Source organism: Anopheles ziemanni, chromosome 3 (assembly GCF_943734765.1).
Source record: "Anopheles ziemanni chromosome 3, idAnoZiCoDA_A2_x.2, whole genome shotgun sequence".
Classification (NCBI taxonomy): domain Eukaryota; kingdom Metazoa; phylum Arthropoda; class Insecta; order Diptera; family Culicidae; genus Anopheles; species Anopheles ziemanni.
This window is the reverse complement of record NC_080706.1, coordinates 44,180,722-44,252,810: the sequence shown is the minus strand read 5'-3', so window position 1 is coordinate 44,252,810 and position 72,089 is coordinate 44,180,722. Positions and strand designations below refer to the sequence as shown.

At 46.8% G+C, this 72,089-nt stretch overlaps 2 protein-coding genes across 2 annotated transcripts; one reads left to right on the top strand and one right to left on the bottom strand.

The window, feature by feature from the left end:
- Positions 1-12,663: 12,663 nt before the first annotated feature.
- Positions 12,664-13,458, top strand: LOC131287839 (nucleolar protein 16). Its single transcript, XM_058316924.1, has 3 exons — positions 12,664-12,761; positions 12,830-12,999; positions 13,033-13,458. Exons 1-3 carry the CDS (start codon positions 12,664-12,666, stop codon positions 13,374-13,376), a joined length of 612 nt encoding a protein of 203 aa, XP_058172907.1. The 3' UTR covers positions 13,377-13,458.
- Positions 13,459-15,919: 2,461 nt separating this feature from the next.
- On the bottom strand, positions 15,920-40,663 carry LOC131286031 (spectrin beta chain, non-erythrocytic 1). Its single transcript, XM_058314889.1, has 13 exons — positions 40,493-40,663; positions 38,133-38,300; positions 32,344-32,460; positions 26,539-31,725; positions 26,324-26,469; positions 26,010-26,060; positions 25,490-25,604; positions 19,579-25,422; positions 19,273-19,509; positions 18,959-19,184; positions 17,944-18,090; positions 17,015-17,518; positions 15,920-16,206 (listed from the first exon to the last, which is right to left on the bottom strand). Exons 1-13 carry the CDS (start codon positions 40,610-40,612, stop codon positions 15,920-15,922), a joined length of 13,149 nt encoding a protein of 4,382 aa, XP_058170872.1. The 5' UTR covers positions 40,613-40,663.
- Positions 40,664-72,089: the final 31,426 nt, after the last annotated feature.

Here is a 72,089-nt window from a genome sequence, read left to right as displayed (position 1 = left end):
AACACCCCCAACAGCTATTCTAACACCCCCAACAGTTGTCCCAACAGTAGTGCACATTGATACATGAGGTAGAATCGCATACGGATTTGTTTATTTAACCCTCGTTTAGTTTGCGTCTATCGTTCATTTCTGATGAATTGAAATATGTATATGGTGCTCAAACTGGGTGCGTCAAAGGTATTGGTGGATTGTTATTTTTTTATTGTTGCTATATGTGTTTTTGATTTTTACAGCAAGTTTCATGTAAAAATATTCATCCGGATAGGAGATACGATTTATTTTGTGCGCTACTACACGTATGACCCTCGTTTGGCTAGGTTTTTAGTTCTGGCTTATTCCTGGCACGGTATTTATTCGATTGATTGATTGTTTGACAGTCTGAAGCATAGTTACAAGTCTCGTCTACAGTAATAATGCACTTCGTCTTGTCAATTTAGTCGGATAGCGCTGTTTCACTCACTTCAACGCAACGCCTTTTTTCAAAAAAATTCAACGATTTTGGTACCAGTCGAGTTCCAGGCCCAAAACCACCTCTAAAACTATATTTACTGATACTTTCGATAATTTAATATTATCAGTGAAGTCTCTAATCATCAATCGACGATTATTTAACATTGGTTCCCTAATATTTTGAACGTGAGCTTCGTCAAATGAGGAATCGTTGAGGATAATGTGTCCCATGACGCCCTTTTGGCCATTGTGGCCCAGGCGGCTATTTTGGAATTCACTAAACCCCTAGCAAACATTTTTTTTTCGACATTACTGCATCGCCAAAAGCTATTTCAACGAATCCGCAGCTAAAAATTAGTTACGCATACAAAATTTTAAGTAAATTCTTTGCTCCCCAAATGTGGCCAGGGACGAAAAACGAGGGTAATACGAGTAGTAGGCCACAAAAAAAATCATATCTCCTATCCTGATGAATATTTTTACATGAAATTTGCTGAAGAAGTCAAAAACACATATTTCAACAATAAAAAAATAACAATCCGCCAATACCTTGGACGCGCACAGTTTGCGTACCAAAGTCACCTTACTTTTTGGACACAGTAGTAAATGGTCGTTTTAATTAGTACAAATGAGTCAGTACATAGTGCACCCAGGCTAATTTCCAATTCCTAGGACTATAAAAATGGGTGGTCGTTTATTTTTAACCATCGTTAAAATTAAAAAAAATCCATATGCGATTCCACCTGTGGTTACGAACGAATGTACGAATGAATGAAGAAGAAGAAAGGAAGTGAATTGATCGCACTTTGAACCATGACCGGGCGCCTCCATAACTAGGATAATTTTTCTTATTGGTTTTCAATTTCCCCCAATCGAGAAAAAAAAACTCACTCGAAATTTGCACTTTCTCTCTTGCTTCCACTTGCACAAGGGTATGCAACACCTTTCTGCCGTGGCACCGCACTGCGCGTGTATGCGTGAGCCATACATGAATTTACTATCCGCACCAAGTTTCCCCGCTTTGGATCCACCTTCGTGGTCGCTGAGCGAAAAGAGACGTGTCAGGATAGGGGCGAAGAAAGGCTTTGACCTTGATTGAGCCCCACATACATCACCCTCTCCACCAAGTCTGGTCTACCCCAGATTACAAGTGATGATGTCACGGGGGGTATGTGCATGGCCCGCGGTACCAGGGACTGCCGAGTGAGCCGAGTCAACGAAAACGATCGAGAAATGCTGGGCGAAAAGTTTTCATACGCCTTGAGGAGAGGAACCGGTCTCCCCATTGAGCGACATGGAATAGAGAATGCGAGAGGAACCGCGCCGGGCGTTCATCAATCGCCAAAAAGTTCGCGAGTTGGTAGAAAGTCGAGAACGTCGAACGCGTGGCTGGTCTCGGGCCCGAATGTAGCCTGCGAGCTTATAGATATGCCTCCAGAATGGAGAGCAATACGCACCATACATACGAAGTGCGCGTCTCATGTATGCCTTCAACACACGGAGGACCTGTCTGACCAAACGGGGCTGGGAAGAGGGCGAGCATGAAGGGAACATTGAACATAAAATGTTTGTGAATCAAGTATCAAGCACCGACCTGTGTTGTATTCGGTGATTAATCTAGATAGCCTAGCATAATCCATTTTTTTTAATTAAAGCTACGCGGCTACGACGTCTCTCTAACAGCCTCCAGAGGCTGAACACTCGAGTCTATAATGGTCAGGGTGAGCTCGAGAGGGGCATGGTACGCATCAGCAGAAACTAGCGGAAGTGGCACCATGGATACGTGCGAGCACGTATCGAGAGCTGCCGAATTTACGAAAACTAAACCAAGCTGGCGATTTAGGGAATTAGCAACCACTTATCAGCAAAGGACATGGCAGACAACGGAACCCCCGCAGCGTGAGAAGACGCGAAGTAATAAGGCCCGGATGGGGGTTCAGGGCGCCATGATCAGTGAGTCATCGCGATGCGATAAGATGCGAGAAACGCTCCCAAACGCATCCTCTAGACAGCCGGCAAGGCGCGAGCCGGCGGAGCGACCGAAGCAGAGGAGTTGAGCAGGACAGCGGCATGGGACGAGGACGCGGCATCAAGCGAGAATCGAGATCCGGCGTTTTCACGGATCGTTTGTAGGAGCTCGAGAAGTAAGAGCAGTGAGGACGCTACCCGAAGTGAGAGGGAGCACAACCGTTCGCATATCGCCAAGCGAATCAGCTGTTCGTATGAGCAGGACAACCAAATCGCGTTCAGACGAAAAACGGTACGCAGTTCCGCGGAGTGTCATACGGTTGACGTAGATAAACAAAAACAAACGACAGTGCCGGGGAGAAGGTGGCTTAAGCGACCCGCAGAGGAATTTAATCTCCGCTATTGCATTGTTCGTTTTACTCCTCCATTCTCCATACCGCGCGGAGCTTCTGCATGTTATAATTACCGTACGGTAACACGTGTTTTCACATGTATGAAACGCCACATCTTTCTTCCTTTTTGTTGCGTTGAAAGGAAGAGGCGGTGTTATAAAAAAGGAATTATCAATTTTGTGCTGCTGCCAGTTCAAACTTATCTTTTCGTGCGGTGCTTCCTTTTGTTAATTAACATTTGAAAAAGAATTAAAAAATACTTTTGTTCGGGATTCACGAGGAACGATAGGATTGTAACTATTTTAAAAGAAATGCTATGAAGTGTAATTAAAACCCTATCGAAACTGAAGTAGGTTTTGTAGAAAATGAATAAAATGCAATGGACTGTTAACATGTTGCGATGAAAGTGGTGATGAGAACAAAAACAACGAGAGCAAAGTATGATGGTTACAGCGAAAAAGTATCAAGGCGTGGTGGGAAGTGCGGATCAGGGGACGAATAAGCAACGGCGAAAAACAGCCGAGGTCAATCTCATCGATGGGTGTGGGAAAGCAAGGAAACATTGAAGGCCAAGATCATCTTATAGTCCGGATCAACTGGTAGACGAGGGAGATGAGCCGCGGTAGCGACGGCAGATAGTGCTTGCACTCAGAATTGTTAGTACGGCTATTTTTACTTCCCCAGCCACCAGAGAGGATCCTCCTCCATTCATTATCGTGTCTTTCTACGCAGTCGGGACAGTTAAATTGTCGTTGTTTTGCCGCCTTGCCGACTCCTCACCACGTCCCAACACCGCCTATTTATGCTTCACAAGTAGTCCGTCGAATGATCGCCCCGGCAATTCGCTTTCATTGACTCAAGCTTTACCCACGGAAGCGAACGATTTTTCGAATCAATTAATTAATTTCCATACAACTGTTTTGAATATGCAAACTTGATGTAATGTAATACAACCAATTATGTACATCGTTTACATTGCATGCTGTTAGCCAATACATTTCAATCGACAATCCTTTAAATATTTGTTGAAATTTTCGTGATGCGGACAATGCCTGCTCGTATACAATTTCTTACATTTTAAGCAAATCATCTTTCAACAGGGACCTTTATTATTTTTTATCCGGAAAATCAGAAACATAAGATGAATTACATTTTGTTCGAAGAGTCAGAAACATAACATCAACTTTTTGCCATAAGATCTATGTTATTCACCGGAAGATTAACGAACTGTTTTGAATGAGCGAGATATTTTATTTATAACTCATAACGCGTAAAAAATCATCAAAAAACTGCTTGCTATTTTGTGTTTGATCTATTTACTATTTAAATTTCATAAAGTAATCAATCCGAAATAGTTCGATTAACATGGGGAGCGAACATCTGATCAAAACGCACGTATCGCTTGATAAAACAAAACCGATGCTCGGCTTTCAGTGAAAGCGGAGGGTGCGTGGCGAAACCTCCCTGACCTTGATAAACAAAACTTAGTCTTAGATAAAAAAACGCCCGTCAACAAAGTGCTAAGCGGCTCTGCTGCCTAGAGATAACAACACTTCTCTCTGTCTGACGCCGGAATGACTGTCGCTTTCGCTCTGATTCTAATGCGGATCTAACCGGATGGCATCACTACAAAACCTGACAATCGGCGCGTCAGGCGAGATACATGCTTAAAAACATAGCGTTGTGACGCTATCAATCGGTGATGGCGGATTGATGGCGTCACAACGCTATGTTGTAAAGCATGTATCTCTCTTTTAAGCATGGCCTCAAAAAACCAGCATCACTAAAAAAATCGGTAGACTTGTCGATTACTCAGAGTGTCGATTATAAGAGTGCACGAACTTGTCAACAGAACGGTACAAACATACTCTGGAAACGTATTGGAACTAATAGTCCAAACTAAAACATTCTATTCGCTCGAAACTAAATATGTTGTTTTAAATTAAATGATAATCCAATCACCGAACTCTATTCAAAGTTAGTAAAATACACATTTGATTTCTTTTCTATTGTTTTCCAACAGTTGCCCCATAGTGAGAGCAGGCGCAATCGCGATCGGACGCACGGCTGACACACACTCGCGCACTGATACACCTTCTGCTCAACGAGTTTGGCTATAGGGCCTAAAGTTGCGGTAAATAAAAAGTTAATGAAAAATGGTCTTATATGTAAATAAAAACTAAAAGAGAAATGGTTTCTTTCACAAACGGATCTTGGAACTCCACCATTTCAAATGTTGTTTGTAAAAATCTGTCGATCGGTTCAAAAGTTGCAAATGTTACAAGTTATTCAATTTGTAGTGAACTTTTTTTCCCTTCGTATAATTTTTACAAATGGCATTTCAAACGAAAGATCTCTTCAAGAAAAAGCGCATTGTGCACAAAACATCTTCTTAAAGCATTCAGTTTAAAAGAAACCACAACGAAAAGATGTAGCTTACTGACAAGAGAAGAATGCCGATAAGTACGCTTGGGCAAAAGGATATGTGAATTCTTTGCGCCATGCCACAAGTATGTTGTGCATGGTTAATGAAAAACGGAGGATATGGCGCTTACGGATGAAGTTGTTGTTGCACGGAAACATTAACCCGTTTGCCACCAGCTCCTCCCCTTTTGAGTTGTTCTCCATATCCACCAACTCATCAGGAGATTAAGCAAGATTGTTTATAGATTTTGGGGGTTCAGTTGAGAAATAAATCAACACATCACGGGAATGTGCATTATGAACTGCATTCAACATCCCAGTTATCATTCAAAATGAGTCCAGGTTCAAGGAAGCAAAATATGGCCGAAAAACATGTTGTGATGTGCGTTCTTCAACAATTCGTAGCAAGCAAAATACATTCCATAATTACCAGCTCGAGATAGAACGGCTCGATTACAGGGCAGGGTTACCACTCTCTCCAGCTTCAGCTGTAGGACTCTGGTGAGAACATAAATATAGTCAAAGTATTGGTTGCACGTGCAACAGGAGTGAAAATGGAATATATGTTGCTACATTGCTTGCACAAATCTGCTGGATCCAAGTTTCTATGCTCTTTAAAACTTCTAAAGACTCTAGTTAAGGGTGTGAAGATAAACCGGCAACCATAAATACGTGAAAATAAATATGTACCAGACCTTTTGCATAAATTTTCAATCTCATTTCTTAAACTTCACCCAGCACCCCATTGTCATTTGTTTATAGCATTTTTGAATCCTTATGCTGACGAGACCTGCTTACGAAATGTAAGCTTCCTTAGCCTAAACTCATTCGAATTTTAACCTTTTCTTCTTTTGTATGCTTGTAGACCCATTGTGGATGTAGCGTATTTTCGCGAGTGTAATTTTGGTTATGTATACCATTTTTTTTGTGACATTCTGCATTCTATGTTGAAATGGTGCGAAGGTCTGAAAAATAGTTCATACAGCTCAAAGCATAAAATGGATTCAGTTATTTTTAGTACATACTGTCCGCGAAGTTTGTATTCTACACGAACAATACCCTGGGCCTTTAACGAACCGTTTGATAAAATGGCAGTTTCAAACAAGCGGTAAACATTGGATAAGAAACGCCATATTGCGGTCTGTTTTGGCGCATAAAAGGACATTCTAACCCTTGTGCCTGGTCAAACTCAATTCGCGCATTACTCAATACGGAATTAGCGAAATTACTGGTGGGACCATACTTCGTGCTGGGATTTTGATGACACACAAAACTATCTAGTTTCGAGAAATTTACTGATCTTGAGTGAATGTTTATGGTGATGTGAGGGTAAGGACTTTTGTGTCATACATTCCGAATTGGAGTTTAATTACTAACGAATTCTGAATTGGAGTTTAATAACTCTCCGCTCAATGAAGAACTCGCATTGGCTTTTAGTAACTACACTATTATAGCTATAGTGAAAACCTGTATTTAGAATCTGCTTATTTTTCTCGCATAACAAAGTTAGAATTTTTTATGTCCTTCATTCGTGAAAGTTTCAACATTGACTTAAGTGCAATGAGCTGCTGATGTTTTGTATTGCAAAAAACCTAGTTGTTATCGAGGGTAAACATGAACATCTGCCCAAAGGATGTTAACTTAATTGTTAATTCAAAAATAAACGACAGATCTCTTGAGTTGGTGGTACCTTACTTTACCAATCAATTTCAGCATTAATTGATAGCATTTACGTTTGTTTGTACGTTTATTGCGATTTTGATTCCTTATCCTGTAAATCCAGACTAACTATCTTACTAAATGCAAGCTACCACAGGGGATTATTTTGAAAGTTAATCTGAACAAATTACGCGACCATTCGATAATGCCCGATCGGCCCTTAGTGAACGTATTTCATTGATGTATTTTATTCAATGGGTTCTGCCAAGTATTTTGGAATAAACGACAATTGATTCTTTGGTTAATCCATCTCCTTGTATCGGCCGAACAGAATGCATATAGGAGCGGAGGAACATTTTCACGGAACAGGAAAATTATCCTTTGCAGTGTTTTATTGAACCCCCAATAGAATAATCGTCGCATCACACGGAAACCGCCGACTCGAACGTTAGATGATGATGATGATGATGATGATTTTTCCTATTTTAGACTCTACTCGGGCAGTCAGTTTACTTACCCGATTGAGAGAAATTTAAATTTTTGCTGCTATCATGTAGTTCTAGCAAGGGTCCCAGGAAAAACCACCATGAAAAAACTTGCTGTAATCACATGACAGCTGCAAAAAATTTGAATGTTTGTCAACCCGGGCAGTTAATCGAAATATCAAACAACAATGGAACTTCACCATCTCTTTAATAAAATCCATAAATATTCCTTTACAGTAAACGGTTAACGCTAGAACAAACATTGGGAAAAGAGGAACGACAAAAACAAATAATAATACAAAAGCTTCTAGCTTCAACGCAATCATATCTAACTATGGTATGTATGGTTTTTTTATGATTATATAAAAGTATATTGATATACAGCAAGTTATCCTCTTTTACAACGAAGAAATTCTAAATTTGGTTTTATATCAATTACCAGAACAATGACGCGAACGTTAGTGGAGAGGATCAGTGCAGCTACAGAGGTCTTTACTGGTTTATCTTCATAATGATTGTTGCATTTATTGCTATATGGCATATCACTGAGAAGCACGGGTTGCCATTCAATTCGATTGAATTCAAGCACTTTTTCGGAAAGTAGTCAAAGTAAGCTTAAATTTATTATATTTATTATATTTTATTTATTATATTAGCCGGTTGACAGAAAATTTAAATTTTTGCTGCTATCATTTAGTTCCAGCAAGAGTCCCAGCAAACTGCCATGGAAAAACTTGCTGTAACTAATTGACAGCTGGAAAAAATTTGAATTTTTGTCAACCGTATATGTTTTAGTTAAAATTATATCCTTTTTTTCGCACGATAGGACCAGATCTCCGAAAGCACAAAAAAAAGAAGACACGGATGGCTGTCACCTGTAGCTGGGCTGGAGGTCACGGGAGCTTTCCTTGTGCCCGCATTGCTGGTCGTTTTAATGGCAGTTGTCTCTTTCTTTCCATCGGTTTACGTTCGGTGTTGAACCTTAAGCTTAAGCGTGATTACGCTCAGAAGTCTAGCGAGCGATTGTAAGCGTACAGTCAAAATCGAACACATTTTTTGGACATGGTTCTTCTTCCATGGATGGGTAAAAAACAGACCCACTGTTATACATATGTTATACACCGTATACCTCACAAAGCTCGGGTTAAACTCATTTTTCAGCAACAAACAGCAAACATTTTCCTGCCGAAGATTTACTTTAATCGATATTTTCATTCCGAGACTAAGAAAAGCGAATGATAATTAGAAAAATCGGTATTAGTCATTTCAAACACTTACTCTACGTAATCGTCCATTGGTATTGTACCACCGGTTTTGTAACAGTACGCGCGATTTATTTAGAATAAAGCGCGACAAAGTAAAAATATTCCAGCAAAATGACATAACCAATGTGGAACGTAAATGAGGAACAGGAATGACTGATGATAGAAAAGTGCAAAAGCAATAAAACTAAGTTATATATGAAATACCTAGTCTTAAATATTAGGAAATGTGTGTGGTTAACTTATTTTTGCAATAAATAATATGCTAAAACTGTAAAAGGATCAATATTTATTTCTGATGGTATTTTTTTTTTATATAAAAAAGCAGGTAAGTTTTATGATGATTTGTTGTAAATATTGGGAATCCCAATAATTGTAAGGATATACCACCATCCTTGTTACTAAAACGGCCCAAGAAAACAACGATCTAAGCGAATGCCTGCAAAGCATTACATTACGAAGAAAATGGGCGAATAAACTACGATAAATTTTCCATATACTGTTACAGTGAATTTTAAAATCTTTAGGAAGTTTAGCGACAGTTAGCACAAGTTTGGTTTTAAATGAATGTGATAGTTTTTGGAGTATAAGAGAATAAACCATTAGTTTGAGTAGTAGTTGATTCTTTTGTAAGATTGACTGATTAACAGATAAGTTTAAAAGTGCAATAATTTGACGCAAATGGTATACCCAATCATACCAACAGCGTGAAATTGACACAAGTATTTTGTACCTAAGTACTGCTACTAAACACGTTTGCGACGTGCAGAACGGTAGCATCCCGGTTGACAAAAATTCAAATTTTTTGCAGCTGTCATGTAGTACCAGCAAGTTTTTCCATGGCAGTTTGCTGGGACTCTTGCTGGAACTACATAGTACCAGCAATAATGTCAATTTCTGTCAACCGGGATGTCACCTAGATATCCAAGCTTGGATACAGGAGGAAACCCACCCCCTTGGACGGATGGGAGACAAAGCTGTATGGAGAGAGGGGATGGGCTTCTACTTGCTAGCAGTTCATCCCCGAGCGTCTGATCTCCATGTTAGGAGCGGCCCGAACCAGCGTCTGTTCCCCATGGTAAGGGCGACTATCACTTCTGTCCTGGAACCCTATGGGACGTAAACAGCTATAATGCGTTGTTCCACCGACTAGATAGGAGGCGGGGGAAGAGGCCTTGCAAGACACCCATTGTAATATTGCAACGAATAGTTACCAAGAAGAATGGCCGATTTCAACCAATCAAGCCAAACCTATGCGACGAAAAAAAGACTGCAGCGTTTGCATGATCTACCAGAGTGGTGGAGATGAGAACGAACCTGGTACGGCGTTCCTTCTAATGGGTGCTATGAGGAACCGTATGATCTGATGATGGCTGATCAACGGCAGGATGAGCTGGTTGAGGATACATGGTCGTTTCTTCATTCTGAGCATTATAAAGGTGAACAGTCCGCTTCTTGGGAGCCGTGAACAAGGACATCTTCTATATGCTGCTCGAGACAGAGTACGACCGCTTCCCACAACATGATATAAAGATCGTCATGCGCAGGTCGCGTGATGGGAGACCTATACACCAACGATTGGAAGCTTTAGTGGCCACCAGCTAACCAACGATAACGACCTGCGGCTCGTAAACGTCCCATCCTCGAGGCACATATACATCCGTAGTACCAGGACAAACCACGTTACAGCTACCCCTTTTAGATTATCACAACATACATATTCCCAAATTGACCACGTTCAAATAAACGGAAGTTACTTATCGAACATCACGGACGTCGGCTCAGCCCACTTCCTGGATATGGAGAAGGCCTGCTCCACGCATAAGCACGGTTCGAATCCCACGGGGGTCTGAACAAAGTGTTGAACTTTCAGGCTTTCTATTTAACATTGCTCTGGAATGCGACAAATACGAAACACCTGATCATGCACTCCGGTCTATCTTTGGCGGCGTGTGTGAGCAGGGCACAGCACTCGAGCAGTTTTTCGAGCTCCTAATTTTGTTTCAGCCCGCCTCGGCTCATACCAAAATCAGAATTACTTTAGGAAATGTCGACGGCGCACCAGTGTGGTTAGCAGGTTTACTGAAATAGATTAGCGAAAAGTAAAGTTATCCTGGCCGTATGGTCGTAGTCAAACTGTGACTCACACAGAATATCAGAATACAGGGTTTACCATTTGATAGGAGACGCAGTAGATCAGGGGTCGGCAAAGTGCGGCCCGCGGGCCAAATCCGGCCCGCCAAATGATTTTATCCGGCCCGTAAATGTATTTTAGTGCTTCATAACCCATCCCAATTTTTACCTGATTTGTTCACGATGTCAGGTTTATTTTCTTCCCAAAGAGGATAATTGTTTAACGAGGTGTTAGAGCCCCGCTACACGACCCGCAAACTCAAAAACTTTGCGGCGCAAAGAGGGGAACAGCCGAAAAGTTTACGTCAGAAACTTTTCAGCTCCGTGAGCTGAAAACTGCACCCGCATAGTTTTTGACAGCTAACCGCAAACTCAAATGCGCCAGAAGAAGAAGATGAAGAAGAAATAACTGTAAACATAACAAGTCTCAAAAACAAAATAAACGAACATATGGTGATAAATTTACGTGTTTATTTTGCAGCTACAGTAATATTTTGTCATTTTATAGCTAGAATATCAATTATAAATTCACTATAGATCAGGGGTCGGCAAAGTCCGGCCCACCAACTGATTTTATCCAAAAGTTTCAAAAAGTTTAATGATAAAGATTAAAATATTTTATCCTACCACTTTTTATGTAACTTGAGAACATCAAAATCTTCCTTCTTCATGCGAAGAAAGTTAATTATAGTTTCATTTGCTTGCTCTGCTACAGTATTGTCCAGCAAACGGTTGCCATCTTCTTGTCTACGCACAATACGCCTGTTGCGTTGCCTGTTGCGTTGTTGCAAGTTTTGGGTACTCAACTCGATGACCCGCGATAGGGTAGTTAGCCACACTTCACTCATCAACAGATTATCCATCTTTTACTTTTTGTGTGAATTGAAATAAGATCTTGTTTGCTTTGAAGGAAGATTTTTGAGTTAACTGAAAAATCAAAAACAAAAACGTCTTTGCTTTGCTTATAAACAATATTTGACACTTGAGTATAATCAATATGGTGGACATGAAATCCCCTATTCGATAACCGTATTCATTAACCGTGGCACAAGACGGTACGAATGGTCTGTCAATCGCGCGTATAAACGAATCCACAGCGATTCGACAGACTTGTTTACCCGCTTTGACTTTCGTTTAAATGCGTGATTTTGTACTTCATTGACACCATCGTACTGGCTTGTGCTATCATCTCCCACAATTGTGATATCATCTGCCACGATTGCTGTATACACGCCTCACTTGGCTTGTCATCTGTCAAGTTTGTGGAATCATCTACTGCGTTTGTGGTATCATCTGATAATTTTGTGCTATCAAATGGTAGACCCTGTAATCTCAGAAAATCAGGACATATGGCCTTAGTAGCCCTTAACACAATAGAGGTCTATGTCTCCATGTTAGCTTGCGAAGGCCAAGGAAGCTGGATTCAAAGGCCGTACTGCAGTAAATCCTCGCTGAAGAAGAAGAAGGAGAAGAAGACATGAAATCCCCTATTGGGTAACCGGTCGAATACGTCCAGAAGACGTGAGGAAGACCAGCACACTTAATAGCAGTTTCACAGACACAGCACAGAGAAGAACAGTTTCTATCCGCGAGACCATGGACACTGTGATCCAGAATTCCCAATTACCTATTTCGTTTAAGATGTTTTTGTGGAGATCTTCCACGTACTGCAAGTATGTTTATAAAAACTTTTCAACCAACTATCACAACAATGGCGGAGCCGAAAATAGCTTTGACCCGACCTCTCTTTTTTACTGATCTTGGTACGACCCTCATACGTCAAAAGCTACGTTTGACAAGTCGCACGTGTTAAGGACCTATCGTGTTTTTGGTAAACAGAAGAAGTGTTTGTTTATTGTACCTTTTAGTGAAATTTAATCATCGTTCAACATGGTTAAAAGGCTTAGAAAGAACAGGAGGAGTTTCGATTACAAGTGTAACCGGAAAAGGAAGGGCCAAAAGGCCCGTCAAATTGGTATCGTTCGAAAGTAAGTTTACAGACACCAGTTGCTTCCTGAAGATCGATTCTCACGTTGTTTTCTTTACTCCCACACAGTCCAGAGATTCGCCAAGCTTACAATCCTAAATTGGTACCTGCAGCAAACATCGAAGATATGGGTCTCGCTTACGATGTAAACAAAGCCGTTCCTATACGAACAATGAAGCAGCAAATGAAGGAGATGGCGTTCGAACTGCAGGCCAAAGCAAAAACGATTGGTGAGGACGGTGAAGAAGAGGAGCATGAGGAGGTTAGCACAGTACCAGAGCCTGCACCAAAGCGACGCTCGAAGCAGTACGTAGCCGAAGCACTGGAACGGGATGCGAAGGAGTTTAGAGGCACGAGCTACCGGCTTGCAAAACCCCAGGTACGTCAGATCACGGCCATGATCGACAAGCATGGTTTCAACTACTTAGCGATGGAGCGCGATCGAACCAACACCAACCAGGAAACGTGGCGCCAGTTCCGGAGAAAGATATGGAAGTTTCTTAAGATTACCGAGCAGTCCACGCCCTACCTGGAGCGCAAGGGTTGGCTCGACTGCGACATGAACGATCAGACCGACCCGCGGTGGAAGGAGTACTGTACGGACGATGAGCTCTAGATCATAGTGCGTGGTTGGCAAAAAAAGGGGTTTATAAAGTGTATCGAAACATATGGCATGAATAAAATCACATTCGATTATGTACTAATCATTGACTCAACCATCCTACATCCTAGTGAATATTTCTCGTTTGAATGTCGAAACTATTTTATTCTTTCTCAATGCCAGCAGAACGAGTGACTTTTAGGGGTGGCTGGGGTAATACGCACCCCTGGGGCAATACGCACCCTTTCAAATTTCCCTTGAAAAACGAGTTTTGGACGCGTAAAAAGTAGTCACCCTGTAAGATCAAACTAAAATATGGTCACCCTGTGAGTTTGATACCTCTACATCAACAGAAACGCGAAATAAACGCAAAACAAAATCATTCTCAGCTCAGACAGTTTTTGTTATAATGTGACGTACCATTCCGCTAAGGAATATTAAGTGCAAAAACCGATATTTACCCACGAGGAATACGAAATTTAGTGAATTGAGAATCAGTGCTTGAGACTGTTCATGAAAATTTCGGGAAGTATGCAGATTTACTCATATTTTAGTTGAAAATGTGTTCAACTATGAATGGGGGCAATATGCACCCAGTATGTCGGGGTAAAATGCACCAGTTTGTAAACAAACTATCTTCATTTGACAGTAGATGTTGCCTCTTTGTTGTGGTGCGTATTGCCTCTTTGTTGTGGTGCGTATTGCCCCTTTGTTGTGGTGCGTATTGCCCCTATGTTGTGGTGCGTATTACCCCTAGCAAAGGTGCGTTTTGCCTCAACCAGATACTGATCGATCAAAAATTGAAGTTTTTCAAAACTGAAAAAATTACGTTTTTCTTAGCGAAAAAAGCAAACATTCCTGAACTGGTAACTAGTTTAAACCTTTATGAATCCTATTCAGTGATAAAATCAACAATCAAGAACCAAGTTGATAGAAAATTTTATAGTTTTCCTTAAGGGGTGCGTATTACCCCATCCACCCCTACAATATCTTTTACCGCAAAGTAGTAATCATAAAATGTTTCCATTAATACAACTCTACAAATCGTAATATTCTTCTCATCGGAAGCAGGTCCATCGACCTCGAAATTTAGTGATAGCCTCAATTACAACTAGCCATACAGCAGCAACGCCGGCGAAATGGTAAGCGATTAAATTTGGCCATTCCAGGAACTAAGAACGCAAGCAGGTAACCCGAAATTAGTGCCACGTTGCTGCAATTTACTCCTATGGCATCGTTATCATTTGGTCAGCCATCTCCTATCAAATCTGCGATCCTGTTATTCATATGACACGGAATATCAGTTTTATCGGAGCGACCAGACTCGGCCGAACTGGATAGCGATTGAGGTTAATCATAACAGGGACGAAGATCGGAATCAGGAAACCCAAAATTAAAGCCAAGATACTTTGCTTTCTTTTTGACCCTTGACATGGCCCTTCATTAGATAGAGTGCGATCATTTCGCTCCATATAGAACTTTCCTTTTTTTGTAAACATGTTTTTCGGCAGCCAGTAGTTTTTGAGGAATATCTTTTGCTAAGATAGATAAACCGAAACATATTTTGCATATACATATTTCATTACCAAAACATTTCTATGGGTTGATACCTATTTACCATCTGCAGTATGTTCTGAGTAAATATGTACCTTTCCAGCGATCAGTTGAAGTATATATTGTATTTCGCACTCAGATGAATTAATTAATTTCTTATTCACACAACAATTTTACACATTCTTATTCATACTACCTGTACTGTACACAACAGTTTGAAATATGATTGTGAAACATTCAAATTTAATTAATCAATTTAAACAGGTGTATGTATCCGATTTATTCTTTCTTTTAAATCCAGCACGAGAATGGTGTAGGAAATGGAATTGACTTTACCTGTGTGATTTTTATTATCATTACAGTTCCTTTCGAACAATTGCTTTACATTACATTTACTTTCGAACGATGCTTTAAAACGTACATGCAAAAGTATGCCTTTAGGTGTAACATTTCGCCCACACATCCCATTGTACGACTCTAACGATTAAAAATAAGCTCTAAATAAATCTGTTCATCTACTGATCAATCTTAGCTGCGCGTATGTTAGCATTACTACACTATTATAGGCGACGATCTCGCACCGGCGATCGTCGGTGAAAAACGTTCTCGCTGCACTGCGTTGCGCACGAACACGCATTCTACACTTAAACAATAGAAAACACGTTTATAGCTGCCGCCATGCCTTTCCCCCATTCGGCACAAAGGTAATGTAGGTGCACTCGTTTTAAAAATAACAGAATAAAATTATAAAAAGCATATCAACCACCATTATTGAACGGTGTTGCTGTGATAGGAAGAGGGCAAATGAAAAATTATAACACACTATACAATATTACGACGACGAACAAACATGATGCTCTTGGAAAAAAAACGTGGGAATTATGTAAAGACACAGTAATGATAAAACCTCTGCATAGAAGTATGTACGCTTCTATCAGGGGAAAAGGAAAAGGGATAAACGCCCTAAACGAACAATGCTTTTTGCGCCTTTTGCGACCCACGGCTTAGCTCGAATTTTTCGACTTCTTCTTCGAGAAAATCCTGAAGACGCCTTTCTTGTCCTTCGCACTGCCGTCCTTGCTACCGCCCTTGATGAAGCTGGCCTCGCTTTCGCTTGAGCTTTCGGCCGAATGGTGTCGCCCGGCACTGCCGCTACCGCTGGCGAACGGACCAAAATCCTGCGAGAGGCTGCTGTTTCCGTTGCCTCCTGCCGGTGGCGGTAGGGTTGGGGGTGCTCCTGGTGGTGGTAGGGAGGTCGGCCGGTTAGTGTCGAATCTCGTTTGACCCCAGCCTGTAGAGAGCGGTGTGTGAGATAGGAAAACAAAAATTAATAATATATAGATAACACGGGACGGAAAAATTGAATGGAATATTTCCTGCACCAAAACCATAAATGTTAAATTATTATTTCATCATCACTAATTGTTGTAAATACAGTTCAAAAACCTTTCTTATCACTTCAATAACACCAGGAGATAAGTCATAAATGTATTTTCGATTATAAGATTCGGAAGTATTCGAAAGAGTTAAAAAAATATATAATTCTTTTAATAAGGTATTTTTTCTGGTTTTGCTGCTTCAGGTGGAAAGATGGAAATGAAAACTTGTAACCTTAAATATTGACCTTCAACTATGACGAAAAAGTTGTTCAGATAAAACTCAGAAACTAATTTTAAACATTAAGATATGTTGTGTGTAATGTTTGATTAGAATTAAAAACCAAGCCATCTGTAAAATCCAACCTCTACAAACATATTCTTTATTATTAATTAGAAATAGAGGAAAACGAACCCATAGGATAAGAAAAACCACCTGCATAGAATAAATAACTACAAGAATCCAAAATTTTGGATCGAAATTCAACTGTACAAAACGTTAACCATTAGCTAAATACCAATACCATTAGTAAATCAGAAGAGGACGAGGATAAGCATCACCGTGAGAAAATGATTATCAAAAGAACGCCTCAAAAGACCCAACAATTATCGAAGAGGGCTTTGAAAAGGGATTGGAGTCAGTCCGTTAGTTAGTGAAAGTGAGAGAGAGACACCAGGAAGGAATGAAGCATATTCGTTTTGGGCCGTTGGCGGACACTGTACCGGTGCTGAAGCCATCCAGGTTGATGTTGTTGCCGAAGGTGTTGCTACTGGTGGAGTTGCTGCCCGATGAGGGCGCGTGATGATGGTGCAGCGACGGATGCTGGTAGCCATTGTTCTGATACGGTAAGTGGTCGCCACCGTTTCCAGTCTGTGCCAGTGCTGAGTTGGTTCCCGCCCCGGAAGGCGACGTCATTGGATGATGCCAGGTTGTGCGAGAGGTGTTATTGTTGCTTCCGGTCGTCGGAGGAGGAGGCGGTGGGCCCGGCTTACCGGCGGATTGCTGTTCGCGCCGGATAAACTGGTCCATCTGCTGCTTCTGATGTTGCGGGGGTACGTGAGGATGATGATGATGCTGATGGGCGCTAGCGGGTTGCTGATAATGCTGCTGTTGCTGTTGCTGTTGCTGGTGATGTTGCGTTGGATGCTGATAACCGGACGGAGGCTTCAGCGGGGTGAAGGTACTCAATGGGGGTGATGTCGCTGGTAGCGGTGGTGGAGGATACTCTACAGGACGACGGCACAGCGGGAGGGTTCGTGGGGGACATGTTGGTGTGTGGTGATAGCGACGTCAACAAGTATGGGGAATTTACGTGATGTGTTGTTTTTTGGGGTAAGACACAAAGATTAACAACATACCATTACACATAAAGATAGTATCATAAAGACATATAATATTTCTAAAGCCAAACTTAACCGTTACTATAAAAATGCGGCCGAGCAACGTTTGAGCAAAGTATTTAGAAGTTGAAACTAAATGAGAAGCAAGTTTTTTCATCTGGAAATCGTATTCAGTACGATCCTTTAGTGTGGGCGATTCGGGAGAGCTTAACGGAAATCAATTAGCACCAACCTGATCGTACATAATCGTCTTTGTATCGTGTAATTGCAAAGGTAATGCGAAAGGCTTCCTCACTCTCTTTCGGTCTTACCTGACGAACGTAGTTCACTTTGGCGTAGCCAAACTTCTTCGCCATTCCCATTGCCATTCTGAGGAAGTCCGGGCGCCTTGGCGGTTACGGCACCTGGTTGTAGCGAGTACGGGCGGTTTCCACTGGTAACGTTGCCGTTGTCGTAATCTAGAAATGGAAATTAGATAATTTGAGCGTTATTGAAAGCAGTTGGTATGCTGATAAGAGGGCGGCTTAACATCTACGATTGCATACGAATAGTCTGACTATGTTGAAGATGAACAAAAATACAAAAATTATATTTTGAGTAATTTAAGTCCTCTGCAACTTGGCTTTGTTTGTACAAATTCTAATACATGCAGCTTTAAGCTGTATCCTGTTCCATAGTCGAAAAATATACGTATCCCGTCGTCCTCGTATAATATACTACGTCATTAGACTATTTGAAATTTGAATTGGTCAAAGCGTTTTATTGATTTTCTGATCAAGTAGCCGGTATTTTAAAAAAATGCAACGTGATTATCTTCTTGGGCTGCGATACAATCCAAGTGAGCACTGTGGTCCTAACTGATGGTATCATCTATTTGACCGCGTGCATTGCAGTACATGACCCTATCGTAAGTTTTATGTTAATTTTTTTATCGATTTATGGAGGAGACGTCGCGCCAACAACCATTTTGGCTCATAAATACGCACTAAGTCATCCCAAATTTGCTTGGAACTGGCATGTGCTTGAATTAGTCGCCATGCACTCCAGCAACGAATTGCATTTTCAGCCTTTTCTCTAGCTCTTCTTCAATCCCTTCCCCTTTTGATTTCTAACTTCAACTTTATCTTTAGCTCAGTTACGTTGGCAAGTTTCGTCCCAATTTACATATTGCCCTGAATCTTTTACTACCGACTAACTTAATTCAACAATCTCAAATACTGGAATCGCATATTTCATTAGATGTTTACAATAGCTCAAAGGTAGAAAAAGGTAATCTACAATATTTCGAAAACAATTTTCAATTATTTTAAATTTAACGTTTCTTACCACTTCCGTTAGGGCTACCGGTGGCGCCAACCTTCGAGCGCATCTGAACCGATCCGTTGTTGTTGTTTAGCATATTATCCGCACTGGACTGACGCTGCGGGACGGGCGGTGGCACGCCTCGGGGCGGTATCGGTGGTTTATCGGCCAGGCCGTATACCATATCCTGCATCGGGCCAGGGGAAGTGGGTGACGGTAGACTATGCTGCGAAGATGACATCCGTTGTTGCTATTGAACGAATGGCACCAAAACAATAAACAAAGGTAAGATTTCCTTCAAGTAGTAGAGCACTTCCAAACTAGAGACGTGATCGTACCTGAAGCTCCTGCTCGCGTAGTTCCTTCTGTCGCAGCAGGAAGTTGGTCTGCGGTGTGTTGAAGCTGCCGTTGCTGCCCGAGCCCGACTTGGCACTGTTGAGCGAGGTACGCGAATCCCGCCGCTGACTGTCCGGCGACGAGGTGCGCGAACTGATGGAGGAAGCGGCATCGCTGCGGTCCGGGGTCGGCGATTGCGTTGAGCTGATCGACTTCATGTCCGGTGCGCTGTTGTTTTGCTGCAAACAAAAAGAGAGGTCGATCATTAGACTACCATTAGACGATGGACCCAGGGCGTGGACGGGTACCTTGACTGATTCATCGTAGCTCATGAGCTGCAGGTTCGGTGGTAGGGCCGCGTGGAAAGCGATCTTGTTCACCCACTCGCTCAGTGACTCCTTCGAGTTGGTCATGAACAGAAACTCGGAACCATCGAGCAGCACCAGCCGGAATACGTTCTTTTTCTTCGTATAGTTTTCCGCTCGCTCGCATCGAGCGTTCAGGATGTTCACCGGTGCCGTGGCCGCCTTCTGTAGGGCAAAGTCTTCCGCGTCCTTGAAGAAGCAAAGTAGCTGCCCACAAAGGACGGTGTAGAAGGGTTTCCAGGAGCGCACCGGAGCCTTCTTGCCACCCGACTGTAGCTCGTGCTTGCGCTCTAACGTACCCTGCACTTCGACGGGCGGCAGTAGCGATGCGTCGGCCTCCGGGGCACCACCCGGACCGCGCTGATTCTTGCGGAAGCTCTGTGCCCGACGGCGGGTCGTGAAGGACGGAGCGCGCTTCACGGGCTTGACGCCCATTTTCATGCTTTCCGCACGCTTGATGTTACTATCCGAACCGCGACGTAGCCGCTCCTGTAGCATCGTGGCAAATGAGTTCGACTTTTGCACCGGACTGGCGGTCTGGTCGACGCCGGAAGCATTGCCAGCCGTCAGCGAGGTGTTCATCAGACCCGTCGACGTGGCGGATACATCGTTACGATCGATCGCGCTGCCACTGCCCGGGGACAGGGTGTGATTGTGATGACTAGTGGACGTGCTCAGGCCACCATTGTCGCTGTAGCCGTTGATCGCCGAGGAGGTGGGCGCATCCCTTCGGCGTCGCTCCTCGGTAATGCGCTGCACTTCCTTTTGCTTCAGTGCCTCGTGCCGTTCGCGCTCGATGCGTTCCTTTTCGGCGATACGGGCCGCCTGCTCTGCCTCCAGCTGGCGCTTGAACTTCTGTTCCAGCAGCGTGATGCGGCGTAAGGCTAACACCTTATCTTCCTGGGCGGCCACCGTCTTCTCGAAGTCGTCGTGCTTGCGCAGCAGATCCTCGACCTGCGCGATCGACTCGCCCAGCTTCGATTCCTTCAGCTGAACCTGCCGGCTGATAATCCAGCCCTCCATGTCTTCCGCTTCCTTCAGGAAGCGCTGCGTGTCCAGATTGAGCTCGTACATTTCCGCTCGCTGCACGATCGTCTGATCGAGCAGGCGTTTTCGTTGCTCGAGCACAGCAATTTTCTCCTGCACCTCGGCGGCCAGGAAGTGGCCGTCTTTGATTAGCTTCCGGCCGGTTCGGTTGAACACCTCGAACGCATCCTTGCGCGCATCCACCTCCGTTCGGTGCTCCTTTATCTTGCCGATCAAGGCCTCTGCACCGGCCACATCCTTCGCCAGGTCGGGTGCGGTAATCTTTGCCAGCATCTCGTTGATCCAGGCCATTAGGTCACGGTAGTCATCGAAGTACGCCTGCAACTGTTCCGCCTGGGCCAGCTTCTCCTTCCGCTGAGCCGTGCGGTCCTTCAGCTCCGACCACACCTCGATCGTTTCGTCGCGCTTCACCTCGATGTGCTCCTTCGCGTCCGGGTAGGTATCGCCCAGTTTCTGCGCCTCGGCCACGACCGACTCGAGCTGCTCCTTGATGGCACCCAGTTCCGCCTCGAACGCTTCGTGTGTGCGCACCAGCGATTGAATCGTTTCCAGATCGTGCCCGTAGTCTTCCGATAGGACGGACGCGATCTTCTCGTTGATCCATTCGATCGTCTCGTCCGCCGTACGATCAAACACGTGCACCTGGCGAGCTCCGGCAAGCGCTTCCTGTCGAGCCACCACCAGATCCTTCAGCTCATCCCACATTTGTCTCGTTTCGTCGCGTTTCGCCTTGATGGTATCGCGGTTCGGATTGCCCTCAGCGAGCAGTGACTCACCCTTGGTGACGCACGAAAGCACTCGAGCTTCGTTCGAGTTAAGGTTCGAGACAAACGACTCGAACTGCGCCGTCAGCTGCTCGACGTGCTCCACATCCGTACCGTACTCCTCCGAGCCAGCCGTTGTCATCTGCACCTCGATCCACTCCTGCAGATCGTCGACTTCGCGCACAAACTCGTACAACTTCTTCATCTCGGCCAGCTTCTTCTCGCGCTCGGCAGCCAACCGATTAAGCTCCTGGAAGTGGTACTGAATTTTGTCGTTCTTGATGCGAATCTTCTCGCTGTCGAAGTGGGCACGCTCTTGCAGCCCGCTGGCAAGCTTCTCGATCTTCTCCACCGTCGGCCGGAACGCAACAAGCTCGCGCTGCAACGCGTCCAGCTTCTTCTGCAGTGAGCTCACCGAGTCCTCGTCTTTGCCGTAGTCCTGCGACGAAATGATCGGTTTCTTCTCGCGCAACCAAAACTCGGCCTCGTTTGCTTCGGCGTAGAACTGCTGGCTCTCGACAGCGTCCAGCAGCCGCAAGCGCCTCACGTTCGTGAGATTCCGCAAGTTGACCAGCTTACCCTGCAGCTGCCCGCACTGGCGCTCGATCTGCTCCACCGCGTAGTGGTTGTCGCGGATCATTTGCTGCCCGCGTTGCACCAGCGCCGAAATGATCGGCTCCTGGATGAGGATTTCCGCCTCCAGCGCTTGGTGCTTCTTCTGCAGGCTCTGGACCGCCGTCAGGCTGCTGCCAAGGTCCTTCGAGGCTGCCTGCGGTTCCTTCTCGTTCAGCCACAGCAGCTCATCCTCGGCATCGCGCAAGAACTGATGCAGCAGCAGCGAGTCTTCGAGATTGTCACGGCGGATCGTGGTCGGCTCGTGCAGCGAATGATACCGCTTGACCGTCATCATCGCACTCTCGTGCAGCTCGTCCTTTAGGAAATGGTCCGAGGCGAGCATCTTTGCATCCGTCACCTTGATCTGCTCGCACGTGTCCGCATGGTGCGCCACATCCGCCTCGAGCATGTCGTGCTTCTTCAGCAGGTTGTTCACCGACGCCAGATCGCGCCCGTAGTCCTCGGAGGACAGCTGCGACTCGACCTCGTCCATCCAGTTGTTGAAGTCCTCCAGGCTGCGCTGGAACAGTAACGCCTCGTATGCTTCGGCTAACCGTTCCTTCTTCTCACGGGACGCTTCCTGGAGCTTCTGCCATTCGCTTTCCAGAATATCGAGCTGCTCCTGCACCAGATCGCTCGCGTAGTGTTCGGCGTTGATAAGCGATTCACCCTCCTCGATGATTGCCGTCACGCGACCCGAGTTGGCCAGCAGTTCCGCATCGAATGCTGCATGCTTCTGGATTTTGCTCTGCAAGTTGCTCGGCTCGCGGTAGTTTTCATCCAACGCGATCTGCATCTTCTGGTTGATCCACTTCTCGACCTCATACAGTGCGCGCAGGAACTGCTGCAGCTGGAGGCTTTCCTGTAGCTTCTGCTTGCGTGTGGCCGCCGAGGCAAGAAGCTTCTCCTTGCGTGCCGTCACCGCGTACAATCGCTGCTTGATAACGTCCGCCTCGAACGGACTCTCCGAGAGGATCTCCTCCGCGAACTGTTCCAACTCACCGATACGATTCGAGTGGAGTAGCTTCTCGAACGCTTCGTGCTTCTTGATCAACGCCTCCACGGCGGTAAACGATTCACCCAGATCGTCGTTGTTCAAGAATGCCTCCTTGTTCGTCAGCCACTCGACGATCTGGTCGGCCTGCTCCTTGAAAAGCTGCAGCTGGTGCGCCTCCTTCAGTCCCCGGTTGCGACCCTTCCACGAGTCGTGCAGGTGCTTGTTCAGGTCCTCCAAATTGCGTAGCGCCTTTTCGACGTGATCGTTTCGGATGCCACGCTCTCGGTTCTCCGCAACCAAGCGCTCGCCGTTCTCCTTCAGATCGTGGAAAATACGATCGCGACCGTCGATCTCAGCCTTCCGTTCGTGGTGCAGCTGAATCTGCGCCTTGCAGTCCCCGATCGTGGCCGGGCTGGCGGCCGAATCCATCTTCTTGATCATGTCGTTCGCCCACAGCTCCAGCTCCCTAACGTTGGCGGTAAACTTGTGCGCCGTGTAGCCTTGCTTCAGCACCTCCGTACGCTTCACGCTCGCGTTCTGCAGCTCCTCCCACTGGCGCTTCAGCTCATCCAGCTTCTCCACGATGTTGATCGCATTGTCCGGATACTTGTCAGCCAGGGCGGCGGCGCTGGTTTCGTGCTCGCGAATTTTCTGCTCCACCGCCGTCATATCGCGTTCGATGGCTTCCTGTTTGCGCGTCAGAGCTTCCACGGCCGTTAGATCGCGACCGGTGTCTTCCACGCTCATGGCGAGCATTTTCTCCGCAATCCGCTCGGCCGTATCGTCCACGTCCCGGTTGAACACGTGAATCTCGTACGCACCGGCCAGCAGATCGCGATAGCGGCTCAACGCACCCTGCAGCGATTTCCACTTGTTGTTGAAGTTTTCCCGCCGCTGCTGCACATTCTTGCCCTCGACCTTGTCCTGGTTCACCAGCTTGTCCGCCAGCTGGTTGATGTTCTTGATGCGCTGATCGTCCACCCGCATATCGCTGTCCACGTCGTCCAGCTTCCGGCGCAGGGCATTGCAGTGCTCCAGGTCGCGTCCCGTGTCGCCGGCGTGTATCATCATCTCCTTGTCCCGGATCCACGCTTCCAGCTTGTCGAGCTGCGTGTTGAACTCGAGCGCGTCCTGAGCCTCCTTTAGGCCGCGACTGCGCGACGCCAGCTCGTTCAGCAGTACGTTCCACGACTGCATCAACTTGACCAGCTCGTCCTGGATCTCACCGGCACATTCGTGCTTCTTGCCGACCAACCGTTCGCCCTTGTCGCGCACCTCTCGAATGCGACCCTCGTTGGCGTTCACTTCCGCATCGAAGGCCTGCAGTTTCTTTAGCTTCTTCACCTTGTCCTCCATGTTGCTCACGCCGGCGTAGCTGTGGGCATCCGCTTCCAGCTTCTTCTGCTTCTCGTTGATCCAGGCGCCTGCCTCGGCGCAATCACGGATGAACTGGGCGTACAGCAGCGCATTGGCCAGTTTCTGGCGGCGTAGGGCACACAGATCTTTCACCTTCTGGCGCCGCTCGACAATTTCGCGCAGCCGCCGACGGATGTTCTCGCTATCGTAGTGATTCTGTTCCACCAGCTTGCGACCGTGCTCTTGCAGGATCGCAACCTTCTCGTCCTGCGTTTGGATCAGCTTCTCGAACGCCTCGTGACGCTTGACCTGATCCTGCACCACCTCCACCGTCTGGCCAAAGTCGGAGCTAGACAGGGTGGCTTCCTGGCCGCTGGAAATGTTGTCAATCACCTTCGCGTCGCGCATGAAACAGAACAGATCAATCTTCTGCTCCAGCAGGATCTTCTTCTTGTTGTACGCCGCGTGCAGCTTCGCCCGTTCGTCCAGCAGTGCGGAACACTTCTCCTCCACCTCGGTTGCCGCGTAATGTCCCGTCTGCACCATCGAGTCACTCAGTTCGTTCAGCTCGCGGAACGTCTGCTCGCGCGCTTCGATCTCACCGTAGATCGCGTCGTGCTGGATCTTCAGGGCCGTCGCACCCGCCGCATCACTAACGTGCTCCTCGGCCTGCAGGGCCGCGCGCAGGTTGGTGGCCCACGACATAAGATCGCGCACCTGCGTCAGGAAGTGCTGCAAATCGCAGCTCGCATGCAGCTGATCGTTGCGCAGGGCGGACTTTTCCTTCAGCACGTTCCAGCACTGAATCACATTCTCCTGCTCGGCGGCGATGGCCTTGGCGTTGTCTCCAGGGTATTTCGTCTGCAGGCGCAATGAATCATCGACCAGTACCTGCAGCTGCGCCTCCAGCGGTACGAGCTCATTCTCGAACGCCTCGTGCTTGCGAGCCAGTGCCAGGGCCGAGTTTAGATCCTTGCCAAGCTCACTCGACAGAGCAGCGTTTTTGTCCTGTACGGGAAAACGGAAAATATCCAGTAATGAGGCGAGTGATAAAGGTTGGTACAGGGCGACTTACCTGAATGCGGAACAGTGCCTCTGCCGCATCTCGATGAAACCGATGAATTTCGCCAGCAGCGTGAAGTTTCTTTTCACGTGCATCCAACTGCTCGAGCAGTTGTTGCCAGGCATTGCTGTGGAGGTAATCGAAAATTGGATTTATTCTGGGTACAACCATTTTGCAGAGGTTTACAAACAATAACACTACAAACAATAAACTGTTACACATGAAATTAATAAATTTACACAATTCATTGATGATAGACAAAGGGCAGAACAATAAAGGGTTTAGCAACATATGAGAAGGTTGAATGGACAAAATGCTAGTACTATTTACCGGTTATGATGAAGAGAGTAACTAATTATTGCATTGCAAATAGCGAGTAATATTACTAGATTGTTATAAACAAGAACGTATTACGACACATTATGTTACGATCACATACCAATAACAAATTACAGAAAACACATACGGCTTACGTGCGTAAGCGAACAAATAAAGCACATCTTGGGGATCAGAAGGAAAGTCTTGGATTTACCGTAAATTGTCGTATAGCTCAACGACATCCAACTGTGCCTCGGAAAATGATCTTCATGGGTCATTGAGTTGATACACAGTATGAGGGTAAATGTTTATCGGTAGTGGTACACACGGAGGATAGTAGAGTGGAGAAGAGTAGTAGAGTACAGTAGGAGGAGGGCATGCACGGAAAGAAACATTTTCATTGGAATAAATACAAAGGGTAGAAAGATTCTGTAGGTTAGTTTTTGAGATGTACAGAGCCGAATCGAAGGTTGTTGTTAGGATTTTGGGGTATCTTTTTTGTTTTTAACGCTGATCAGCCCCACTTACCTCAATAGTTCTTGCCGTTTTTCAATTTCCGACACATACGGACTGTCTCCGCCGATCAGTTTTTTGGCGAAATTCTCACACTGATTGTAGCGCTCCGCTCCAACCTCAATGCGGTGCTTCAGGTCATCGAATTTGTTTTGCAGAATCTATTGCGTTGAGATAAGTTGATGTGTTAGTTTCAAATCGTTTGTACACTGTACTGCAAATATACTTACAAGCAAATGCTCGTAGTCATGACCGTAGTCCTCTGAGTTGACCGCCTGTTCCTGCTCCTTGATCCACTGCTCCAGCTCGGCCGACTCGACAAAGTACTCGTGACGGTATAGGCTCTCCATCAGCCGCAGCTGGCGCTGGCCGGCAAGCTTCTGCAGTGATTTCAGCATCTTCTCGATCAGCTGCTGCTTGGTCGCGATCACCTTGCTGTCCGGGTGCTTCGCAGCGATCATAGCCGTCGCCGTGTGGCCCATCTCGGACACGATACCGGAGTAGGTGTCCAGTTCCAGCTCGATCACCTTATGCTTGGTTAGCAGCTTCGTTGCCGAGTCACGGTCGCGACCGTAGTCCGACGAACGGAGCACATTGTTGCGCTCACCGAGCCACGTCTCGATTTCGCCCGCCTCCGACAGGTACTGCTGTGCTTTGAGCGAAAGTTCCAATTTGCGCGATCGCTCGGCCGATTGCTCCTGCAGATCCACCCAGGCACGCTCGAGCGCATTGCACAGTTCCTTCACCTTCGCCTTCTCCGGGTGATTCTGGTTGATCAGGTTTTCGGCCGACGTAAGCGCCTTGTTGATCATCGGCTGATGACCCTCGATTTCGGCCTCTAGCTTTTTGTGCTTCTTGGAGAGACTCTGCGCCTGGTGTAGGTTCTGACCGATTACCTCCGACCGGGCCGCCGGCAGATGCTCGTTGATCCACTGTAGTTCGGTATCGAGCTCGAACACGAACTTGTGGAACCGTAGGCTCTCGTCCAGCGCTTCCCGACGATGGCGTGCCGGTTCCTTTAGGCCCGCGAACTGCGTCTGCAATTTCTTGGTCTCGTTCTGGATGTTGTTTGCATCGAAATGGCCCTCGTGTGCCATCTCCTCGCCGGTGGTGACCAGTTCGGCCACCTTCTGCTCCCACAGGGCTATATCGTTTTCGAGCACCTGGTGCCTGTTCATCAGCTCCTTGCAGCTACGCAGATCGTTTCCGACCTGCTTGCTCTGCAGGGCGTGATCCAGCTCATCGAACTTGCTCTTCGAGTCCTCGATGTACCGGTTGTGCTCGCGCTGCAAGGCCGCCTGCTCCAGCCGGCGACCCTTCTCCAGCGAGGTCGCGACCAGATCCTTCCACTTCCGGTTGACGCTAGCGAGCATCTCGGACACTTCGTTCGCTCGGTTGTTCGTCTTGATCAACGACTCGCCCTCTTTGTTGACGATGCGTAGCTGCCCTTCATTTGAACGCAGCTCGCGCTCAAACGCCTTGTGCTTCTGCAGTTTGCGTGGCAAATTCGACAGGTCCTTGTAGCTCTCATCGCTCGCGATTTTGGTCTTATCCGCAAGCCAAGTGTTCAAGTCGTCCACATCGGCCGAGAACTTCTGGAAGTCCTTCGAGGCCTGCAGCGCGTTACGGCGCGCTTGTGCCAACTCCTTCACACGCTCCCGACGTGCCAACACCTGCCCCCTGCGTTCATCGATGTACGTTGCGTCGTAGTGGTTGTTGCGGATCAGCTTGTCGGCACCCTCGGAGAAATTCTTTAGGATTTTATCCTGCGCACCGAGCGAGTTCTCGAAGTCGATGTGACGCTTCATGATGGCCTCCACGTCGTCCAGCGAGTTGCCCAGATCGGTGTACTCCAGGTACGCTTCGTGGCTCTTGGTGGTTGCGTCGATTTTGTCCGCCTCCCGGTTGAACATCTGCAGCTCGATGCACTGCTGCAGCTTCTTCTCCTTGGCCAACCAAGCACCGTGCAGCCGCTGCCGTTCGGCCTCCAGTTTGGCAATTTTGTTGGCAATCTCCGCGTCTTCCGATAGGGCCGGATTGCGCTCGAGGATCTGCTGGCCAAGTTTCGCCAGCTGCACGAACTCATCATCGTGCGCATTGATATCCTCGCCAAGGTCCTTGTGTTTCTTAAGCAATTTTCCGGCCGTCTCAACGTCGCGAGCCGTTTCTTCGGCGTTCAGCTGATTGTTGCACTCCGCAATCCAGTTCAGCAGCGCCTTGGTGCTGTTGTTGAAGATCTGCTGCCCGACGGCATTCTCCAGTCGCGAGCGGCGCTCCTTCGCCTTCTCCTGCACCTTCTGCCACAGGTCCTGGATGTCGCGCTGCTTAACGCTTACGTTCTCCCGCTCGGAGGGGTACGAGTTCTTCACCGTGTTGCCAAGCAAGTTCACCCGGCTGACCTTCTCCTTGACCGGCGCAAGCTCACGCTCGAGGTTCTCGTGTCGACGCTGCAGTGCCTGGACGGTTTTTAGATCCGGACCCACCTCGGCCGTGTCGAGTTGGGTCATCTTTTCGTTCATCCAATCGATCGCCTCCTCGCACGTCCGGTAGAACAGCTCCACGCTCGAGGCACCCTCAAGGCTCTTCTCCTTTTGGCCCTTCAGGTAGTTCAGGTGTTCCCACATCTGATGGATCTGGCGCTGGCGTGCTTTTACCTTGTCCAGCTGCGAGTGGCCCTGGCGCACAAAGTCCTCGACGTCCGAATCGATCGCCTCGACACGCTTCGACGATGCCGATAGATCGTTGACGAACGTCTCGAACTGCCGCTTCGCTGCCTCCACGCTTCCCTTCGGGTCTTCCGTGCGCAGCATCTTCTCCTTGTCCTTGATCCACTTCTCGAAGTCATCGCACTCCCGGTAGAACCGAAACAGGCAGATCGAGTCCTCCAGCAGGGCTCGGCGGCGTTCAGCGAGGTCTTGCAACTGATCGTACGTTCCGTTGATGTGCTTCTGTCGCTTATCGACGCTATCGTTGCTGTCGATGACACCGGTGCCGTCGTCACCCTTCGTGCGACGCTTCACCAGCGGTTTCACCTGGCTCACCTTCGCCGGTCGGACACGCTTCACCTGTATCACCTCCTTCACCAGGATTGTCTTTTTGACCTTCTGCATCACCTTCACCTTCTCGGCCTTGCGCACCAAACATGGCACCGGTCGCGGATCGATCTCCTTCACGTAGTTCGCCGGCACAAAGCCTTCAGTGCCATCCAGCTTGCGCACGTTCCACCAGTCGGCATTGTTCTTGTTCTGCAGGATCATTACGTCACCCTTGGACACTTTCATGTTCTGGCCCTCGAATCGATACAGCGCTTGAACGTGCGGTAACAGCTTGTTTTCGGTCACCGTACGATGTTCCAATCGCTCGACGGGCTCATCCTCCCAAACCTCCTTCGGCACCAGGCGCGTCTCGTTGACCCATTCCTCCTGTTCCACCTCCTGTACCGGTTCCGGTTCGGCCGATAGGTCCAGCGTGCAGATACCGGCTTTGATGAGCTTCTCGGCCTGCTGATTCAGGTTCAAAATGTCACCCGAGTAGGCGTTCAGCTCGCCCTGCAGATCACGATGACGCTGCAGGAGTGCCTGAGCCGACGGTTCGTCCACGCCGAAGTCATCCGACGCCACCAGAGCCATCTTCTCGTTCAGCCACGAGTCCGCCTCGTTTGCATCGGCATAGAACTGATACGCTTCGGCCGCATCCTCTAGCTGCCGTTTGCGCAAGTCCACCAGATCCTCCAACGCTTTCCAGTGTTCCTGCAGGGACTCGATCTTACCCTGCACTTCCGGCGTGCGAGAATGCTTGTCGCCGATCAGCTTTCGGCCCGCCTCGGTGATCTGGTTGGACTTTGGCTTACGCACCTTCATCTCATCCTCGAGTGCCTTGTGCTTCTGCTGGAGCGACATCACCGCCCGTAGGTCCTTTGCCGTAATTCCCGCCTTACAGATGCGCTGCTTGTCCACGAGCCAACCCTCCTCGTTCTCGTGATCTTCGACAAACTGGTAGAAATCGCGCGCCTCATCGAGACGGCCTCGCCGGGCCGCGCTCATCGCTTGCAGCTCCTGGTACAGCTGGGCCAGTTCCGCGAGTTTCGCATCCAGCAGACTGGTGTCTTTGTAGTCGCCCCGTTTGAATGCCTCGCCCTGGCGCACGTACCGCCGTTGCGTCTCCCCGAGCGTCGTGACCTGCAGCTCGAGCAACGAGTGTGCCTGCAGCAGCTCCTCCACACCGAGCAGATGCGGGCCCACGTCCTCCGAGGCGAACTGAGCCTGCAACGCACGGATCGTAGTCATCGTGGCGTCGATCTCGCGCAGCAAGTTCATCAGTGAGCTCATCTGCGTCAGCTTCTGCTTGTGGTTCTCCAGCAGCTCGAGCAGCTCGCGCCACTTTGTGATGACCTCCAGCTCGCGCTTCTTCACCCGCTCCTTGCCGTGGTAGTTCTCCTCGTGCAGCTCGTTGCACATGTCGGTGAGATCGTTGAAACGATCCGCCCGCGCCAGAATGTCGGCCGAGATCGCCTCGTGCTTCTTCACCGTCGCATCGACCTGGCGCAACGCCGGCCCGTACCGCGGATCCGTCAGCACCTGGATCATCTCGTTCAGGTAACCCTCGCGTAGAACCGACTTCTTTTCGAACTTAAAGTTCAGCTGCTCCAGCTTCTCCTGCCGCAGCAGCTCCTCGCGCAGTGCGACCTCGCGATTGTGCTCGGCGTTTTCGAGCCGCTGCCACGCCTTCTCGATGTCGTTGATCATCTTGCCATCCTGCGGCGTGTAGTGTGGCTGGTTGAGCGACTTCAGCAGCGTGTTGACGTGGAAGTACAGTGCCTCGATTTCACTGCGCTCCTTGTACTTCGGCGGCTTCTCGACCGTGCGGTACTCTTTAAAGGCCAGCAGCTCGCCCTGAATGCCCTCGACCGAGTTCGGAAAGTTGCGCTTCTCCAGCTCGACCGTCTTCGCCCGGATCCAGCTGAGCAGGTTGGTGATCAGATGCTCAAACTGCATCTTCTTCTTGTCCGCATCCATCAGCTTGTTGACGATGTTGGCGATCCGCTTGCCGCCCTTCTGTTCGCTCTTCATGCGCGCGAACGTGTGATAGTACGAGGCCACGTACGTCAGGATCGACTTCTCGTCCGGTCGGGCCGTGTCGATGTCCTCCGCGTCCAGCAGCTGCGGTATGCCGAGCTCCCGTTCGGCCACCTCGAACGCGTGGTTAAGGTTTTCGATGTTCCGACCCGGCATGAGGGTGCTGTAGTCGAACAGGTCCGGCCGGTGCGAGTGGATAAGCGCATTGAAACCGAGACCCGAGCGCCACGAGTTGGTAAAATCGGTAATGTGTACATGCTGGTATCCGTGCGTTTTGCGCTGGCACCACAGCAGCAGCGCGTCTTTGGCGGACTTCTTCTCCGACGACTCATTTTCTTCGTCCTACAAGAGAGCAACAACACCAAACCACGCATTAGGAGTCATTTAGAGTCATCAGGCAATTTTACATCGAAATTAAGCAGTTAGCCCGCAATCATCTACTTAAACAAATCCCTGGGGCTCACAAAAATCTCACGAACCTCAAGGTCAATTTGATTACCATGCGACTCCTTTCCCGGGTGAGGGAGACCGACCCGAGGCTCTAGACAAGAGAAATGAATTCTAGCGCAAGTAAACATCGAACTAATCTATGGAAAGCTGCGGATTAACACCTTTTCGGAAACAGGATTGGAACCACTCCGAGTCGCGTCGCGTAGACAAAACAGGTTCTCCAGACAGACCTGAACCGAATACGGACTCCGAACCGAAGATGGCTAGAAACCCATTCGAATGGTCCATATTTCATCTTCCTATCTTCAACTATCCTACGGGGTGATAACAATATGTAATCTACTTTTAACAGATAAATGGCTAGGCTGGAGTGGTTCGAATTCGTAAAGCTGGCCATTCACGAAGCAGCGGGACACAGTAAATTAATGATTGTATTAGCATAATACGCAAGTTTATCGCGACGCTCGGGAAGCAACACCACCCCTCTCCTTACAGATGCCTCAAACTTACCACATCGATTTCGATTTCCTGAATCTGGAAGCGAAGGATGATGGTCCAGATCAGGCCGAGAATGAGGCGCGGATTATGGTCGACGATATCTTCCGCACCGATCGATTCCAAACGAACCTGAAACGAAACAAGAAGTAGCGCATGAGGGAAGCGTAATCAATGAATGGTGTTGCTGATCGATCGAGGTTATGGTCGCATTTCTCGTACCGGCCCTTGTGTCTTACAAATCGATCGTCAGCTAATAACGTCATACAATGGGGATGGACATACTCCAAACGGGAGGTCGGCGGGTGGAAAAGAAAAGCCGCACTGGTAACTGCTAATGAAAAACTAATCAGTCGCGGTCATTCCCTCCTAACCAAGCCGCGGGCAAGTGTACCTTTTTTCGGCGATCAGCTTCTTTAAAATCGTCTAAATAGGCAAGAAAAGGCTGCACACTGAAACGGCTTTCATCCACCGTTAGATCTCACGGCGGCCCACAGAAAAAAAAAACCCCACCAAGAAATCAACCCGGACCCGCGATGGGCTCCGTTCGTTTCCCAATTCTCGGTCGTTAACTGTTCGCCGAAGTTGCTCGGTCAGACTAATTGAATTAGCTTCAATCTTCTGGCGGGCGCACGGCAAAAGTGCGCACTCGGCACTCGACGAGCAACCACCTCCCCCCTTCCCCCCCGGGGCCGGAAGACTCCACTCCGTATTCTAGCCTTTTGGGCCGGACCTGCTCAGGCTAATTTACCGCATACATCACCTGTTTTGCTGCGTCCTAAGCTTTCGCTGCTCCCCTTTCCCTGTTTCTTTCGCGTACGCTGGGTTTACTCTTTAATTGAAAAGCTCAAGAAACACTCCTCGAAGAAACGCGAAGAATGCGCCAACTTCACGAACCGGTATGGAGCCGTGACGGTGAGAAATGAATTCCGGCATTTCTCGTTTCCTACTAAAACCGCGGAGCTCGGAGAGCCTCTGGTTCTGGTGTGGACCCCCGGAACCGTGTGAAGAAAATAGATTACGGTGCAATCAGCACCGGTCGAGCCGGTGAGCAGAAGAGCGTCAGACAAATGGCGTACAAATTGTTTATTAGTTTTAAAGTCAATAGTTCATCTTCATTTGAGTTTTTCTGCGTGTTATGCGTCGGAGCGGTTTAACACTAGAGCAAGTAACCGAGGCAAACCGATTCTCTGTAGTTTCTGCTAATGTGTGCTCTTAGTCAGGTGCTGTGTTTCGCTTTTTATATTATTACATGTAAATTTACGCTCCGTAACGTTCAATCTGATGGATTGGTTCAATCATCGTGTTATTATTTGTAAAAAATACCTAATTACAAGGTACATTATACAAATGACTTCAATTTTAGCACTGATTTTGCTTACAATACACAATTTTACATTCAATTCATCTAATATTTGGTTTATGATAACTGTAGATGTGTGAAATAACAAAAAATCAACAGCTGCACGTAAACGCAACAAAAATTGTGTTCTGATTATATTCTGGATATTCTTTTATGTAGGAACACTAGATTTGAGGTTCAGATTCATGAATATGTATGAATCTTTGCTTCAATTTTGAATGAAAGATTCATGTCGGGGCAGAAGCTGCAAACATGTTGAGGGAAGACCTTTTATTTTGGTCGGTCGATTTGCGCTCATCGAAAATTGGCCAACAAGCAACAAACCGATGGGAAAACTAATAATTAGTTAGTGAAAAAGTAATCATTAATACAGCTTAATAGAATAATGGATAGGCGCTTGGTTTGAAGCTTGAAAATTTTTGAATAATTTTCAGAAGTTTTATTATTCGCTTTTGTTCGTATTAGATTCTTTGCCAGTTTTCAAATGCCTGGCAATATATTGAACTAACATTTTTGCACTTCGCTAGAGCAATTTCTTCTTGTTCAGATGTTCCATTTGCCTTTTGGCCCAGTGTATATCTGTAAACATAAAATTAAAATTTTCGAAAACATTTTATCTCACTATGTTTAATAAATCCAAATACGAGAACATAAATCGGTCCGCAATTACTCATTCGAGTCCGATACAAAAAGTCCATGTCCTCTATTTCCCACAATTTGCACATTCATATAGCACATTCATAAACGTATCCGCCATCGTAACGGTGGCGAAACGAGAAGGTTAACGGACGGCCAACCAAACCGGGACAGATCGCAGATCGTTCCACCGCCGAGGGCGCTGCTGTTCCGAATCACTAATTCAATTTGGAAAATGGATAAAATGCAAATCACGCCCGGCGAAAGCGGCGTACGACCGCGTGTCTCCGGCCCGGCACTAACCCGGGCCTAACTGTCCGTCGGTCAGGGAACTTCCGAGTCACCAAACTAAACACACCATCATATTGTGGATATTTGAACCACTTGCGAGAGAGTGCAAAGTACGCGGCCCGGCCGGTAAATGGTCCACGCGAAGCAAAGACAAAAGCTAGGTCTATTGCGTCGGTACGGAAGCGAAATATCATATGGCATTTTGGTCACTTCTTGCAGCCCGGACCGGCTACAGGGCTTACAAAGGAGTGGTCTAATGGAGCCCGGCACGTTTCATGGTTTCCTAATGGTTTTCTTTGCAAATTTGCTTTGCCGCCTAAAATTCCCCAGAAGCTGAGACGAACCCAAGGCGGCACAGGTTGTGGTTTTGGTACGTGGTTATAATTGCATTAACCGGCCCGGGTGACCAAAGGCGAGCCCGTGCGAGCAAACAAACAATGGCTACGTAACAAACAGATGCATTACGCATTCAACCAGTTTCTCTTTTCCTGTCTGAAGTATCCAACACTAGTCGGTCACTTGTCGATTCAGCCAAAGTCCAGTTGCACCGGGAACCACCACCTCATGGTGGCCTTTGCCCGAACTCCGCATTAACCGGTCCGTCTAAGCCACCGGCGGGGGAATTGCGATTCACGTTGAGGCAGAAAAGTCGGAAAAACAAATCTCCCCATTTCCGGACAAAGCCATTTTGGGGCAAAACTCAAGCCACCGGCAGGCAGCGCGTGTGCGTAACTCGGCTCGCCGTAAGAAAGTGTCCCATTGACGGGAGGAGCCGTAATGTTGGGCAATTTTGCACTCTCCTTCCTTCCGTTTGGTCGGGTCGGTGTCAGTGAACCCGATGGTGCTGAAGAAGGATGCGGTGGGCAGCAAGCACTAATGTCCACAGCTCATGGCGTACGCGCGTTAGAGAAGCGTGTAACCGAAATGCAGATGCACGAGAGGAGACCACACTTTGTGCGAACAAATTACCCACTTTGGCAACAATCAGGCTGCGGTGTTTTGAGCAGTTTTGCAGCGTCCAGCAAATGGGTCTATTAACACCTTTTGCAAAACACTCGGGCCAAACTCGCTGAACCGGCTGGACGGGACGGGCTGCTCAGATCTCTGGCTCTGGCCGGTTTTCAAGCCAAGGTATAACCTTTACCCCGACACTCACTCATACTCCATTGCCGACGTTTGAAACGTTCCAAAACACCACTTGCAACCGCGTATTAGTCTACTGGGCACTCGATGATATGGCCCAGTGCACTTAAAACGCACTTGTGAAAGTGAAATCGCCAGGAATGCGCCCTTAAACCGGAAGACTAACCGACTGCTGGCGCACACTAGCGGGTACCGTTTGTTCCGTTGCGATATCAACAGTAAAAGTGGCTTCCTACGTGGCGATATCCATAATTGGCGTGCTGTATGGGTAAGCTAAACTCTTACGGTCAGTAAAACGCAACGGAGCAAACACTTAGGCTGCAAAACAGCCACTTTACCCCCGAGGAGTACTCGGAGGGAAAATGGTGAAGTCTATTGCGTATCGTTGACTCGATTAATTGGTAGTCTATTTTCGTTTCCTATTTTCTCCTTTTCCTGAGGTTCCCGCGAAACGACGTTGCTTGTATTTAAAATCTTAACACTGCATTTTAAAAGGAGAAAAATAAAAAACAGGTGTGCAAGTGGTGTGAGACGCTGCATCCGATACTCGATATCTCACCGTGACCCGACTGCGATGACGTGTGTGGAGCTACTATAATTATTGTATAAGGGGACAGTGCTGTTAGATTATGCAGGTGGCTCCGGTGGCGAACCATGCCACGGCTCAAAGTGGAACCCACAACGAGCGGCTTGAAATGGAACGTGATCTATCGGTTATTGTTTGGAATTTTTCTACTGCTGTTTTAATGCCTTTTTCAAAAGTGTACCGCTGTGTAACCCCACTTGGGCATTCATAACTGGATCTTGATAGTGATCGAGTAACTACCCGACGGAGTGGCACGACCACCGAAGCCTCAGGATCTTCCCAACCCGCAAGCCGTCATAGGGCGAGCCGTCAGCGAGCTTTCAATGGGACGTGACTATCGTTTGCTCGGTAGCCGAGTTCGGTAAAGCAAATAGCAGCATTAATGCATCGGTAATGCCTATCGAACTGGCGCGGATGGGGTTCACGATCTGATAGGTTTCCGATGGAAGATACCTGGCTGCTTCCAAAGAACTCACTCGAGAGGTAGCGAAAGCGCTTCTCAAGAAGCGTCTGGATTAAACCTCAAAATCTCCAGCTTCAATCGATCGTTCTTTTGTCATAATTTTTCAGTCAGCATTTTTCCAACACTTTGTAGCGAAACCACGTTCCCGCTGACAATGAACACGACGAGAGAAAAAAACCGCCAAGCCTGTTGGACACGTTTTCAAATGGTATATTATTCCCTGCAATCGCCACGCACGCGGTCGGACACCATTGTTGTAGCTCCCGTGCATCAAGGGCTTGCTGAATCACCCGCCAACAGTCGACACACCAAGTGGAACGGGAAGCCCCTCTCCATTCGACCCAGATATATTGATTAAATCGCTGCCTTGCCCCCTCCTAACTCCGGTCCACTCTATTCGGTCCTATTGGGCTGCCCCGGTGGGATTAGCGTCGATGGGATTAGCCGGCAAGGTTTCCTCCGTATGACATCCAGAACTTACAGCCAGTACAACGAGCTTACGGAGCCCTTACGGGGACCCTCTGATGCTCACAGAAGTACAAATGGTTGAACACAATAGGCCTCGCGGACTGCACATTACCGATTGGCTGTTCGAGTTTATTTTTATCGATAACTTACTGCACGGATTCATACCTTCGCTTCGATTTTAGACTTCCCGTTTCGAAAACCGATGACGTGGATCGGATTCCCAAAAAAAAAGCGAGCAACGTGTGTGTTTTGTCCAGCGGTACACAATTGAGTCGTGATTCACACGCCGCTACTCCAAATGTAACGCCATAACCTGGGTCAAGGTTGAGCGATTCCGGCAGTAGCGCACCGGCGGGCGTTTTTGTTTGGGGTTAAGTTGTCATGCGTGTCGCCACCCCGTCCGGGACATTGCATCATGGTTTTATGAGTTAGTTTCGTTTGTCCCCCCCGCTTCGCGCAGATGTATCAAATTTAATTTTTGTCGATGAACCAGAGGCGCGAAATAAATCATTCAGCAAATTGCAAAGCACATTAGCCTGCCGGGTTCCAAGCTAGAAGCGGGGGTAGGTGGTAGATAATTTGTAGTCGTGTGGAGATTCCACTTTGCGCAAGTGAAAAACGAACAACGCGGCGGGTCCGCTCCAAATGTGCACCGATCCGTCACGGGTGCTGTTACGTGTACCGCAAAACCGAACGAAACCCGGGGTCGAATTAGGAAAGTAAAAGTTTTTCACCCGTTTTTTACTACCATTTGAAAATTGTATCCATCGAATAAATCAACAGTGAGTTTTTCATATCCTGTACTCCGAATTCCTGCCAATTCCAGGGTTATTGCGTGTGGCCTAGCTACTTACCTTCGTGTGCAGGAACGCCAAACTTTTGTTCACGTTCTCTATCTTATGTACACGCATGCGGCCACTGTTCGGCTTGCCCAGCTTCTCGCCGGAAATGATTTCCAGCAGCTTCAGCAGCTTTATACCGTCCGCCAGGTCGATGAACAGGTCGTCGACCTCCATCTTCGCCTGGAATGGATGCGAGAAATATGAGAAAAATGCGAATTAGTAAATGCTGAACGTTGTTGAAGTTTCTTTCTCTTACAGCTAAAAAGAAAATATGATCAGTTTATAAAAAATGTCTTCCTTGATTTCCTTTATTGTGCAAATTATTGTGTCGAACCACAAGATCGTAGAATATGTATCCTTTCAAGGAATTCGCGATTAACTGAAATGCCGGAGTCCGGGCTCTCAGATTATGTACTATATTGATATCAGAAAATGTGTGATCCTTCGCTTATCCATACTGTGCCCAGACTACGGATATATTTTGGATGGAAAAATATGCCCGAACATAAAAATAGTTCGTTCAATCAATCCTCATAACATAATGAAAGGTTCGTTGCCGAGGAAATTGGCAAACAACAGCACATCAGCCAATCAAATAATACAAAATTTAAAATGCCAAAAATTCTGACAGCGCTCCACTAAATGTGGACATGATTTATGAACCGATCGTGAACCCGCGTTTCGTACGGAATACGCACGGAAACCCACAATCAGAGCTACCTGTCGGACACGTTCAACACCCCCCGCTGGTGATAATTTGTCATGTCAGCGTTCGGAAAGAATATCGATCCGGTAAGTAACACGCACGATGGCGAACGAGGCGAATGACTCCGGTTCCTTATGTCATTAGCAACACGTTCGAAGTCGACAGAGGGGGAAGATACTGTGGAAAAGTGGAATGGACGAAGGCACCCCGGCGCTGGATTCGCGAGATTTTCATAATAATCAAAAATTCCGTTATTCATTAGCGAACATTGCTGCGAATGTAGAACGCCCGCCGTCGATGGTGTTAAATTCATTTCCGTTCCGGTTTACGATCCGAATGGAACCGTATGACTCACTCGGCACACGGAGAAGAAGTAGCGGAAAGAACAAAAACGAGATCGCTTGGACCAGGATGCGAAAAAGGAAACGAACGCCATCTTTAGCCCCCGGTCAGGTCGTTTGGCATTCGGAGTGGTATGCAATAAAACCTTGCGCCTACGCAGACATCCCTTTGTTGGCCGGTACTTTACGACTCGGTTACATGTACAGCGGGCAGGGCCGGCTGTCCAACCGTATGGAAGGCTGGTACATAATAAAAACCCATGTTCTACAACAAGACTCGCCAGTCGAAGCTGCTGCCTTTGCGCAGAGATATAAGAAAAAAGCAAGACCTTGCAATGGTTTGTGGCCTGCCTTTGCGTTCGAATATTCGCACGTCGTCGTGGCCCACTAACCTCCAAGTGATGGCTTCGTACGTGTGGTTGTGGGGGTTGGGTATTTGTTGTCACCTCCTAAGAGGGTTAGCTCACATTTTCTTTTCCGTAAACCCCCCGCCACCAAATGGATCTCCGGGGATCGACAAAGCTAGCTAGGTGGGGGACAAACAAACAATGACGCATTCGTGCGAAAATGCTCATCAAGCTGCATATAACCAGACGCGCCACGGTAGGGAAAATTGCTTGAAAGATAAAACATTGAGTTTCCCTTTTAACGTCCACCTTCCAAACATGGTGTGGTGCAAATTTTTCTAGCACCCTTTAACAATACGAGGTGCCTCTCAAGCAGCACGATCCAACGAGCCTAGTCGTCGTTAGGAGAACCTGCCTGGAGTGATGACTAGGACCACACCCCGGTTGTTGGGGCTCATAAAAACAGCTACAGAGATTGCATGATGATGAGCAGCGGGTATGAGTTATTCATTTGCACTGATGGAAAAATCACCAGGCGCAAGCACCGAGCTATCCCTCGTATTTCATTTCCGATCTCAGTCACTAAATCAACGCTCGGCGGAGCCTTCAACAGGTATTGGGGATTTCTGGCACCTACGCCTCCGTCCAACAACGAGGAGGTCGCTAAGGATTGGCCGTAGCAAATTACTGTCATTTTTAACACGAACTTTACGCACATCGTAGACGGAGGAGGCCATGGAGTGTGGAACGGTCGGAAACATTCAGAACCAAGGTGTGCCTTGATGGAGCATGGCATCAGACCCGAGTAGAATATGTTCCAAGTGATAGAGACCGCACGGCTCGTTGAAAACGGGTCCTTGGAAGCGGAGTGGTGACACTCCTATGCTGAAAGTTTGCGTTTGAAGCATGGTTCTATTTCTGGCTCCAACTTCTAATACCGCAGCTGGAAGAAAAGGCCACAAAGCGGCAAACACTTACCTTCACCAGGAACGAGTTCATCCATTTTGTGAACGTCTTCTTCTGGATGTGCAGACGCTCCTCCTGCAGCGTCTTGATGCGCTCATTCTCGAACTTGTGTATGCCTTCCCGTTGCGTCATGTTGGAGCGCTGCTGTACCTGGAACGCATAGCCGCCCGGTTCATAATTGGAACCTGCAAATGTAAACGGACAAACAGGAAAATTAGCATCGGTAATGAGGCGGGTGAGATTAAGCAAATTTGCTGAAGGAAGTCCCCACAGGCCGGTTGCGCAAGGTAAACATTGAAGGGTTCGGGAGTCTGCACCGCAGAACGTGAACGTACCGCCGGTTCTTCGTAAACATTTACCGCTAAATTGGATGGAGAACGTTGGTAGAAAAATAACAGGAACTGAGTGCGCTATCGAGTGTTACCCAAAGTAGGCATTGATGTAGATTAAAGAACGGCTTTTCTTAGGCTATAGGATCTTTGATTTTAAACTTAAGTTTCTATACCACCTTGAAAAGATACCGATAAGTTTTTTTTTCACATCGAGAAAATATTGACGACTCGTGAAACCACGCGTAGTTACAGTATGTTCGATGTCGCAACATACCCTGTAACTGTATCCCAAGCCTAGTTGGACACAGTGAAATGCATTCATTTCTATATTATGCAAACAGTCGAATGGCTGCACCTTGTCTCGCTTAATAAAAAAAAATCCACCACAAATACTTCTTATCTCCAGACGTTCGATGCAATGTAGGCGGGTATCAGACAAGGTAGGGAACAAATCGATGCACACGTCGGTTAAGGACGTCCTGCATCGTTACGTAGTCCTTCTGGTTGACCTGCTTGATCTCTCGTCCATCAACAGGGCGCTCTTTAATGAGCCGCAGATGAAGGAGTGATTGCTACCGAAGTAACGTAAAGTGCATTAGTTACGAGCTCCTGCGCGGGCATTACAGTTCAGTACAGGAATCAAAACAGAGGAGTCACAACGAACGAGGGTGACTTCACGGTGGCATCCGGTGTGTAAATAAAACACACCGAAAAGACCTGGTTGACCATAACGTCGCAGGGAGGCGATAAGGAACGCTGTTATCATTGGACGCGATTACACTGGCAAGCACGCCAAGCAAAGTGATTTTATTGACGCAAAGCGTACATTGGAATTCAATTATCGTGGGATTTAATACCGAAAAGAGGTAAGTAATGGTTTGCTGGAGGAAAGATTCTCTATCGCACAATTTTGCGTTTGGTAGGAAATTTGTTCAAAGTTACGGTGTGCGATAAAGATCTAAATATAAATAGAGATGAACCATTGCATACATGCTTCCGCCTTCCTCAATGTTAAACTCATACTTATGCAACCTAAGATATGATAGGATGGCTTAGGCACACGCCCTGCTCTGGTCGGATGTATATCTAAACTTGGTCATAGTTTGATTTTATTTCCCTGTCCCTAACTTTAAATCGTTATCAAATTAGGGAAATGTTGGACACTGTACCGCAGACTGTACCATCCCCGTGCCGTTATCTTGCACAGAGGTGCTCATGACACTTCTCTATCGTGGTTGGCAGAATGATAACAAGTGGGCTTCTTGGTCAGTGTCACAAATGCCGGGGCTGTTCAGTGCAAGGTTGGGCTGCTTTTATCACATTCCGTACACTGGGCACGTTGCTACACTTTATTTTGTGTTGTTTGTCTATACAAGAACATCTTCCTCGCGTATGATAACGCTAATTGACTCATCCGCGGACAAGGGCGAGGCAAAGAAATAAATAGATGACATTGGCACTATATATTTTCTAGACCTTTCCTTCCGTACTTGCTGCAGTTAGTTCTACGTCATCGTTAAGTATGTAGCGATTCCTCTGCTCGGACCTAATCCTGCGTCAACGCATCGTTATCAGTGCATTCCTCCTTTGGGAATTCTTTCGTTGCACTTCCTCCCAAAACCTGTGGTTCTACGCGGCACTTGGCTTACCATATCTCCTGGTTGAGGCGGAGTACTGATATCTTGACATTGTGACTACTATAGTTCAACCCGATGGTCACATGCACCTCACGATCGTCTGGCTTACACGCTCAGCACAATTTATAGTCCACCGATTGTACGTGGGTTTGCCGGATCACCACCAAATTTTCAGTTCATTGAACACTTTAATCCCGAACTACAAACGCCCCGTTGTTCTTTCTATCTTACTTGCTGTACACTGTGCGACTGAATCGGGCTGAACACGAAACGGCTCACGCGTGACACCTTCGCGTTCGGAGGCGCTTATCGCGCACCACTCGCATACCAGCGCGCAAAAGATATCGGGGCCGTGGAAGATAAAACTTGGCCAGGCCCAACACGACTACAAACGGTTCCGGAGAAGATCTCCCTTACAACAACACCGAGGGAGCCCTTCGGCGTGGTCAAGCTGCAAAAAAACATGTGAGCAAAACCGTACCTACAACAGTACTACGCAACCTAATGTTGCATTTGGAATGCGAAACGGTTGGATTAGTGGGAGCCGAAATACTTACCGGATCTCCCGGTAATCTCTTGGTATTAGATGGTTTGAGAAAAATGTACCACTTTCTAACGACGGGCTTTGGGGGATTTTGTTTGCTTCACAATTCCTGGAAATCAAATATCCCGCAATCATGATTCAACCTCATGTTGTCGACTTATTGTCAGCCTACTTATTCGTTGAAAATCAATGTGTATGCCATCCAAACGATTGAATTAAATTACAGGTAGTTGGGAATCTGCATAGTTTTTAGTACATTTCTTACTGATTGATTTATACATAACAAATCAGTTCGATGATTATGTCACCTAAAACTGATTGCCTTAAACTGTTGTACGATGCACCACTATCAGCAATCGTATTCAGCTGCAGACGTGAAAATACCATCGATTGGTCAGGGTTGGCTTCTTTCGGCCGGGACGTTAACCTTCTCGGTACACAGGCCCCATACGCGTAAAAAATGTCTTGCGGTAGAGATTACGTCGACATTTACTCGGGCTATAAAGTCCAAAGCCAATTTTGATAGTGACGCAAGCCATAGTAAACAGTGCATATGAAAGCTCGCGCAGGTGTTTGTGTGGACATTGATGACTCCATGGTGATAGCATCAGATGCAGAAACTAGAATGATCCTCTTTAACAAAGTCAGAGGAGGCCAGGTTATTGAGATTTGTTGAAGTAATAACAAACTACTTTTGAGTAAATATGAGATGTAAAAACTAATGAAACACAAGAACTTCGTAGGTATTGTTCCTTTTTTTTCACTACCACTACAAACTCAACTAGGAACTCACATTGCGGAATATACATATATCGATCAGATTATCAATCAGGTAGTAATTGGAAACCAATTACAAATGATTTATTAGAGAAACATTCCTATCGCTAGCCGATGATTTTATGCCGCTGGGAAACAGCAAGGCATATCAGCAAAGTAGGCCTACGATACACCGTTACCTTGTCGGAGTAATGTTTCTGACAAGTAACATAATTATTTATTGATGTTGATGCAGATATTTCAAGAACGATCGGTATCATGCCACTTCGTGTTACGTAATAGCGGCTTAATTTAAATTGAGCAAACACGTCAAGGGGAATGATAGATACCCGAGCTACCGCTGATATTTATATGTCATCAAGAAACCTCGAAAAACCTCAAATAAACAACCAACAATTTAAGGTCGCCATTTGAGTTTCCAACTCACGTCAAATACGCGTTACGTGAAACTATTTGACATTAAATTCATTGAACGACATATAAACCTGCACTAGATGACCATGGCTAATCAAAGATCCATGGGAAAATATAATAGAAACACCCAGTCGTGTGTGTTTGGTCGTCATTAGAGCAACGCCAAACATTGACCGAGTGTTGTTTCCAACTACAACCATCCGCGAGTAGTTACAAGAAATTTTGCCAAATTCCACCGCAGCGGTTTGTATCTTTCATTCGTGTTCAACCTTCTCACGATAGGTCAGAAGATACCTACAACAACTGAGGCAATCGACAAACCGGAAGCACTGAGAAGTTCCGTTTTTTGCCGTGTACCAATAGGGAATGGGAAAGCGTCTGTGGAACCGGGGGTTCAGTTCACTGTTTTCGATTGTCGTCCGGTCAATGGCCAGCGCATTCGTAAAAACCGCCCTTTTGCTTGACATTGCGAGACGCTTGCGCTTTGTGTTGGTACGTCTGGAGAGGTAAAATAATAGATTTCATCTACCAGCGGCTTGTACCATTGTCCGACTGATCCGTTTTTCTGGAGTCCAAAAAAAAGATGAGTTATTTTGTAACTTTTTTTTAAGGTTGCTAAAAACTTTCATCATTAAACATCCCTCCCTTCTTTGCCTCAATGTAATTCACCTAAATTTGGAAAGCATTTTTTCCTGTCTCTCCGCGCCATTGAAACGATCATCAACGTTTGTGTTGTGCGTTGGCATGCGGTGGCATATTTTTTCGTGCCCCGAGAGAGATGGCGCCAGGTCTAAATCTAAAACCAACAGCCAACGATGGTCACAACATGGACACACGGGCTTCCTCCGGCACATTCCTATCCCCCATTTTTTTCCGCCCAATCCAATGGGCAGGTTGTTTTTTCGCTCGTAACAACAACGAACAGGTTCACTTCTTTTACTTTCTGCTCCTCCATGGACGCTTCGATACCCTCCAAACAGACTCGATGATGGCTTAAAAACTAGCCACCGATGGGGAAAGGTTGTTTTTTTTCGGAAATCTTTTATTAATCCATTGTGTGCAAAATTTGCTCCCGAAAGAATGGTGCAAAACAGTGGTCACGTTTTGGCGAAGGGACGCTGGTGTTGGCTGGTGGCCGGAGCGGAACTGTTGGATGAACGTTCGCACGAACGCCGAGAGCGCGTTTTTAATTTAAAACACGTTTTAGTTTATGGTTGGAAAAAAATTAGAAGATATTAGAAAATAAAAAAGTTAAATATTATACTGGAAGTAACGAATTTGTCACCAAGCGCAAAAGGCACAACCCGTCAATCAACGACTCCACATCGGCCAGCGTTTGTTGAAGATTTGTCTTCTCGGAATCAACCGAAAAGACATAAGCGGCGGATGATCATCAACTCGCAAGGTTACGACCTTGTGCGATAAGGATCGTAAAGCTGAATTTGAAAAACGTCTCAGCGTACACCTCCGTTTTATCTCAAGCTGTCTCTTCGGCCAGTTTTACTGCCCGAAAAATGTCTTTCGGCCAAGCCCAGCCAGCTCTATTGCGCTGCCTTTTAAACACACGCATTCCTAAGCTGGCAATCGGGACTCCTACCTTTCCATTCCGCCCGAAATGCTCATAAAAGTCTAGCAGCGACAGCACATGCGGACCATATGCTCGCGCTTTCCCGCACGACAGACCTGAAACCCAAACCCGGCGCAAGTGTGTAACGGTCGAATTGAATATTCAGTCTTGTTGTTGTATTCTGTTTCCTTTTTTTTTCATTGCTCTATCCACATTTTAGGGATGCTGTGCCTTCGCCTTTGGAGGCACCCGTGGCCATTCGGCGGCTCATTTCCGAGTGACCTTGAAAGCGAACGTATGATTTTCTCCCTTTCCATCCTGTTTGGACCCACCACTCGTTCCAGCCGTTTGCTCATTAGCTATGCCGTATGTAATGGCACACAACGGGTCGCGTTGTTCCGACCCGCTAGACGCTGGGAAAGGCGACGTTTATTAGAAACGTGTGTGTGCGTGTGTGTTTGCGTGTTTTTCGTGCATATTCGTTAGGCAGATATCTGCAATACCGCGATAGCTCACCGGCGAAACTTGTTCTCGCGATATTCTACCGAATGGTATGGAGGAGGTTCCGACTAACCTAAAACCGATCGCAACATTATCTAAAAAAAACTTTTATCCGCTAAGACTGTGTCTTCTACCAACATACCGGGACGTCCACGAGATCCACACGCCTCAATAATCAACGGGACGATAGTTCCGAAGCCTACAAACGATCCAGCATTTTGCCAGCTAGCTGGCGCCAACATCCAAACAAGTCGAATGTTTTGAAAAAGCGCCATAAAATTTATTACACTTTATAAAACTCACTCCACCGCTGGCGACGACTTGCCAGCCACAGTGGGCACAATTTGGCGAAAAAACAATACCAGCGTCCACCGCGATCCGACCCGAAAAAGGATTCACCATTAAAGGACAGGAACTGGTGGGATGCTAGCTATTTATTTCAAACTGTTTGCCGATCGATGATCTTTTCCGTTTCTTTGATCAACAAAAACGAACTTTTTTATCGTTCCAGAAAATGGTTTCGAAATTTAGAGTTGTGTTTGTATGTGTATGCGGCTACGCGAACTGAAGCGAGGCAAACGTTATCTTCAAATCAAAATACATTGATGCAATACTCTGCCTTTGAAATATCCGGGTTTTTACTAGAATTCCACACCAATACGTCACATGATTTGGATAAACTTGTAAAAACATTTATACGTTTTGCTTCCTATGTTTGCAGTGTACGTAAAAAAGTTTGTAGAAATCTAATGCAGAAACATACATCCTGAAAGTGACAACTGAACTCATCTGCCAGTGTATGTTGCTTTTATGTAAATCAACAATACATCGGAAAGCGAGCTCATGCTGAGAGTGCATTTACTTGCGCAGTAAACTGATCAGCATCAAGATATTTGAAACAAAACTCACGTCAACAATACATTGACCAACATTTAACAAAAACATTCCATTCGCGTTACTCGCATCAAATTTCCCCGGCAGACACTTCCGCCATTCGGGACGTTTCTTTACCCTGATATTGTTGTTTTACGGCTGATTTTCCGGTGTTCATGACAACGAAAATCTATCCCAAAAAAAAAAACTACGACAAGCAATGAAATCTCCTCTTCTGGACCAAACGAAAGACTTCAACTAATGTACAACAAGTCTGCTTGGGTTTGCCGAAAGGAAACTGTTCCCGTACTCCGTAAATTTTTTTATCGTGGTGGCTCGTAAACATTCGTCTTCTGCCAGTAATGCCTCGAACTGTTCAACAGAAACATTGTGTAGTGGAATTTTGGAACTCTTGCCTCCACGGTTGTTCTCCAAAACTCGGGAATTTGTTTACTCTTGGGAGCGGTGTTTGTATACAATAATGGATACCACGTTCACCAAATCTTAACGCAGAAAATGCTACAACTAACGGCATGAGGTTTGAAAACTCGGGCGATACGTTACGAAACTTTGTCGTTACGAATATTATGGTTAATTGTTTAACAGATATTGACTGAAGTTATCGTCTGCTGCAAAGTTTCTTATCATCTTCTCTAAAGCAAGATGTAGACACGAAATCTTGTTGTTCCCTGAGGCACAAAGACTATACTCATCAACATATACAAATTTATCAAAAATTATACGACAAAAGAAGCTACAACGTTGGACCGGATAATCAGATTTCGGTTTGTACAAGCCAAACATGTGCTCAATGGAAGCAGGTTAGAGAGGTTATACTAACGAAGTTCTGAAAGAACATTCATTGTACAGCTCTGCTGTCACTCCCTCGGCAGTTTTATTTTCCACCATAACTCTTACTTTCCACCATAGGATCCGAAACAGAGGATTTTCCAACCAAAGAAAACTCCCGCGTAGGTGCCCGGAATGCTAAGGTGAACCGCCTAGCTTCGCCCCGGCCGTAGCAGGTTCCTTTGATTTCGGAAGGTTTCTTCAACTTCAACGAGCAACTCGAGCGACGGAGTGAGTAAACATTGAAATGTGTTCAACATGTGTGCAGCAGTAAGCAGTGCTGGCTGCCAAAGACCATCCCAAAAACGGGCTCGTTCGCCGCTTACCAGAGGACGAATGGCTGATGAGAGGCAGAAAAAAAAACAGAACTCCAAAAGAGAACGTAGAATTCGGGTAAGCCAAACAGAACTCAACCAAACAGCATCGTTCCCTCCTTCCACGCCGTGCCGTGGCGCGGGGCGCGCAAAAGGCCAACACACCGCAGCAACCTCACTCCATAAACAGTGAGTTTGTGGTCTTTTGCGGAATCAAACAAGTTATGAATCGGGCGGCAGCTGCAAACGAAACCTCGGCGTTCTGGCGTCGTCCCGCACGGCCTAGCAGCAACATTCCGAGTAAGCGTATGTTGAACCCTCCGTCGGGGATGTGGCTTCGGTTTTGTTTTTTGTCGTTAATCCACCAAGTATGCCTTGCCGGAAAGCATATGTGCGCGACGGCTCTTTGCGACAAGAGCGCACGAGGGTTGACAAATAAAAATAGCCAAAATGGCAAACGTAAACAAGGCGACGATGCTGGCGGCGTACCGTATCCCGACGGCTGGATTATCCCTCCCCGGAGCCGTGCACTGGATGGATGATGCCTTTCGGGGGAGGGCACACGCGAGAGATTGAAAAATCTTACGTCGGAGGTTAAGATCCCCCGAATGACTGCGCAATCTTCAGTCCCGCGCATCGAGCGCTCGTAAGCAGCTGCCAACTATGGAGATGAGTGTGTCATCCTCCGTTCGCCGAGAAGTAGAATCGCCGCCCTCAGAACCGGACCCCCGCCAACAATTCGCGTCCGCCAACGGTATGCGCCAATAACTAATTAATGGTTTCTTCATCTTTTCGCCGACCGATGTTGTTTCCTTCGGTGCGACAACACTACGGCGGGTCCGATGTACCGATGTGTGGGATGAAACGCACGGCCTCCCAGACCATGCCTCAATCAATGCTGCACATCTGCTTCCCGCAGAAACCGAGCAAAACTAGCACGACCCGCATCGGACGACTTTCGACAGAGAGCGAGGGTCAGCTTACACATCCGACGAGGCGTGCAGCGGGCAGATGCAGCCCGGGGTGTCAGATGAAAGATTCCACATGTGCAGATGGACTCTGGAACCGCTGGGAGACCATCTAGCGAGACCATCGACCGACCCGCAACGCAAAGGAACACACGCCGTTCGGCATCGACACCCGTCAATAGTGCAGTTTACTATTGCTGCAAACGTTCTCACATTTCTGCACGCTGTCGAGTGAGTTCCATCCTTTCTTTTCCATCCCACATCCTCACCCTTTCCTCAAGTTGGACGCTTCCAACCTCATTTACATCAAAACCGTTTCTATCGATCGCATCCGTTCCGTCATTAGCGTTTGATTGGGTGTTGAATTCCACTTACCATTGGCGGCCCGTGATATTCTGACCGCTGACATATCCCCCCGATTGTAAAATATTGTCCCCGCATATAACTTATGACAAGGACACTCGCAAAAGGTTAGATCTGAAGCAAGTAGCGTCAGTAGGAGAAAATATGCCATTATGCACCGTACAATAAAACAGCCATGATGAAGTTTTGGGAAACAAATATGCATGTAAATCTGGTCTAGTTAGTATTTCACAGATTCAATGTAAAGTGGCGTTTTTGTTTATTTCAATTTTCGATCTTCTCTTTTGATTTTGAATTTTTGAAGTCTACAAATGTTTATGTTCGTCCACAGTGTGTGCCTAAATAGTGTTTTGATTAGTGTTGTGCCTAATAAATCTTTGGGCGAGATTTTATCATATGAATCCTTCCCCTAGGATTGATTCAGAATGGTTCATAAACCTTTTGGGATTCGAATCTTTAAAAATTGATGAATATTTCATTTTCTTTTTTCATTGGCTTAGAGTAAGCGGCAAAAAAAACAAGTCTTAAACTCAGCCCAATTTTTTTGGCTTTGTTTTCTATTCTTTAAACACTAATGAATCTTTGAGACTCATGACTCTCTCATTAAAAGATCTACAGAATTACATAACTACTGTTTTGATATATTTTGTGGATAAACAAATATGAAATAATACAATTGCTGAAGTTTAGCGAGTTTATCTTCTTTGCACAACAAGTTTTCTGTGTGTTTTACCCTTTTCATATTGCAATTCCTGTTACACAAAGACCTCTCTCGGGGGCGGATCATGCCAGTGAAAGGGAAGACATTTTAAAATAAACAAATAAATGCCACTAGAAAGAAGAGTAATAAATGGTAAAATAAACGCAGTACATTCCTCAGTCCTGCGAACAAATTTCCAGTTTGATGAATTCATTACCTCCCGTCGTTCCACACGAGACAGCGAGAGGAGACGTAAAGGGCGACCGGCTTGGAACACTTTCACGCGGTGCATCTTGACCCCAGCCCCCTTCAGATCGCGACCAAGACGGACGGAGCACAAAGACGCAGCGGCAGAGACGTACTGCATTCCGCGTGACCTTGCCCTTTGCCACGCATCAGTGACAAATGCACTCGTGCACCCGCGCGTCGATGCGCATCGTGCACCGGGCGCTGCATCGCGGTCATTCTCACCCGCGGCCTCCCACAACCAAACCCCGTTCCTTTCTCTCATTGGGCGACACGGGAGGAAAGTGCAGCACGCAAACCGAACCCTTCGAACCTCGCTGGAACGTGCGCTAACGGGGTAATGCTCTCCATTATTATGGTTTAAAGTCGTTAGAGCCACGAGCATGGTCCTACGGCGATTTACGTTCCGTGCCCGAATGCCGTTCCAGCGTGGCATGGATCGATGCCATCGGCTTGTCACAACACCGATGTGCTCCCGTGGAAAAGAGAAGTAATGCCCTCCCGCAGTTACTGTCACTTTTAGCGTATGCCTAAGGTGCTTTGAAATACATTGCTTCTACGAGACAATCAGTCCCGCAAAGGGCTGTTAGTCATGCAAAACAAAGCATAATTACAGCCCCATTTCGATGGCAGATCTTTGCCAAACGAATAAAAGCTAGCAAAACTGAGAAGAAAATCGTTTGTGCGTTTCGTTTCTGATTTCCCATCGTACAAAGTATTAATTTAACGATCACACCGACTAAGACGAGCCTTCTCGAGCCATTCCCAAAACAAGAAAATAACTTTAACGAAAAAAGGCCTTCACGGCGGAAAGATAAAATCATACGGCACGATCGCGATCGTCGATCATTCGGTCATCCAACATCTTCGGCACGAAAGCCAACGACCGGGTGCGAATATTGTTTATTTATTTAAACACTTCTGTTCACTTTTTTCTTTCCATCTTTCTATGGCCAACCTCTTCTGCTCGCCAGAAAGCTTCGTCCGCGAATTCGCTGTGATTGTTTTAAGCCAGCCAAAGGCCGATGGATTTTTTATTCCGCCATTCCAGCGGTGGGGAATTTGTTTCTTGCGTCGTGATCGTACAATTTCCATATTCAGAATTTTTTAGCAACTTACACCAACCGCCGATCGGTCACACGCTCACGCTGGCCAGTACTCCGGCGTGGCGTGGTGTTGAATGCTAAGCATTATGCCACCGAGCGAACTAAAATTAGAAATGATCCACACAAATCCATCAAACGTCGCTTGCTGGAGGGAAAAGTCTCCGACGTACCCGAAAGCAAGACAACGTGGGGCCCAATAATTTACTGTCAAATTTTGGGGCCCAACTGTTTGGTGCCCACAAAGAGAGTTTATTTGCATACTTATCGAGCATAGTTGAAAGCCCACGGGAAGGACATGTGTCGCGCAGCATGGACAAAGTGTACCGTATTTGTGCTTTGCCATTCCTTCTTCTTGTCGTTGCTCCCGGTTCTCGTAAGTCATTTCCGGTATCATTTTCACCCACCCGATGGTATGGTCCAACACATGTCGGCAAATAAAAAGGCGAGCAATGTTGTCGTAACGCTGATGTTCAAACAGGAACTGTACTGTTCGACCGCAAATCTATTTGATAAAGAAGCATAACAACATAACGTTGTCTAACAATCAACATTAACAAAACCAAAAAAAAAAAACAGGAAAAAGGTCCTTCTCTTTGCTAAAGAAAGAAACCATTCGAATGTAGGAGGGAAAATAAGCAACAAATGTGCACAACACGATACAATAAATCCATAAAAGTTTCACTATTTACAACGCGCTCCCTCTCTACCCTCCTACCTTGTTGTATATCCATCAAACCGTATCCTACGCTGTGACTCAATGAACTTGAACTTCGCTTTAACACAAAGTATCGTTTTCTTCCAAGATAACGCGGGAACACTCCTGCGTTTAAACAATCTAGTGAATTACTTCGCATCGGTGTTTTTATTATCATCACGCGAACATGTAAACGGCTTTGCGGTTTGAGAAATCTAAAAAGCGAACGAAAAGCGCACGTGGCCAGTCGGCTCGGCTCTCTGTCCCTGCCTTTCTTGACTTTTCCACTCTATTTCCCATTTCCTGTGGCACAACACTTTCACCCGGCGGAAATGCAACCCAATCCATTTTCTTCGCCCTTAGGAAGGAAAGGCACACCTTCGAGGCCGGGAAGACGCTGTGGTAAGGGCTTGGCCTAGCTCTGTTGGCTCACCAGTGCGGTAAGTGTTGGATTTCGTCTGTGGTTTTTACTCAACAGCAATCGTCCGAAAACGCGAGCCATCACATCGTATCGGATGGTTTACACATTTCCCTCCGATGATTTGTCGACAAAGCCCTTTTTCCACCTGGTCGGGAAGGCGCTGTTTGGATGAAACCATGGCCCAGGGAAAACGGATCAATCAAGCCTCTCAACGGCCCGGACCGTGTAACGGGAGTATCTAACAGCGTCGATGTACGACATCTGTTTTCCATTACTATGCACTCGTCGGTCGGTGTTGTGCTCAGGTTAATTTCTGTTGCATTAAATTACACTTCAAACACGCCGTCAACCGTCGAGAGCGAGCGATCAGGCTTTCCAGTCGGCGCATAAATCTTTCCTATCCACTGAAATGGGATTCAGTTTCGTTAAATACAAAAGCAAACACGGACTATCATCATCCATCCGCGGGCTCGTTAGGTTTTGTCCAAAAATTCAAACCAAACAGAGCCCCCGTTACCGGAAACCCTAGTGTCACGCCGTCTGGGTCTGCTGTTAACACCCCCCGGAGGGACCTGGAAAGCTGATAGGTGTACACAAAACTGGAGCACAAATAAAAGCATACATTGTAAGGGTGCATTTTTTTTTTGTCCAGTTACGAAACACATGGCGCACAACAACTGGCGACTGGAATGTCACGGCTACAAGGCGCAGTAAAATGCACAACACCACAGCAGTTTCGCAAGCAATGCCAACCTCAGGGGGGATATAAAAAAAACTGCAGATAATGGCAATTTTTATTTACGTTTTCTGTGCCTATAAATGATTCATAAATTTAAGTTTCTATCTGTTGATGTTCCAAACTGACATTTCGACCGAGGTTTGTGTGTTTTTAACACGTTACGAATTTCAACTAAAATAATACAGAGCGGTTATTTGTTTGCTTTGACTTTACATAAATAGTCATAATAAAATTTTCCATTTAACTAATATTTTGTGCGTTGGTATAATCGTACTTGCAACAACTATTTGAATTTTGTCGCTTCTTGTAGAATACATTTGCCATATATTCCACCCGCCTCCGAATCGGATACTTTTGCTATTCTACCAATCAAGCCCCTTCCGTGACCTCTCACGACATTATTGCCAGCTTGTCCTTGGGCATACTACCATGCCGGCATGAGGGTTAGGAATTCGATCGGAACTATGCTTTTCCGCCACTCCAAAATGTTCTCCGCCCGTCGCAACGAAATCGATCGCGATCATTAGGTCTCGCTAATGTGGCATCGTTGCATTCGCCCGCAGAACTCGTGTGCTCAGCAACCTCCCCGCGATGACGTCGGCATCGGAACGGAAAAGGGAGTTAGATTCCACACCGAACGAAGGGACGCCCATGGTTTTGAAGTTTACCGTCCAGGCAAAACCGGCGCCATTCACCCACCGACCAAAACCGGTCGCTCGGGCCGAGATTTGCTCCGGTTTCCGTTCATTCCGTCCGGCCACCACCATGCGACCTTCAACGGACTCCTCCTGGCTGTTATAGATACCGCCGGGCGCACTAGCCGGATCCCGGACTAAAACCGCCCGGCAAAGAAAACAGACCGACTGGCAGGCCGATCGATCGCACTCTCGAACGCTGCGGCGGCACGCGAACGTTTGCCTTCTCCGTTGCGACCTTTCGATTCCCGCCGCACCGCAAATTGAATCCCATCGGCGGCCGCGGCGGCCACATCCTCTTCCGCTGCACTTCGCACCGCTTGAGTAATAACTGTAAATGAATTATTAATTGCAGATGGCGTGCTGGTGTCGGTTTGCTTTTTTGCCCCTCTCGGCTCAATAATCCAGCCTTGCCTTTTCCTTGACCACTTGCGAGATTCGCGCGCGGATCTTAGCTCATCGTTTATCAACCGACTGCAATACACTGGAGAGTGGTGGGACTGGAGTGGTCAGCACCGACGACCGGATTACTGCAAGCGCGGCACATTGAAAAACAAATCCAATCCTTGACTGCCGGTCGGCTCCAATGATCCAACCACACAAGCCACACTGAGTGTGAGTGTTTGTGTGTATGTGCATGTGGTTTTATTTTTCTATTAAAATGGCCGCGACAAACGGAATTCGCGAATGAGCCGGACAAGGTAGCGACGGTCGGACGCATGCTGCGGACGATGGTAACACGCCACGTCGTCGGGGCGGTGGTTCACCGGGCGGTTTTTTCAAACCAGAAAAGCGTGATGTCATACCGACGCTATTTCACATTAGTAGTCACGACCTACTAACATGCTTTGTGGACAACCCCGACGACGGGCGACGACTCCGACCGCAAGAGTACTACGTGCCCATGGATTAATCTTCCCATCGGTAGCGGAGAGGTCTCCTGCCTTGCGGGCACCTGAAGCCTCCACAAACTGCCACCACAAACTCCGCCATTGGCCCTCATCCCAACGCGATCGCACATTCCACTGGGTGAGCGCGGCCTAAAACGAAGAGCAAATTAAAATAAATCCTACCGAGCCGCCATTCGCACGACGCACTTGGTTCAGTGAACCCTGTCCGCCTTTCACATGCCAACTCCAAAACCCGCTGGGAATGATGCAAAATCTGCACACCGCTGTTTCGGCGGGATCTTGCGCAAGTGCATCGCATGCGATACCGTTTAAGGCCACCAAACACCATGCGGGTCATCGAGCGATCGCTACCGGCAAGTGCATGCACCGATGGCGTACTTAAAATTCGCTCTCCGCCAAAACGTTGACTTTGTGACTTTGCGACCACATTAAACTTCACCCAACATCCAAACACTTAGAGGCCCAGAAAAGAGTCTTATTCCGTAAGCAACCGGCTGGCATTTCTCACATGCGATCATCTCCTCCTTTTAATTAGCGTCGGTAATTGTTTGTCGGGCGAAACGCGAGCTTCGCTCGTTCTTAATTATATTCTGCTGGTCGAGAGGGCGGAGGATCCTGTCCCGCCGTCTGTCGACTTCGGCCTTACCGAATGCTAAATTGACTCATCAGTGAATTGAGAAACAATTTTTATGACCCACTCACTCGCATGTAATGGCTGTTTTGTTTAAGTATTTCAAGTGTACGTGATCATAGTGCGCAAACCGTTTAACCGAATCGAGACGAATTGCTCTGTACATGGTACGTGGTGTATTCTTTGTTTTGGCCAGCTCGCCGGACTGCACTACTTTATCGTTAAATGGCCATTGCCTGAGTTCAATTGGAAGCCACCAATTGACAGTATTTATTGGAGAAAGCCATTAACGCGCGCATCCGGCACTAGCTTCGTGTGCCTTTCGCATTGCATTGCAGGACATTTCCTGTGGCACTATGCAACACACAGCGTCAACGGGGCCGGACGCAGTTAAATTTTTCAAAAACACCATCGTTTGCTACATCGCCAACCCACATACGTTGTTCGTAGGAGCAGCAACGATTGCATTTTTGTGTCCGGTATCCTTGTCCCAGCTATCTACGCCGGATACGCTCGTACTGTTGTTCAAACCTAGAACACGGACGATAAGAAACTTCAACAAGGGCAACGCTGGCCTCAGCAGGGAGTTCCCTTCGGTGTGGCGCCAACCTTTCGCCAAACAGATTGCTTCACACTGCGTGTGTCGCTAGTTTTTTCCACTCCACACGGTGAGTTCCATTCCAAGGGTGACAGATTTAATCTGCTTGATATCACCTTTCGTCACGGTCCGCCGTAATCGTGATGTCGCGCTGGCCGGCGCGGGAGACAGGTTGTGCGGCGTCGTGTGCGATGACAAACGGTGGCATCCGTGCGCATCCGCGTATCGTAAAGATAATCAGCTTTGGCCGAGAATGTGTGTTTCTGTTGCCTTTTTTTTTGTTTCTGTTCTTACCTGCAGGCGAAAGAAATAAGAGAAGAAGGAACGTATGAGACAACCTGTGAGTGGTGGTATCAATCACATTGATTGACTTAAGTGCTACAATACAGGACACAACTGCAATATGAGGAGTGCGATAAGCATCGAAAGGTGACCATCGAACATGGACGTCAAAGCGGCGTAGATTGTGTCAAGTGTTTTTTTTTTGTTTGCTTCTTTGGAACACAATTCCTTTCTTGATCGAGACAGCGAGAACACTTTTATTTGAAACTGACCCCATTTCATTGGGGTGTTTGTTGAACCAAAAGTTGATGTGTCATGAAATGTGACTGCTTTAAACTAATTTGGTGGTGTTCAGTTTCTATTTTTTTCCATTTGACGTTGACCTTGATTATTGCAAGGTTTCGTTTCATATAAGCGACCATTTTATTCGGCAAAGCGAAAATTTCAACTGCGCAAGAGAAGTTTGCAATCGTATATGTTCAAGGGAATCTAATCGATTGTAAAGTTTCCCAGCAGGTTTGACATATTCCTCCGTGTGTTTACAAATTTCTCCTAAGCGACTGAAATTTTCTCCTAACGATTGCAATGTTCCCTTACAACGATCAAAACCCTCTATACGCGGTTTTTCACACATACAATCATCTGGAAATTAATGTGCAACAACTTCAGAACACATTTCTTCAATTCTTAGCCTCGCCTCACGGAATTGCGCCACCGATTCCAAGTACAACACCCTGTTGCACGTGTGTCATTAGCAGCCGTTTCGTTCGTAATGATCCGCACGATCCGCGGATGGTGATTAAATTCGTAAGAACCGTCATTTGCGGCCGAGTAAACCAACTTGACCCGCGGGTTAATTATGTGGTTTATCACTGAAGTGTGCCCTAATCACGCAGGTGCCGATAGGGCGGACAACAATTCGCACTCAAGGTGAAAGCCATCCACAAAGCCTTGAAAGCCGCGGCCGGTGAGGACATGTAACCCATTTCTCTCGCACATTCAATTGCGGCCTGTGTGCATCGTTATGCAAGATGATAAATGTCGGTCGAAATGGGAAGATTATCCGCGAGTGAAAAAGGACTAAAGGTGCATTGAGAGTGAAACGGTTGCATTGGGTTTCTCGCGGTCAGGTGGTACCTAATGGTGTATGGAGGGAATAAACACAATCCTAATTTCCCAACGAAGGCTCAAAGCAAGAAACAAACACGTATCGACCCAAGGTGTGCGCAACTAGTGCACTAAGCCATCATAAGCATTGCACTTGTACGATAAAGCGCAGCTCGGCGATTGGAGGCTGCAAGGGAAAACAGGGTGAGGCGCTATCGGAATTGGCCACCCATTGTGGCCCGCAGATGAAAGCCCGATGGAAGACCGGGCTGGCGGGAGTTTGGCGGATTTTGCGCCCTATCGCAAACCATTAATCAAGGCACGAGGGAGTGTGAAGGGATCATTAAACAGCGCTACTCCTGCTGGCTCCTGCAGCAAAAGAGCCTCACGACCCACAAGCACTAATGGAGCTGCTCCACTAGCAGTACATCGAGCAGCATATGGAACGCCAAGATCGACGCCAGCAGCAATCAGTGCGCAGTTTACGATCGAACGTTCAGCTTTGTTCCGAAGAAGTAAAAGGGAAGGCGCGCTCGAGCCTGGAAGCTAGGTCAAGTTTTGCTAAGTTACACTTGGTTCTAGGTTCTCCGGACTACGCCCTCACATACGGCACTCGCATACCACAAAGCACCGCCGCTGCCAACCCCCGCAAACGCCCCGCGAAAGAACATGACCATTGGCGATCGAGATAGCGACAAAATAGAATTTAAATTAATCGACTTCCAGCCTAATTGCCATCGGGAGCAGGAGGCCGCCGGCCACGAGAATCCGTTAGGCTATAATTCGAATCAACGCTGACCGAGCGGTATGCAGGCTTTACGGCAAATGCCTCGGTTGACATTGGACAATTTATTACAAACTGTTTAATCGACCGGTAAACACAACGCGCCGAACCGGTACACCGCGCATTGGTGGCTCCAGAGGACATACCGCTATATAGCTAGCGGCACTTCATCGGCCTCTCCCCTTCCCAGCTCTCCCATGTTTCAATCGACGTCAATCTTGATTTTACGACAAACATTAAAATACTTGTCCGTATGGAAGGGCGCAAATCAAGCACGACTCACAAAGAACTGTCTTTCTGTCGTTTGCAAATCGCAGACCCACGCTGCGTCCATCTTCTCTGAACCCTTTCCAATCGGTCGACTAGAATCTAGAGCTCTTCACGCCCCAAACAAAGTGTTTTATTTGTCACCCCGTTCGGAAGCATTGACGCCTATTCCTTCGTTTGTCTCACTCCGCATCCGTTGGCGGAAAGATCTAGGCTAAGATCTAATTATAACCGATTCGGTTTTCCGCGCTACCCTCGGGGGGGAAATGATCGTTGGAGCAGGAAATTCCACACAATTAACATCTTTTTATGACACCTACCAGGGCCTCTCTCCCTCCCTCTTTGGCCGGCAAGTCGAGCAAGAGGTATCGGAGTTTTCCTGCCTGGTCCCCGCATTTGGTGGCTTATCTTAAGTGGAATGTCACCGAGGTGCAGAATGTATGCGGGTAAGTGTTCACCGGCTATACCGGCTCCGGCCCTAGCCGGGAGTATGGTTGGTATGTTGGTCTGCGAAAAACAACGGAGCGGTCGTCACCGGCGACAGATGGAAAGTTGTCATCGCTGTGGTACGCCCGTACGATTCCCGGTGCCATTTTCAGAGTCCAGCTCAACTGCAGTCTCTCTGGGGGATTTGGCGGATGTGGTCTAAATTTAAACACCATGCAGTGCATCGCGTGAGGTTAGTGTTTCCCAAGGGACGCGAGATGCCGACGAAATTAAACTCCGGATAGACCAACTCGTTCAAGTGCGCCTCAAGAAGCTGCAATTGAACAAAAACATCCGCGCTGAAGGGGTTCCAAGCATCCCAGAATCTTCTCAAACCCAGAACTCGGAAATGGGAAACCAAGCGCACTTCTCCCGCGCACATATTCCATTGCAAGCCACACTTGGAAATGTCTCCACTGAATAACAAATTTAAGCTAATTGGTTGCGACAATTAAGATCGATTCGGGTGTTGAAGAACGGCGTTCACTCGAACGCCAGCGCGACCCGAAAATGCCCGTCGCGCTAATTGGGAGAATGCGTAAAAAGGGAGCGAAAAAAAATAATACGAAATGGAAAGAAGGCAATCTTCTACATTCCTTTCTTAAAGTCCCTGTTACCAGTCGCATGTTATGCGAGTCCGATTTGCTTTACGGCGAGTATGAAAGATCACCCGGTTCACGTCAACGATCAAAAGTGTCAGTTTGATTAGCGTCGTCGCACAAGAGCAGAGGGCAACACATTCCATAATCGAGAGCAAAATGTCCGCCGGCGTCGGAACACAGCGTATCAGTGACGTGTTATGAAATGAGAAGATCAAACACGATACAAAAAAAAAACAAATGCTATCGGTTGAATAATGCCTAATCTATTTTTTCGAATTTAAAATTCGCATAAAGACAAATTAAAAAAAAAAAACTATGACAGGTTGTTCCTCAGAAGTGACTTTGAGATGACATTTCACTCACTAAACTGTTTGTTTCACTTAAGATAAAAAAGTTAAACCTACTTCCTGAAGCTCTCAAGCAGATAACAGCACGATAAGCAACGATCATGATGATCCGATGACTCACATCGGATGGCATTTCCAGCCAACGCTGATGAGATAACACGACACCATGGCCTGTTGAATGAACTGTTGGTGATTTAATTTGGCCCCGAACCGATCGAAACCAACGCCAAAAGGACGGCATGCGGCCACTCGTAAAACTTTGAAATGAGCAAAAAGAAAACAAACGGGAGAAACAGTCAAACGACACCGCCGGATGGATGTTAAATGTTGATTTTGTAGAAATCGCTAATTGATAGCACAACACGTCACCGCCCGGGACACACCATTTACGACACCCAGTCAAAGATCACGAAACTTTCCAAGGCGCAGCGTGTGTGTGTGTGTGTGTGCCTCAACTCCGTGTCCCAAGATCGGTGCATTGGGAGCGAATTTAAATGGGCATCAATTAAATCGATCAACGAATCGGGCCACAATTAGTCTTCGTGCAGGGGAGAAAGAAGACCTAAGTCTAGTCAGTCCCCTAATCCACTCCCATACCTGGACCGCAATCGGAACGATCACGAACGGCACAATTAAAGCGGCGATTGTTTTGTGGCACACTCCGAGCGACATCGCGCGGGCCACTTTCTCCGCGGCGATCTGTCAAAATCACTGACAGTTTGATTAGCCGGATTGCAGTAAAGCTCCAATCAGCAATGGACCAAACTAAAATCTCGGGGACGTTCGTTAACCTCGAGCGGATGGATAAAGACCGACGTAATGAATGGCAGAGAAACAATAAGCATCATCCATCCGTCCACTCGTCAGCGCTTCGATAAGCGGCGCAAATCGGGCACGGGTTTTTAATTCCCAACGAATCGGTGCACACCACCAAACTAACTGCACATAGATAGATAGCAAACCGTTTATTATCTGCCGTTTATTGTTGGCCGTCGGACGAACCGAAACGTTTTCACTTACGGAGCGCGAAAAGTGGTGGAGGAATCATAAACGTCAGCTTTCTTTCTCGTTGCGAAACGAGATTTCGAGCGCCAAAAAGCGCATCCTATCGGTGGAAATGTAATTGTTAGCTGAATAATCAGCAGTGCCCTTGTTTGATTCGCATTCCTCATACCTTCGCCGGAAAGAGTGGCAATGGGTCTGGGCTGGTATGCATGATAATCAAAAATCCGATGCACCCGATTGTTGCGAGCGACGAAATGCAGTCATGCAACCGTGCACCATACCATACCATACGAGAAATGATGCTGCATCTCGAGTAACACGAAATTCAAACAACTTTGCCAGTTGTTCCAACTTCCAGTGAAAACTTTACTATATCGACAGAACGCAAAAGAGAGGAAAACAACAACAAGCAACATAAGCGCACAAACAGCATTTATTTTTCCACTTATGCTACACTTTCGGTTCCTTCCCATCGGGCCAGAGCAAGATCAAAAGAAAGCTTTTTATTTGTTAGTAAAATATTTTACTACCCCTTCTAAACAATGAGATTCGTTCCAATTTCTTGAAATGTGTTTTCGTCTCTCGCTTTCTGAAGTGGCACGGGATTTTCATGGCTACTCTCATTCCCATCGCACTGCGGCATCAATCACGAAACAATAAGCCGGTGCAATTGCGCATTCCAGGGAGCTGCACCGATTTCTCACACCGTGTGAAGGCGTGAGGTGCAATTTAACAGCAGCTAATGGTGCTGCACGTGCAACGGAGAGATGAATAGTAAAAAAAATGCAAAATCAAAACGCATCAAATGTGCAACCCCGAGTAGTACGAAGAGTGCTGGAGGAAACGCTGTGATGCGTTTCTTTAGATAAACAGCTAATTCTATGAATCGCTGCCAAGAGAGAGGTCAAGCGGAGGATGATCGTGAATTGATGCAGCAGAATTATGAACTATGTTATTTGATTGCACTAACTTGTGTGTGGGAGCTTCTTTGAATGATTAAGAATGATTAAAGGGGATTTTGCACTCCCATAAAGTAATACAACGAAGATCAATCTGATTCTGTGTGAATTATCCATTTTTTTAAATATTTTTTTAATTACCTGAAACTGATTTGAAGTTGTTGTACCAAGTTTTTTAAAGTAAATTTTGTTTTCCTTTATTCTAACTAAAACATGTTTGCATATAACATCGATCGTTACATGATCACTCTACGTTAAATTGTGACCACTGATAAAGAGTTAAATTTAAAACGGCGAACAATGGTTAAAGCAACAACAGACAACCAACCAACCGAACGCCATCAACCGCATCTCCCTCCGCAAAGAATTAATAATTTATTAGTTGTCGAAAGTCAAACACCGCTCAGCTAACAAGCCGTAAAGAGCTAACATGGTAAATGAAATTGCCTCGAGTCATATTTTGATAAGCTTCTAGTTTCGCCCATCAAACCAAACCAGTTTACCCGTCCTAAAAGCGGTTTCCTTTGGTGCTCCACACCGCCCGTGCCGGTTTCCACCATCACACCTCTCGGGAACCACTATTTCTTCATGGAAGAAGACAAGACAAACCAACCGGCGGCAAGGCGGGTGAGGAGATTTGCACGCCGTCCGCACGGGGCAAACAATCCACCGACAGTGGAAACGCCGCGACAGGGAAAAGTGGTACACTTCCAGCGGCCGGTGGAAAACAGGTGAGTGAAAAGAGCCCCAAAACCCGTTCCGAACACAATGGAAGCGTAGTACTACTACGCCGTGATTATGGCGAGAAGCGACGACGACGACGACGACGACGACGACTGGGCGCTTCGCATGAATAAAACGCTGCATTTAGAGGTAGAATTAGAAATCATAATAAAATAAAGCCAGTGCGCCGAAGGGCGATACACGGTCGAGAGGAAGCGGCCGGCGGAGATGAATGATGATGGTGGTAGTAGGGAAAATGGAAAACAAGAAAGTCTACACACTCGCGGCAGCGCTGCTTCTGCCCGAGCCGGGCGTATGTTTTTCCTCGCCGATTCGTGCCAGATGGGATGGCCCGAGTGTATGTGTGTGTGTGTTGTTGTTCGCTGGGAACCACGAGGCCACATGGCGATACGATGCACCGCCGAGGAAAAAGGGAATTCCACTCGGCGCGGATTTATGAACCCCGCACTCCCAAATGGACCGGCAAGCTTCTCCCTTACTTTACGACTTTTAGTGGGTCGGTCATCTTTCGCGCCCGAGACAATCTGGCACTGCCGAACGTGCCACGGAGTCTCTTTCGCCACGGGGTTGTCAGTGATGTATTGGATTTGGGATGGGGAGAAGAGGGGAGCAGATTATTCCCATTTCCCAAACGGAACAACCGAACGGGAGAAGCTCGTGACAGATAGAGAGGGGGGTTATTTTAACGAACCAGCCAGGTAATAATTATTCACCGGAATGCTTGGGGTGCTTTATTAATGGGTGTGTATTATTTTAATACGGTCCACTACGGTTTAAAACAGAGCATTTGTCACCCGAAAGCCAGACATCATTAGGCCGATACAAATGTGTTAAAAATGAATGTTGATACGTCAAAAGCATCAGGTGGACAATAAATTGTCGCTTTGAGAACCTGATTCCCTATACAATGCGAAGCTCCTCATTTACAGCCGTTACCCGATTATTTTTACCTTTCTAACTCATGCTTGTAATAACGCATCAATTTTTGTATGTAAGTACAGCATTTTTGTTTCCAACGCATCACTGTTTGCCTCGAAGTTATATATTTTTGTCTCAGATTTTAATTTAGGCAAGCCAGCAATATAAGCATTTCCTGTGAACAAATTTATTGAAATATTTCATAACGACAAGAAAGTAATATTTGCCAGCTATGCAAATACGTTTATATCACCAAGTTTACCGCTTCTGTGCAAAAAATAGGTCTCGGCAATAGAAATAGGTTTTAAAATACACAATTTAAATTTAAAGCATAGATTTATAAATTTTTATCAATATTAGAGCTTATTTATCTAAAATCACCATTTCTATTTTCTGGTCTACGGCTCGAAACGAGAATAGAAAACAACGAGAATAGGCGGCAAAAAACATGCGCTCTGTTAAGGAGATGCATTAGAGACAAATACTGATACACTGTTTCAAAACTTGGGGACGATAAAACCTGCTTTCGAGACAGAATTAACTAGCAACGGCTGTAAGGTAAGTGTTAATAGACTCGTCTTTACACACTTCTTTTTTCGTCTACGAACTCCAGGCTGACGTAATTATTTTCTGTATTGCCTTAACAAAAAATACTCCTCTTCTGCGAGAAGTATAAAAAGAAGCAGCACCTCTCGAAACATCAATTTACTCGTTTGTTTTCTATTATAAGGAGCTGCGACGACTCACGTTTCCTATTGATCGCACACCAGGAGCAACAGAAAGATAAGCAGGAGAAATCCGTGCTGCAGAGTTCCACGTATCAGAAGTTAGATTCTTTCTGCCGGTCCAATCGGCTAAGTCATCGCCGTTTCTCTAGAGCTTACACTTGCTCAAACAAACCCACCGCCGCCGGTCCTCCGCTTACCTTAGGTGAATATAACCTATCTAGGCCTCACCCTGTCAGAGGACGATGACGTCGATAATGATGATGATGGAAGTTGTTGTTTTAGTTGCGAGAAGGAATTCAAGAGTTAGAAAATGGACACACGGCAACTCACGAGAACATTTTACACGGTTCAGCGAGTGGTCGGGTAAACAACAGGCAAAAAAAGTCCCAAAATTGAATTCCACCAACGATCGACGGTATGAAATCACAGATGTATGACGATGTTGACACGAGACCCAAAATATGCGAGCACCTGGAGCTCCATCCAAAATGTGTACGAGTGCTGGAGCTGGTGATAACCCTCCCCGGAACCAACGTCTCCCATGAGTCAACCCCGGGCGGATGCGATGGCGACCTTCTTCACAATTACGTGATATGACTGAGCTGGCCAGTGGGGTTGAGATCATTACCATCGACAATGGTTGAGTCATTTCCGCCAACGTCCGCCGTGGAGCGTGCAGGTTATCGCAAAAGCGGAGCTTTTATGCCTCAATAACTCAGAAGCGGGTAGGTCCGCAACCTATTGAGTTCAGATTTTAAAGTCCTCCTCCTGGAGGCCTCTATTTGAAGTTCGCCATAATCAACGGGTTAACTCTGAGGCAAATGATGTAACGCATCGAAAGCCCCTGTTTGGAGAGATATGTCTCCCAAACGTTACGTCCCGTTAGTCCATTATGTGCCGTTGTCACCAGAGTGGAAAGTCGGACCGCTTTCCACATTCCCCTCGAATGCACCGAATGGAAATAAGAATCCATCATGTTTAGAGCCAGATATTGCGGACCTGCCAGCCAACTTCGGACACGGAAGCGCACGGAGATTGGCTTCCCGGAGGAGGAAGTGTCGCGTCGTACCAAACGGGGCCACCCCACCGTGGCACATCTAGCGAGACTGCAATTCATCTATCATTTCCCACCGGAACCCCGCGGACAAATGAGCTGATCTTTTCCCATTTCTTCACCTGCTTTTTTTGTTTACTACTTCTTTTTTGTTCGAGAGGTACCACTTATTCAATGTTTCGTTTCAGTTCTCCTCGGTTCCACAGAGCCGGTAGCCCTCCCTACGTCTGGCTCCAGCTCTCCGGAGCCCAGTGTAGACGGAAGAAGCCTATTCCTGCCAGTAGCTCGGTGGCACCATCGGGGTCGGAAACTGTGACGAGCCGTGTGCCGTTTCTGACGAATAACACCACCATCCGTCACCAACGTTCGTCGAAGTTCAACTTCCCGCGAAGTGATCCGCGAGCGAAGAGGAAAAACCACTTTAGCTCCGATTTCAACGGATACACACGCTCCCCCTCCCCTTTAAGGTAACCCAATGCACCGTGGACGGGTTCAGATTTGCGCCCGGGTTCCGATGACCGACACTGCGCGATCAAGCGCGAGGCTCCGAGCGCCAAGAAAGACACACGCGGAAGTACCGGATGAGTGGTCACCTGCCGCTTGCCCGGAGCTCCCGGTCCAGGGCAAAGGCACAATCAATGCGCCATTCTCCGCTGGCTGGCAAAGAAAACACAACACCGTTCGCGTGGTCTCGGATTTGTCATTGAGAAGACATCTCCCAGCGAACCCCGAAGGAAGGTGTTTGGTAGATTGATGGAAAACCTAATGTCGGAGGGAACTAACTGGCGCCCGGGCCCACCTAGTCATCGCAGGTTGGCTTCCGATCAGAGAGATCAGCAGTGGGAGAAAGTGGCCATCGTCGATAGCAACCGGAGCAGTTGTCAGCACACGGTGTTGTCGGGGTTGTTGTTGTATGGACCCCTGGGAAACAAAAAGATCCACACCGAAGCCATACACGGAAGAGCGGAAAAAGTGCCGCCCGATGGCAGCGGTCGGTTTGTGGTTGATGGTTTTATGTGACATCCCCATTCCACCCCCCTTTGTCCCATCATCATCGCTCTCCCACAAGCCACCAAATGACAGCGGGCAAAATTGTAAAAGAAAAACTGGAGATACCCCATACCCGCACGGAATTGAACGACTAGGCGGCTTTTCACTATTTCACGGTTCATGAACCGTCCTGGCCACTTGGAAGGGGAGCGGGGTAGGGGAGATGCGACTACCATCCCGCACGCAGTCACAAGGGCGTAAAAGTTTCACGTCATAACATAGGTTTTAAGTGTTGAAACGGTACCTTAGGGTGTATCATTTATTAGCTATTTATGGGCGGGGGGGAATGTGCAACGCATGCCGTTGTAGCGGAGCTGAACAAGTTGTAAAATTTATTACTTACGGTTTATTATATTCCCTCCGTTCTACTCATTTAGTTCAAGAAAAGTTTCAGTTAATCAATGGACAAATAGATAATCCAACCCTATTTGGAATCGGAATTGGAAACATGAGTATTTATCTGAATAAAATCTTAAAAAAAAAACAAAGTGAAAAGTGAACAGGATTTTTCCAGTAATGATTAATATGATAAAATTCGATTTTAGATTTAATTTAACGCGTACATTCCCTTTAAATGAACTAAAAGATGCGAGAAATGCTTTCGACATTTCTTTGAATGATTGATTTTTCTAATCTTCACTAAACAGATAGCAAAACCGTTGACTGTTGTGAAATAAATGTATTCAATATATGGATTTAAATATATTTATTTCATAATAACACATAAAAAGCAGGTTGATTTGTTTATTTTATTTTACTTCAGTTTGATCGTCAAAAAAAATCTAGAAATTGAACTGAAAATATGGGCGGCTGAATTATCTATATTTTTGCTACACTAGTTTAATAATAAAAGCTGAAAGGATATTTATAAAATTCATAATTGATTTTATATAAGTCTCAATTTCGTTGTCTTCTGCTCGATTTGTGACTGTACACGTTCCGTTGACACGCAAATCAAAAGTATCAACGTACGTAGCTATCGATTTATAGATAAGGAAAGCTTAAGTGCAAACTATTCCGGCTCCTCTATCTGGAAGGAATCACATTTGTTAGTTCTCCCATCGATCTGATACACATAATCTCGATGTTTATATGCGTTTCGAACCACGCCGCACAATTGCATAGTGCGGAGTGCAAATAACATTGATAATACGCCCGGGTGTGGGCCGGGCGTGTTTGTTTGCATTACGCCCTAGAAAGCTGATTACACACAGCTGACACAAGTGATCCACACACAGCGTGCGCATCAGAAAGCAATTTCGCCATCGGCAAAGCAATGGATGGGTTTTATCAACCCTTCACAAACCCACAATGCTGCTGCTGCTGCTGCTTGGTGGCGCCATCGTTGTGGCAAGTGCGGAGAATGTTTACAACGGTGCAGTTAAGCAGTTGTAAGAGCCACGCGAGGCACCACTTCGCTTTATCATCGACTTCAACTTTCGCCCGACTCGGTGGTAAAAACGTTGATTGAAGCATTTTTCGAACTGCGCCGATTGGAAGGCTCGTCCGGTGAAATTTCCCCTCCCATCTGGATTTGCATACACAACCATCCTCAACCGGTTAGAATGGCCCCCGCTCGAAGGCCGGGGCCGGGGAGGCAGCACGCACTTTGGTGTAACATTTTCATTCGTTCATAAATATTAACCACATGCTAATGTGTCTTTTATCTTTATTTCGTGTCTTTCGGTTATTTTTTGTTTCGTTTTAGTTTTGCCACACGGAAGCCCGCGAACGGAACACCATTCAGGGCGTGATGAACGCTGCGAGGAAGGGCCACGCACGGCCTTATGCGCACGCGAAGCGCACGAAAAAAGGTAACGATTTATTATCGTCGATGAACCGCGCGAGACCGCGGGCTGGCATATTCGATCCCAAAACGTATAGGGACCGCCCTATCGGTTAGGGACGAGGGGGGAAAACCTGCAAGCAGCGATCACTTGTCGATCAAGTCCCTGTCGCCGACAGCGCACCGTCGACGAGCATCGCGTGTGCATCTCGCGCAGCTTTCACAATCAATTTATGCAAAATATCGATCAGACCGCCTCAACCACCACGCACCACCCGCCCGGCCGGGCCAGCTTTCGGGAACGCCGCCCGTCGTCCCGGCCCGACGTAAAGCGAGTAGCGAAGAAAGCAAACCGGCAACATAACCTAACAGTACACACAGGCTCGCTTCTTATGGGCGAGAGCCAGCGGATGGCGGACGTGTCGGATTAATTTGTACAATCTGCAAAACATTTGCTAAAAACAACAAGGCCAACAGGCGCGGCGGGGGGGATGGATGGGAAGCAAGAATGGTGCGCAGTGGCGCCAGCGAGGTAAGGTTTGCACCATCCGCGGGCCGCTTCGAAGTTTCGCTCGTGGAGCAAATGTAACATTTTTTAAACAAAACCAAACGAAAACTATCAACCCTAGCCATCGAGAGACGGGAGGAGGAGGGGCCCATGGATACGGCATAGACAGTTCGTTCCTGTCCCCGAAAAAAAGATGAGGCCGATGGGGCCGACGACGAAACGCAACACAAGAGCCACCGCTTTTCCCTCGGACCGCTTTTCAACACGATGGTTATGCCGAATATGGGCATCGGAGGAAATGTCACTCCAGCGTCGGACCGTCGGGTTTGTCACGAGCCCGGGCGACAATGGACCACCAGAGGCTGGGGGGAGCGAAGTCGGCAGCCGGCTGCGGGGATGATACGAAATGTCAAACTTTCCCTTTTTTCGACCAGATGGTCCGCCGCGATGCGGGGAAACGCCGAAACGCCATCGCACACAAACCCCGGGAGATAATTTGTTGCATCTCAACCCGTAGGTGAGGGGGGAACGGGGGGAACGGGCGTAGGGTGGGAAGGGTTTCCACTGGCCCGTTGATCGATGACAAATCTGGTAATTGTATCAGCTTTCACCGGTGGCCGTGGTAGGGACGCGCATCGATGCCAACAATCTCCGACAGGTTGCACCCATAGACGAAACCTAAATACAACCGAAAGCACTCACACACACACGCGGGTGACACGGGACTGGTTTTCCGGCCAACCGGCTTCGAGCGAACGTAGCCCGAAATTTCGTCAACGATCGGCGGTTCTCGAAAACGATTCGACGGATCGGACACCGGAGTTTAGAGCCTCGGGAGATTTGATGGGTAGATACAAATTCTTTGGATTCTTCAGCGACAACGATACGAAATGTGTTGACGTAATGGAGCTTCTGGAGGCGAATGCTTCGTTTGGTCTCTAAACTGGTTAAGATGTAAGCAAACCAAAAGTGCTACACATAAGAAGAGGCCGCACGAAATTGACGTGAAGATGAATTTTATCTTTTAACACACATTTCGGCTAGAAAATATCAAAATATTTGGAAAAGATTTGCATTAAATGTATACAAATGGATAAATTTTAACTTTGAGAAAAAATAAATAACTGTTCAACATTATTGAAATTATTTGTTTACGTTAGAACTTGGCTGTCGAAACCATACGAAAGCATCATAATGAAAAATCCTGTAAACGGTTCCGAAAAAACGACTGAACTAAAGGAAAATAAAATAGTTTAAACAACTAAAAATAAGATATAAATGAAATATGCCGAGGTAGCAGGCAATTGTTGGGTAATACGAACTCAAATTGCCAAACTTGATTTATTTAAATTATTCAAAGAGTTCAATGGAAAACAAAATTAAAGCCGAACGATTTTCGGCTTTTATCAATAAAAATCATGTTTTACTTGGAAAAATAAATAGAGGAGGACCAACTCAACGCAACTTGGAAAAATTAGAGTCGGAACACACTCAAAGATTAAATGCTAATGATGAACAAAGATGAAGATGATGAAAAACAATTGAGTGTTATAAAACTTACAAACATAATACAAAGCAGTAAAAAACGAACATCGTGGTGCAAATGTGTTGTTTGTTTGCTTTTTTACGGTATCTGATTTTGTAACTTTACCCATTTACAATTTATCAACAATCCATGGCTTCTGTTAGCCTTTGACGGCGAAACTTTGACAATCCTGTACGGTTTAGCAACTACCGTAAATGGTTCCGTTTTTCGTTCACGTTATAATGAAGCTAAAATCCCGAACTCAACTCTTTTTTGCTGCCGCACAACATTAAAAACTAACCACAGAAGAGGATCATTTCATCAGTAAGACCACTGGCTGGCAAAAAAGCACCCCAATTCCAGTGCCACGGTTTCGAAACGTTTCCAGGCGCGATGTGTTAAACACGGTCCGATTTTGGCGTCGCTATTTAATTTTGCAATAACAACGTGGCTTTCGTAGCGCATTGTTGCACTTCCCATCGCCATCAACCACCTCAAAAATAGGAAGTACCGTGACGGATCGGTCGGTTCGCTGGGCCGGACCCCGGGATTAAATGAGATTTTCCACCACACGCGGTCATTCGTTTCGCGAACTTCTGGTTCTGGTGACCTGCCTACCACCGGAGCGCGAACCCTCGGCCATTCTCGGCCTTTTCTCTGTTAATGATATATCATTGCGTTTCATTGTCCCGCTTTGGAAACGTCGCTCGGGGAGCACGATGGACCGCCGGGCGAACCAACCGGCACCGGTTCTGGAGCGCAGCGGAGCGGTGAATTTTTAGGTGGACCGTGGAGTTACGTCAAGCGGCAGCCGAAAAATGGCGAATGGTTTAAATTTTAATTAACGCGCCACACAATGCCACGACTTCTGGCGTCAATTACCTGCCTTTGGGCGAAGTTCCATCTCACTTCGTTTTAGATTAAAAATAAAATCAGAAAAATTATACCATCGGATTTATTTGCGAAATTTGCAGAGCTAAAAAATCCTTACCATTTGCAATGACCCACTTACGAAGCGCGTCATTTACGTAAATCTGCAGCCGCAAACCTTTTACCGGGTTCGCAGAAAAAAAGAGTTCTTCCAAAACAAAAACAAAACAAAAACTGTCGTCCCTCGCAACGGTGGAGACAAACAGTCCCATCCCTGACGCAAAACGTCTCCCGTGACTCGTGCAGCATCGTCATCGCCAACGTACAACCCTCTTACGGGTTTACCGCAATCCGCATGTACAATCGGAATTAGGACACACGCATACATACTCAGATAGAGAGAGAGATGGGAGAGGCCTTAGGGAAGGGGCGACAGGAAGCTGCCGATGCACAATTGGGTCACTGGAGGTAAAACTGCAGTAGAATAATGCAACGGAAGGCAAAATCACACACGCACGCACGTTCCATGGTGCATCGATGTGCTGCTTTGGGGCAACCCAACACACACCGCCACAACCAGTTCTCGAACGAAACGGGATACGCCCGGATCGGATGTGTCTGCGCGGGTGGGAAAACCGGCCGATCGAGGAAAACCAGCAGCACACCGCGCCACGAGGCTCTGCACGCGGCTATTCTCGAAGGCCATT

Excerpts from the sequence above, each read along its gene's own strand:
- LOC131287839 (XM_058316924.1), top strand. The coding sequence starts at position 12,664 with ATGGTTAAAAGGCTTAGAAAGAACAGGAGGAGTTTCGATTACAAGTGT. Across the intron at positions 12,762-12,829 it reads CAAATTGGTATCGTTCGAAA|TCCAGAGATTCGCCAAGCTT; the intron begins GTAAGTTTACAG and ends ACTCCCACACAG. Across the intron at positions 13,000-13,032 it reads AAAAACGATTGGTGAGGACG|TACCAGAGCCTGCACCAAAG; the intron begins GTGAAGAAGAGG and ends AGGTTAGCACAG.
- LOC131286031 (XM_058314889.1), bottom strand. The coding sequence starts at position 40,612 with ATGACGCAACGGGAAGGCATACACAAGTTCGAGAATGAGCGCATCAAG. Across the intron at positions 26,470-26,538 it reads ATGACTACGAGCATTTGCTT|ATTCTGCAAAACAAATTCGA; the intron begins GTAAGTATATTT and ends TCAACGCAATAG. Across the intron at positions 18,091-18,958 it reads CGGTAGCCCTAACGGAAGTG|ATTACGACAACGGCAACGTT; the intron begins GTAAGAAACGTT and ends TTCCATTTCTAG.